This window comes from Lutra lutra, chromosome 15, assembly GCF_902655055.1.
Source record: "Lutra lutra chromosome 15, mLutLut1.2, whole genome shotgun sequence".
Taxonomy (NCBI): domain Eukaryota; kingdom Metazoa; phylum Chordata; class Mammalia; order Carnivora; family Mustelidae; genus Lutra; species Lutra lutra.
The window spans coordinates 67,763,859-67,821,955 of record NC_062292.1 but is presented as its reverse complement, the minus strand read 5'-3'; the positions used below and the strand labels follow the sequence as shown (position 1 = coordinate 67,821,955).

Below are 58,097 nucleotides of genomic sequence, written 5' to 3'. Positions count from 1 at the left end.
ACCATTCTCCCAGCACAGCTGTGCCAGCGTCTGGAGCCCTGTGTGTACAGCCCCACTCCCACGTCCCTGTGGCAGAGGACCCAGGTGCTATTGGAAAGGATCTGAGCTGCCGGGGCCCCACCTCCAAGTCTGGGACAGTGGAGACGGGTGCTCAAGGGGCCGGAAGGACAGGCTCTCCCAGTGGCCCCTGAGGCTGGGGATATAGTGAGGAAGGCCCTGAAGGCAGGAAGGCTACGACCTTGAGGGGGGTTCTCATGGTCACGATCAACCCTAGACACAACCCTACAGCTGTGTGACCCTGGACAGTCGCTTCGCCTCTGGGTCTCTCTCCTTGTCCAGAAGATTCTATGGCTCCCTGAGACCTTCTCCTTTTGTTACTGGGGCAGGAGGTTCTGCTTGAAATCTGACTTTAATGCTTCCTGCTTCTGACGATCCTGATGGTGTCAGACAGTCCCTGAAGGTCCCTGTTTGAGACCTTGGTGAGGCCTTGGTTCTCACCTCTTCTTAGGAAGGGATAGAAATGGGTGGTGGTGGCTGTCGCAGGGCCAGGGGCCAGGTTTGAGGAAAGACAGGGAAGACAGTCCCTGACCAGCAGGTGCCCATTAGAGTGCACTGCAAACGTGCAAGAGTCTGGGGGACTTGCCTCCCCTGGGAAGCCCTCAGGGAAAGACTCCTGTCTCGGATAATGAGCCCTCCGTCTCATCCTGGGGGGAGTGGCCCACCGACCTCCTGGCCAGGACATCTGTGCGGATTGGGGCCATGTGTGTGCACACACGCGTGTGCACGCATGCATACGTGTGTGTGACTGGCAAAGGGAAAGAACGAGATTTTGCTGAGCTTGCCTGCTGGCCCGGTACAGTAGACATTACCCGGAGCCACAGATTCCCTGCAGCTCGCTGCTCAGAAGAGGAAACGATTTCGAGAAAGGAAGCCCTTCGCAAGGTTTGGCCCCTGCAGCTGGCAAGCCGGGGGTTTGACCTCAGGGCCCGCGCCTCCGGAGTCCAGGCTCTCAGCAGTCTTCAAGCAGCCGCTCCCTGTTCCCACAGGGCATCCGGGTTCCCACCAGGGGGCTGCCTCTTGGAACAGACTGTCTGGTACCAGCCCTGGTCCAGCCCCAGCTGCTGCTGCTGGCCTCGGTCAAGGTCGGACTCCCCCAGGGCACTAAAACGTGTGCCTCAGGCCTTCTAGTCCTGAGGGGAGGTGGCAAAGAAGGTCACTTTCTCCGTCTTTCCCCGTCACAGCCAGGTTTCCCCGCTAGGGTTGAATTTCAGCCACTTGGTGGCCTGTGTGGGCTCAGGCCCCAGGTGGAACTGATCTTAGCCCCAGCTGGGGGGAGGCTGGAGGCAGGCACCCATGCTGAGACCGTCCTGGGGGAGGCGGGCTCTCTTTCAGCCGGGGTTATGAGGTCTGAGGGGAGCAAAGGGAGGTCCTGGGACTATCAGGTGCTGCTCAGATCTGCCCCAAGGCTGGGTGCCCCCCCTTCACTGGAGGACTTGGTCCTAAAATAGTGCCTGGTCCATAGTGGACGTTCAGTTAATATTTATGTAATGAAAGGAATAAATGGTGGATGGAGGTCCCTCCTTCTCCAGACCCTGCCAGGCCCCTTGTTCTGTCCTTTCAGGCTTCATCTCTGCCGCGGTCATTTCATTTACTAAAGGACCTACCACCCACCACGCCGGGTCCCCCTCTCCTGCCTGTCCAGTAGACGGCTGTCCAGGGAGGGGCCAGAGTTCTCCCTTCAGATCCTCAAAGGTTTGAGGAGGAGCTTATCGTGAGCTTCTGCGAAGCCCTCCGGAAGCCAGTCCACAGCTCTGGGAGCAGAAGACTGGGGCGGCTGGGGCATCTAGAGAAGGCAGTGCGGAGTCCTATGCAGGCGGGAGGGACTGGGATGCAGCCTAAATGGAAGGACAGGGATCTGTCCTGACGATGATTTGCCCTGCAGGCACCCCGCTTTACTCGGGATATTTTGGGGGTGGTGCTGGAGATATGGGGATCAAATCCCCCAACAAGCTATCCTCGGTGTCACCACCGGTATCCAGGGGAGACATTCCAGGCATCTGGCTGTCATGCCCACAGTCCATGCCAGAGGCTTTGCTTCAAGTCCCAGGAGGGAGGGGGAAGACAGAAGGGGGAGGGGCAGAGAGAGCCTGGGAAAGCAGAGGGAAGGGGAGTCGCTGGGGCCTCGTTGGTATTCTGAGGACTCCCCCACCGCCGGGCGGCACTCAAGGCCCACCCCCTGGCACCAGGCTGCACATTCATCAGCACCAGCCCTGGCCAGCGGGCCCTCGGGGCTCCCAGCAACGCCTGTGTTTCGCACTTTGGTTCGCATGACGGGTGTGCCCATTCCCAGTGCAGCCCCTCCCCCACCCCAGGTCCAGCGAGTCCCTGACTTGCTTTGCTTAAGCCGAGAATCTGCTGTCTAACCTCCATCGGTCCAGCTGCAAAGTCAGCTCCTCCTCTGTGCAGGGAGTGGGAGCCCCACCAGAGACAAAACCCAATCAGAGCTGCCCACCGGGAGATGGCTAAGGTCCTCTGCACTCCATCCTGCCTCCAAAAAACAGCTTCCCTCCCCCATTTTTATGCTCCCGTCATCCTCTCCCTTACTGCCCAAGTCTGAGGCCCTCCTCCTCTCCCCTTGCCCCTCGGGAAGTCCCTCCAGCTGTCTAACTTCCATCCCTCCTGCTGCAGCCTCCTCTCCAGCTCCTCGAGCGCTCCCTCCCCGCCCCTTCTGCCCGCCCTCCCTCCCTGCTCCCCGCGCCCGGCTTCTCCTCCCCAGAACGATGTCCTACTTCGCACGTCCTTGCTCTCGCGGCCGCCGCCGGGAACGGACGCAGAGGAGGCAGCGGGTCGCGTGACCTTCCCGAGCCCCCCGCGTCCCCGGCCAGGGGGCGGGGGCGGCCCCGGGGAGGGGCGGGGCGGGGGCGGGGGGAAGAAAGGGGGTTTTGTGCGGCGCCCGGCGGCCCGGCGCCCTCTTCCGAACGTTCTGCGGGCCCGGCCTCTCCCTGCGCCCGCGCAGTTCCCGCCGCAGTCGCCTGCAGCCGCAGGACCGAGCGTGGACCCGAAGGAGAGCCCGGAGGAGAGCCCGGAGGAGAGCCCGGAGGAGGCGGCAAACCCGGCGGTGCCGCCCCCTCGCCCCGGGCCCCCGCAGCCTGTAGGTAGGTGAGCGAGAGAGCAGCCGGGCCGCCCGAGAGCGGGGGGCACCCGCCGGCCGCCCGCGGTCCGCGACCCCGCGCAGCCCTGGCCTCCCGCGGCGGACCCAGCCCCTGACCCTGCCAGCCCCCCGAGCGCTCGCCGCCGCCTCCGGCCCTGCGGTCCGCACCCCTCCGCCGTGTGCGGCCCGACCTGCGTGCCCGAGTCCGCGGGCTGATGGGAACGCCCCCCCACCCCTGTCCCCGCCGCCTCCCTGCTGTGCGCTCCGGTGCCAGCCCCCCGCCCCGACTTCCGACCTTGTGCGGGGTGGGCGGCGGGAGGAGCGGGAAGCAGCCCTTCTTCTGGGGGCCCCTCCCCGGGGCCCGCGGGACAGCCTCGGCCGGTGGGACGGGCTCCCACTGGCGCCGGGAGTCCCAACTCTGTCACTTACTTGCTCTGTGACCTTGGGCAAATTAGTTGACCTCTCTGAACCTCGGGTTCCGCATCGGTGTAACCTATAGATAGTGTTTTTCTCAAAGTTAAGGTTGTCCATGGGAAGCGTTTTTAAGTGGCCTGGCTCGGGAAGAGGGTCGGTAACCATGAGCCTGAATTCTGGTTACCACTGCGGCTCTCCTTCCTAGCGGGCGGGTGGGCGGGGACACCCCCTGCCCCAGGTCCTTTCATGTCCCCTGCTCTCCTGCTTCCAACCAGATCAAGAGATTTTGCCCTCAGTTTTGTTAGCACCGTTAATACCTGCACAACTTCTATTCCAGAAAAAAGCATAAGATCAAGGGACGCTGTTACCCACAGCCCACCCACCCCAACCCTCGCCCACCCACAGCATCACGAGCACCTGATGCTAACTTGGCGGCATCTGCCCACAGGTTCCAGCCGAGGAGCCGCAGTCGTTGGCTTGTGATGTTGCCAATTGTATTACTAGTCGTGCTTCTGATCACTAGGACTGTTTGTGCAACTTCTATAGCCGGTCCTGCAGGCCCTGCTGAGGGCTGGTGGCTGTGGTCAGTGTCGCACGGCTCACGTTGCTGCTCACACTCAGGCGACCGTGAGAACTTCCCTCCTGCTGCCCTTGCTGCGTTCGGGAGCCTGGTTCCTGTAGGGCAGACCTCAGATGGCCAGCCTGGGGTTGGGGAGGGCAGTCAGCGCAGAGATGGGGGTGTTGGACACACACACACACATACACACAGACACACACACAGACACACACACAGAGACATACACACACACAGACATATACACACAGACACACACACACACATACACACAGACACACACACAGACACACACATACAGACACACACAGACACATACACACACACAGACACACACACACACAGAGACACGGCCTACTCTTCATCTTAATCCTCTGTGGATTGGGTCTTCAAGCCTAGGAGGGAGCTGGACTCAGCAGTCAGGCAGGCACGACAACGTAGCGCGAGGGAAGTTTCCTGAACAGCCTGCAAAACGCAAGGCAAGGGCAGAAATCTCGGAGCTGCAGCAGGACAGAATGAGCCGGACAGAGGGACGGTGTGGCATCAGGGTAAGGGACAGGAAGCCCCCCACAATGCGGAGCTCTCCAGGTTAGAGATGGAGAGGGCGTGAGCTCTGGACGACAGCAGAGGGGCCGGAGAAGGCCCGGGCCCGCTCCCCGCCTCAAGCCCAGGTCTGAGGCTGGTGCCCGCTGAGGGGAGCCATAATTTTCCCAGGACACCTCGCCGTACCAGGAGGGAGCTGAGACCCAAGCTGGGCGGGGTTGGCAGTGGGGTGGGGGGCAGCGCAGATGCCTCTGATCATGAGAACCAGACAATCCAGGCCCCCTCTTGGCCCCTCTGGTCAGTGACTCCCACTGGGTGGGATGACCCCCTTATCCCTGTGTCACTAGGCCTTCACCAGCCTCAGACCCTCTCCCTTCACTCCCTCACCTTCAAAACAGAGGTGAAAGGGGGGGTCCAGGCTGTGGGCCCCAGAGTGGCTCCAAATATATGGGTTTCTGGGCCACCTGTCGGAGAGCTGGGACCCAGGTCTGTGAGCTGCTCCAGCTCCAGCCCAAAGAGAGGGGAGGGAAGGCGCCAGAAAGGGGCCCGGCCAGTACCTCACCAGGCTCACAGGCAAGATGACCAGTCTGCCCAGCACCCAGCAGGGACTGGCCACCCACGCCGAATGGTCCCTCACCTACCCCAGAAAGCGGTCCTCCCAGTTGCCCCCATGTGCAGAGCTGGTCTCAGCAGCCTCTGGTCTGGCCCCCTAGAGAAAGACTCTAGACATTTAGCTTCTGTCACTCCTTCCCCAAGTGTGACCCTGAGGAGATGAAGCCCAGCCGTAGTGGGGGAAAGGGAGGTGTTGTCGGTGGGGAGGCTTTCGGAGGAGGATCTGAGATCCCTGGGAGAACTGGGGAGAAGAGAGGAATGTCCCAGCCGCTCAGGCTCAGGAAGGCGGAGATGTGCAGGAAGGCAGAGCCTGAGAGGGCAAAGAAGACGGAGGTCGAGCAGTGGGCCTGGAGTGGGAATGAACCTGAGCACTAGGACATCTTGCCTGTAGTCCTGTGGGGTCACTGGCCTCTTCCAGGGCAGACCCGGGTCTGCACGCATTTCGACTAGCCCGACCCGTACGGATGTTGGACACTAGTTCCCCAGCCTTCCCTCCTGCGGACACACTGGCCCGGTACCTGACTTGACTTTGCTGGGGACCAGGGTCAGCCCTAGCACCCTCTGGGTCCCCTTTCTCAATGTCACCCCCGCATCCCTCCATTATGAGAGTGTAAGTGCCTTGAGATCTTCAGAAGTCTTGTGTGGATTCTCAGAGTGTCAGATAGCCAAGGGCAGGAGGGACATGGCCCCTCCCATTTAGTCTCACCCTCCTTTAGCACCCCCCCCCCAAGCCTAGGGCTGGGGTGGGGGAAGGGAGAGGCTGGATGGAGGCCAGACTGGCAGAGACAGGGGCTTTGTCCCAGCCGGTTTCTGAGCCAGGAGATCCGGTGGGAAAGCCCGTGCCAGGCAGAAAGGAAGGCTGGGAAGAAGGGGAGAAGGCAGCCAAGGAGGGGGCGGAGGATGCTACGAGTAAAGAGAAGAGTTTTCTTATAAGTAACTGTGGGGTAGGGGGAGGTCAAGGAGGGGTAGGGCTAGAGAGAAGTTGCACATTGCCCAGGTTCAGTCTAGGAGGCCTTCCTGGAGGAGGCTAGGTGGGTACAGTACTCAGGGAGGGACAGGAAGGGAATCCTGGAGGGATACTGGGGGAGGAGGAGGTTCTGGGTTCAAGGAGGGAGTCTGGCATGGGAGGAGCACAGGGGGTTGGTTTTGTTTTTGTTTTTAAGATTTTATTTATTTATTTTGCAGAGACTGAGAGAGCACAGGCAGGGGCAGCAGCAGGCAGAGGGAGAAGCAGGCTCCCCGCTGAGCAGGGAGCCCAACACAGGGCTCGATCCTAGGACCCTGGGATCATGACCCGAGCCAAAGGCAGACTCTTCACCATCTGAGCCCCGCAGGCGCCCTGAGCACAGGGGTTGTTAAGTACAATAGCACCCACCACGCATACTACCAGCATTTATTGAGCTCCTACAGTGTACCGGAGTTGTGCGTCTGTATAGGGTTTTTAGGATAGACAGGGTTCTAAAGCCCATAGCCTCATCACGACCCGGGAGGTGGTGGTCATGGTGCTCCTGTACAAGTTGGCAAACCAAGGCCCAGAGAGGTTAAGGACCCGGGCTTAAGTCATGCAGCAAGTTGACTAGAACCCAGTCTGGTTCCCAGGAAGAACTTCCTGGTGGGGAGATAGGATCAGAAACAAGGGAGTTAACAGTGAGGTGGGAACAGCGGGCTTCCGGGGCCATGATGTGTGTGAGTCCAAATGGGTGTGGCTGGGAGCCAGGGGAAGTCCGTCTTGAGGTCTAACCTCGTCTTTCCTCCTCAAGTCCCTCCACCAGCCTGAGCATGGCCCCACGGTTCCTGCCCCTGCTGGCAGCTCTGGCCCTGGCCCAGGGCCCTGTGGCCTTAGCTGATGCCCTGGAGGGGGACAGCTCAGGTAAGCAACAGCACTCAGGGTCACTGTCTCTGTCTCCCACATTGCCCCTGTGGAAGGGGGTGGGCTTGGAGGACCCAGGGAGAGAGGATTGGGGCACTGAGGGGAAAGGTCTGGTCTGGGACACTTGGAAACAAGGGCTCTGGGTGAGGCAGGGAAAACTGGGGGGAAGGTGGGAGGGGCAGCAGGTGCAAGGCTGCCGGTCTCTAGAGTCTGGGACCTGTAGATGGGCTGGGGAGGCAGAAGTGGGTAGAGCGGGGAGAAATCCTGAAGGTGAGTCTGAGGGAAACAGGGGAAACTGAGGCCAGGGCTGGAGGACCTGGGGAGCAGATTAGACCTGGGCTGGGCACCCGGGGATTCTGGGGTGGTACTGGGCCACTCTCTGGGAGAACTGATTGGGAGACCTGGGGACAGCTCTGGAGAGTGTCCAGGGTGGTCCTGGGGTCCTAGAGGCCAGCATGCGCGGCCCTTCTGGTGGGTGGGAGGGATCCCAGGGCAGGCTGGGAAATCGGGTGGGACGGTGTGGACCCTCGCGCCCGCCCCCCACGCCGAGTTCCAGCTGGCCCCGCCCACTCACCCACCTACAGAGGACCGGGCCTTCCGCGTGCGCATCGCTGGCGATGCGCCACTGCAGGGCGTGCTGGGCGGTGCCCTCACCATCCCGTGCCACGTCCACTACCTGCGGCCGCCGCTGGGCCGCCGGGCCGTGCTGGGCTCCCCGAGGGTCAAGTGGACCTTCCTGTCCGGGGGCCGCGAGGCCGAGGTGCTGGTGGCACGGGGGCTGCGTGTCAAGGTGAGCGAGGCCTACCGGTTCCGCGTGGCGCTGCCGGCCTACCCGGCGTCGCTCACCGACGTGTCCCTGGTGCTGAGCGAGCTGCGGCCCAACGACTCGGGCATCTACCGCTGCGAAGTCCAGCACGGCATAGACGACAGCAGCGACGCAGTGGAGGTCAAGGTCAAAGGTGAGGGCAGGACGAGGGAGGTTCCGGCAGGGAGGGAGCCCACAGTCTGAGGGGGAAGCACACCCAGGTGGATGGCACCCACAGAGCTGGAAAAGGAGTGAGTAGATACCGGCCTTGGTCACATCGTTTCTCTCTGCTGCTCCCTGCGGGGTGGAGGGAATCCTGCTCACAGTCTAACGTAACCCCCTCTTGCTGTCGAGTGAGCACCGTTTGGACTTGACTCCTTGTGTACAGGGGAGTGACAAGGAGGGCGAGGGGAGGCTGATATGGGGGTGATCCTGCCTCAGGGCTCCTCTCTGCCCCCCCAGGGGTCGTCTTTCTCTACCGGGAAGGCTCTGCCCGCTATGCTTTCTCCTTTACGGGGGCCCAGGAGGCCTGTGCCCGCATCGGAGCCCGCATCGCCACCCCGGAGCAGCTCTATGCCGCCTACCTCGGAGGCTATGAGCAGTGTGACGCTGGCTGGCTGTCCGACCAGACCGTGAGGTGGGTGGGCGGCTGGGGACCAGGAGCTTCTACTTGTAGCTGAGGTATCGGTGGGCCCTGGTTCAGCAGGGACTGCCTGATGTCTCAGGCTAGCCATCCGGCTCCCACTGCCTCCAGGCAATGAGGTTGGCCTGCCCTGGGGTAGGGGGTGTCCCTGCAGAACCGGGTAGACAGATGGCTGCCTTAAAAGGCAGTGTGGTTCAGGAGGGGCATCCCTGGAGGGCTCCCTGATGAAGGCATCTTTACTCGCTCTCAGGTATCCCATCCAGACCCCACGAGAAGCCTGTTATGGAGACATGGATGGCTTCCCCGGGGTCCGGAACTATGGAGTGGTGGACCCGGACGACCTCTATGATGTCTACTGCTATGCCGAAGACCTAAATGGTGATTGGGGGTGAGGGGTTCTCGGGTTAGAGCCCCTTCTCCGGGGCTGGCTGGAGCTCCTCCTGGGGCCTCTGCTGGACCTGTCATCCCTCGTGTGTTCAAGCGGGCATCCGGAGGGGCTTCCAAGGAAACAAGCTGGTCCCGCCCTCCAAACTGTCATGGAAGCAAGTTCGTGGCCAACGCCTCAGACAGGTGGTCGGAGACTGAGTCTGACACCTGCTGTGCCTCTCTCTACCTCTCAGCCTCCCCAGGCCTCACTTTCCTTCTTCGCAGAGTGAGGAAGTGGAGCCAGCCCCTCTGAGTAATTTCATCCCAAGGTTGCACTCAAGCTTTGACCCTGAAAGAAGGGAGTTGACTCCTTGTCCCCGATGTGGAGACGGAGGCCTGGAGAAGCCAGCCAGGGTGGACGGGGCTGCCAGCTTCCGGGTGACACAGCCTCCTCTTCCCTCCCAGGAGAGCTGTTCCTGGGTGCCCCTCCAGACAAGCTGACGCTGGAGGAGGCACGGGCGTACTGCCGGGAGCGGGGTGCGGAGATCGCCACCACCGGCCAGCTATACGCCGCCTGGGATGGCGGCCTGGACCGCTGCAGCCCGGGCTGGCTGGCCGATGGCAGTGTCCGCTACCCCATCGTCACGCCCAGCCAGCGCTGCGGGGGTGGCCTGCCTGGTGTCAAGACGCTCTTCCTCTTCCCCAACCAGACCGGCTTTCCCGACAAGCACAGCCGCTTCAGCGTCTACTGCTTCCGAGGTGAGCGGCCTCCCTGCGGGGGCTGAGACCGGCCTATCTCTGTCAGGGACCCAGAGCTGAGCCTGGGCGTCCCACCGCTGCTCGGACTAGTATCTCTCGGGTCTTTGCCGTTTGCCTGAAGGAGTCCTGGGTGACGCCCAGCTTGGCACCTAGGGCTCTTGTTCCGCTGATGCCCTCTGGCTTGGGCTGTGTGGCCTCAGGGAGGACTTGCCTCCTTGTGCCCCTCACCTACCTTCCCTTCAGCCATCCATGGCTTGCCTCCCCAGTGCCAAAGCTGCCTCTTCCGTATTGGGAGGTTGGGAGGGTCCATTTCTGGGTATCTCATTAGTAGAGCAGAGATTTTTTTTTTAAGATTTTATTTATTTATTTGACAGACAGAGATCATAAGTAGGCAGAGAAGCAGGTAGAGAGAGAGAGGAGGAGCCACGCTCCCCGCTGAGCAGAGAGCCCGATGTGGGGCTCCATCCCAGGACCCTGGGAACATGATCCAAGCTGAAGGCAGAGGCTTTAACCCACTGAGCCACCCAGGCGCCCCTAGAGCAGAGATTAGGGACATTCTCTGAACCCAGTGAATGGTCTAATCCAGTTACCATCATGCTCTCCAGAGCTCTCATGACGTTGGGGGAGGTGGGCAGGGTCAGAAACTTCAGTTGATGGTCTCAGATCTTTAGCCACCAAGGGTTGATGGACAGACGCAAGTCCTCCCCATAGGGGGCAGGTCCTCAAGGACCGCTGGGTGTAGAGATGGCTTTCTGACCACATCTTAACATTGGGAGCTGGCAGGAAGGCAGTGCCTGGGCTCCCCAGAGGCACAGGGCCCCGACCAAGGGTGGCTGACAGTCATGGGGCGTTCTCAGTCCTCGCCACACTCGTGAGCCTGCGGTACTGGTGGGGCTGGAGGCAGAAGTGAAAGGAGAATGCACAGCCCCTAGTCTGAAGGGGAAAGCCACTGCTTCTGCCTTGGGAGCTCCCAGTCCAAGGGGAGATGAGATGCCTTGCTCCCAGTATGAGGGGAGACTGAGAGAAAAGCATTACTTCTGCTGGGCTCAATCCAGAAACATCTTGAGCCCGGGGCAAGGGAGCGGTGGGGCAGTGAAATCCGTAGGAAGGCAGGTCTGTCTGGAAAGGCCAACTGGAAGAGGGTTGACCGTGATGATCGTAATTACAGTGAGCAGCTTGGAACAGGTGGAGGACAGAGGCGGGCAAGGGCACGGCTTCGTTTGCCTGGCAGGAGCCAGGCTCCCTGGAGCAGGCTGTGCAGTCACATCTGCTTAGCGCAGACAGCCCTCAGGGCTTTTCTTAACCCAGTTCCACCACCGCTTCATTGGTTTTCTGACCTTCGTTCTCTTCTCCAAAGACCAGGTTATCCTTTCCAAAGCCCCAGTGGTTTGAAGGCAGCAGTTCCAGGAAGGATGTGGCAGCCCCTCCCTTTCCCCTCCTGCCCCAGTGCTGAGACCCTCAGGTGGTGACTGTTGGATGTCCTTCCTGGACTCCACCCTTCAGCTCTCCTGCGTGAAGGCCCTCTCTCCCCTTCCATTTAAAAAACCCCGGGGTCCTTGTGCCTTGCTCCAAGAGCAGGGTCCCACAGTGCTGAGACCACCTGTCCATCCTTCTTCCTCCACCCCTTAATCAGGAAACTCTCTCCTGAGCCTTTCCTGACAGCTCTGTCTAAAGTAGTACTTCTCACCATTCTATCTCCTTACCCTGCCTAATTTTTTTTAATTTTATTTTTTTAAGATTTCATTTATTTATTTGACCGAGACACAGCAAGAGAAGGAACACAAGCAGGGGGAGTGGGAGATAGAGAAGCAGGCTTCCCACTGAGCAGGGAGCCCGATGATGCGGGGCCTGATCCCAGGACCCTGGGATCATGACCTGAACTGAAGGCAGATGGTTAACGACTGAGCCACCTGGGCGCCCCTAATTGTTCCTTGTATGATAACTTTATGATACATGCTTATTTGTTTATTATCTGTAGCTAGGCTGTAAACTCCCTTAGGGCAGGAGGTTTGCTGGCTTTTCTCCACTGTATCCTCAGTGCCCAGAAGAATGCTGGCCTGCCACATGGTGGGCCCTTGATTGATGCTTGAGGAATAGGTGGTGAACTCCCTCCCACAGTGCTCCCTGGGTCCTTTGGGTCCTCCACAAAAAGGCTGAGTGAGAATTGGGACTCTCATGGTTTTTGAGTCTAGCCCAGAGACGGTGGGTCTCTGCCATGCCCGTGGCTATAGGACCGAGCTGCCTGGTCAACTTCCCATTGGCACTTCCCTCCTGATAGACTCTGCCCGGCCGTCTGCCATGCCTGAGGCGTTGGACCCAGCGTCAGACCCAGTCTCTGATGGGCTGGAGGCCATTGTCACGGTGACAGAGACCCTGGAGGAACTCCAGCTGCCTCAGGAGGCTGTGGAGAGCGAGTCCCGGGGAGCCATCTACTCCATCCCCATCGTGGAGGATGGAGGGGGTGGAACCTCCACTCCAGAAGACCCTGCAGAGCCCCCGAGGACCCTCCTTGGTAACCGAATCCCCTAGTAAGAGAAGTCGGTGGTGCGGGTGCAAGCCCGGGGTGTTGCATGACTTGTCTGTCCTTTCTCAGCAGCTCTGATGCAGGGCGTGTCTCCAGTGCTCTCCCAACCCTTGCCTTTCCAGCACATTCCACTCCCAACTCTCTGGGTCTGGGAAGGAGGGTGCTCCTTCCTTTGCTCCCTCCTCCCCCCACCTACCCAAAATAAACTAGAGATTTCAAGGCTAGGAGAGAGAGATACAACAACCATGTTTTTTTCCTGGGCTGATGACAGCTCACAGAGCCTCCTCCAGGTAGTCTCAATATTGCTGCTCAGGTTGAAGGTCTTCTGGTGGGGGGGAATGGAGGTAGCCTTTCCCTGGGACAGGGACAGGCATTCCCCTGGTCGCCCCCCCCCCCCCCGCCCTCACCCTCCCCAGCCCCTGCTTCCTTCCCTTCCCCGTGGTCTTCGGTTTGGGCTGGTGCTGTCCCTGGTGCTGAACCACCTGTGCTTTGTCTAGAATTCGAAACGCCATCCATTGTCCCTCCCCTGGGGTCCTCCGAAGAGGAAGACAAGGCTTTGGAGGAAGAAGAGAAATACACAGATGAAGAGGAAGAAGACGAGGAAGAGGAGGAGGTGGAAGATGAGGCCCTGTGGGCCTGGCACAGTGAGATCAGCAGCCCAGACCCAGAGACTCTTCTCCCCACGGAGCCAGCCCTAGAGGAATCGCTCTCCCGTGCCTCCCCCCCACCAGCGAGTGCAGTCCTACAGCCTGCTGCATCACCACACCCCGACGGAGAGCCAGAGGCTCCCAGGCCTCCGAGGGTCCTTGGACCACCCACTGAGACTCTACCCACTCCCAGGAATGGGAAACTGACAGCCCTGCCACCTTCCACTCCAGCCGGGGAGAGAGAGGTGGGGGAGGAGGCTGGTGGTCCTGAGCTGTCTGGGGTCCCTCGAGGAGAGAGTGAGGAGGCAGGGAGCTCTGAGGATACCCCTGCCCTGCTTCCAGCCACACGGGCCCCTGAGGGTGCCAGGGAACTGGAGGCCCCCTCTGAAGAGAATTCTGGAAGAACTGTCCCAGCAGGGACCTCAGTGCGGGTGCAGCCAGTGCTGCCCACTGACAGCGCCAGCCGAGGTGGAGTGGCCGTGGCCCCCTCATCAGGTAACTTTGCCCAAGGCTCGAACTCCCTCTTTCTCCTTCTTCCCTTTCTCCCCTTGAAGCTCTGGGTCACATGACCTATGGTCCTCTGACCCCCATTACCCCAGCGTCTCCTGTCCTTTGCCTTCTTCTACTACCTGTGGGTGTCCAGTCTTGGGTGCCACATCTGTGACTTCCAACCCTGCTCTCTGATTTCTCACCTCATGACCCCCAACCCCACCGTCCCACCCCTGTGACTCCAGCCTCCCAACTGACCACTTGCGACCCTTTCTTGCCCTTGTCTCTCCACCTGTGACTCACCAGCCCCACAGACCACCCACCACCCTCAAGCACCGTAGATGCCCTGGGGGCCTATTGTATTCTTGGGGCCCAGGCCCCTCTCCTGCTGCCTCTCCCCCTCCTGTGTGCCACCCCCTTTAGCCACCCCACTGATATCAGGGAAGCCTGGGATTCCATCCCTGCCCTCAGCCTCTGGGGTCTAGGAGAGCCCGTATCCCCACAGAGCCTTAAGCGTCTACTTCTGTGAAGTATTTTTTTGACTGTTTCATGGAAAACAAGCCTTGGAAATAAATCTCTATTAAACCACTTTATAACCAAAACTCTGGCACCCTCTGTGTCCACCCCCAGCTGTCTGCCCTTTTCATTCCTCGCATTTGTGTCGCAAGTCCGGGCAGCTCTCCGATGCTCCCCCTCGTGCCCTGTCTCTCCCCCCCTCTCTCCCTCGCTCTCTGCTCCTCTCTTCCTTTCTTCATCCTCAGCCAGTGCCCCTTCCCGCCCTCCCCTTCTAACATGCCACTGGTCCTCCATCCTGCCCTCTCAGGCTCCTCCTCTGCCTTCCTTCCTGACCACCAAGAGCCCAACTCTGATGGTGCAGAGGAGTCACTGTCCATCAGTTGGCAGGGCTGCTGGGAGTTGTAGTCCCTCACTCCTGATGGGGTGAAACTTCCGCCAGCCTGAGAGGGAGGGAGAGAGAGAGAGAGAGTGTGTGTGTGGGCGCACACATGTGTACTCATTTCTGAGCCATCTTGAAGGCTTCTGTCTAGAGCCAGACATACAGACTAGTGATGGAGAAAGTCCGTCTTGGCGTAGAAGCTCATCCCTGGCCCCAGCCTCCCCCACCACAACTCAGAAGGGGGACGGGATCTAACTTCCATCCCACTGCCCACTGCCGCCCCTCCCCCACTGACCCTGCCCTAATGAGCACCTCGCCACCCCTTGGAAGACTCTCACTCTCCCTGAACCCAAAAGATCTCAAAGTCCCTGATGCTGGAGAAGACACAATGCAGGACGCGAGGACAGAGAGGAAATGCAGAGGGGAAGGAGTGGGAGTCAGATTCTGGGGTCTGAGAGAAGCCCCACTGGCTCAGGGAAGGTTGAGCTTCCCAGTGGAGACCCCTGGAGAAGGCTGGGTTCTTCCCAGTTCCTGTGTTGCCCTCCCGAGATGGTCCAGGATCGGATAGGGCCCCTGCATCACACCCGGCTGGCCCATCGGGCTCGCCCATTTCAACCATTGGCTCCCTGCCCAGCTGGCCTCGGAGCTGTGTGGGTTGGGAGGCGGTTTGGTGGGAAGAGAAGCAGCAGTGGGAGTCTCTACAGTGTCTTAGTTACCCCACCTGGAGGCCCAGGGATGTTCTCTGGCCTACTATTGCAGCAGGAGGGAAGAACTTTCTGGCTGTGTATGGCAGTTGGCCCCAACACGGGAAGGAAGGAGAGTGGAACGTCTCAAGAGGGGTTCCTTCACTTCCGCTCTGTCTGTCCTGGTTCAGGTTCTACCTCCCTCAGCCAGGGGAAGGACCTCATGGCCTGGGTGGGGAACCAGGTTTGGAATCTCCGTCCCCCAGGAAAGTGTGAGGGATGGAGCGGGCTTCAGGACACCTACCCTCTGTGGGTCCTGGTGCTTAGTGGGTTAAGTAAAACACCTCTCCTCCCCCTTTGCCCCGGGAGCTAGTGCTGGCAGCTTGGAGGTGAGGCGGGAGGGGAGGTGACAGAGTGGGGGTGCCCGAACAGCAGATTCATTTCACCCCAAACAGCTTGGTCATCCCAGCAACATTCTTGGACTCAGCTCCAGCTTCCCCTCCCCCTACCCAGCAAAGGGAAGCACAGTGGACCTTGCCCTTGGATGCTAGGCATAAGGCACAGTCTGAAGAGTCCCGCTCAGAGCTGATTTCCCCTCCCGAGCTGTGAGCCCAGCCCTGCACTGTCAGTCTGTGGGGCCGTCTTCCCCTTCCTGGACCAGAAGGAGGGAAATCGGCCCACCCAGCACCCAGGCCTGGTGTAAAGGCCGCCACCTTCTGTCCCCGGATCCAGAGGGAGAGAGCCCAGAGGGGAAGGCAGGTGACCCAGCCAGACCGCAGATGGCAGGCCTTCAGGGTTCTGTGTCAGTCTAAGAAGACTGCCTGGGCGAAGGAGTGCCAGAAGAAGGGAGAGAGGGGGGACTGGAGGGCTTTCTGGGCTGGGGAACTTGCAGAAAGCCCAAGGTGGAAGGGAGTTTGGGGAGATAAGAAGGGGGGACAAGAGACTGCACAGTGTTGAGAGAGTGTGAGGAGCCGGCTGTAGGACAGCGGGAGCCCTGCAGCTTCAGGCTGGGGGGTGGGTAGGGGGAGAGGACGATTAGGGCATAGACCCAGGGGAAATACGTTGGTTCTTCACTATGATAGTGCTTGGTGCTTCTGGGGCTGACTCCATGTGCCCCACCCCAACTGCAGAAGGAATAGCTAGCCCTCCCCCACCCCAGTATCAGGTCCCAGAAGCAGTAAAGTACAGACCACAGCTTTCTGTTGCTGCGGTGACAGTCCTCTCCTCTGGTTTCACCCAGCCCACCTAAACTGTACAGAACTGTGCAGGTACCCGGCCCCAAGACAAGAGACTGGGGTACTAGCCTCCAGGCCCAGAGAGGTCAAGTGACCTGCGCAATGTCACTCAGCAGAGCCAGGAGCCACAGGAGAGTCCAGATCTCATGGTCCCCAGCCCAGTGTCTTTCCCTTTCGTGGGATTGGGTCCTGAGGGCCGTCCTGACCACCTTCCCCCAGCCTGTTACACTGGGCCCACACTGGTGGCCACGAAAATGGCCAGCACAGGGCTGAGTCGATGCTGGGAAGGGGGATGGTCAGTGTGAGAGAGAAACCCAGAACTTAGGCCCGGGCTGACTTTTAAGGTTCTGTGATAGCTCCCAAGACAAGGAGGCTGGGGCCGTGAACTCTCTGAACCCTTCCCCCGGGGGTTCAGGCTGCAGAGTTGTGCTCCCCAGCTCCCCCCACCTCACTTCTCTCCCCCTTCAGGTGACTGTGTCCCCAGCCCCTGCCACAATGGTGGGACGTGCTTGGAGGAGGAGGAGGGGGTCCGCTGCCTGTGTTTGCCTGGCTATGGGGGGGACCTGTGTGATGTTGGTGAGTGTGTTGAAGGGCAGGGTGTGGGGGGATTGGGGGTAGATCTGAAGCCTGGACCCGGGACAGTGAGCTAGCTCTGCACCCAGGAGGGAGGGCACTGGTTTGGGCCTTGTCATTAATGAATCTCCATTTTAAGCAAATCACATAACCTCTCTGAGCCCTAGCCTCGATTTCCTCATCTGTTAAGTGGAACCACACATGCCTTTCTCAAGTGGTCCAGGAATGAGGAGTGCATAGCCTACCCGTACGCCTGGCAGCAGGCGGTCCCTACTTGTCACTTCTCTCCTGGGAAGATGGGATGTCGCAGCCCCCTAGGATGGAGGGTTGCGGAGACCCAGACCGGGACACCAGCCCTCACACTCCTTGGTCCCTGGCGCTCAGAGGACGAAGCCATCAAGGCCCCCTGCACCGGGGTCCCTCAGGACTCCTCCTTGCCCCCTTTCGGGGCTGGCCCTTGGGCGGGGACCGCCGGCCCCTTAGCCCCGCCCCCTGCGGCCGCGGCGGGGGAGGCCCGGTCCCTTACAGAGGACGTGCCCCCGCGCCGGCCTCAGCGAGCCGCCCCTCTGTGCCCCAGGCCTCCGCTTCTGCAGCCCTGGCTGGGACGCCTTCCAGGGGGCCTGCTACAAGCACTTCTCCACGCGGAGGAGCTGGGAGGAGGCGGAGACCCAGTGCCGGCTGCTCGGCGCGCACCTGGCCAGCATCAGCACGCCCGAGGAGCAGGACTTCATCAACAGTGGGCTGGGGGCGGGGCTGGAGGGGCCCGTCGCCCGCCCTTCCTCACCCACTCATTAACCCACCACTAACCGTCAGTGAGTGCGGGAATCCATTAACTCCCTCATTAACCCGGTGCCCGCGCCCTGGTTTACTTCGCTCATTCATTCCCGTCCCGTGGTCCCTGCCCGGCCCGACGCCCCCCGCGGCCGCGCCCCCTCCCCGCCTCTGCCCCCTCCGCCTGCCCCCCCGACCCGTTCTGGCCCCGCCGATGTTTTCTTCTCCGCACCCCTGCCGCCCGCCCGGGCCCTGCCCTCTGTCCGCGCGCGGGCAGAGGCTGGACGGGCCGATGGGAACGCGGGGAAGCCCCCGCTGGGTCTGGCGGGAACGACGCCCCCCGCCACCCCGGGGCCGCCGGGAGCGGGGAGCGGCGCCACCTGCTGGCAGCGGGGCTCACTGCACACCTGCGCCGGCCCGCGCTTCCTCCCCAGGTCGATACCGCGAGTACCAGTGGATCGGGCTCAACGACCGGACCATCGAAGGCGATTTCCTGTGGTCAGATGGCGTCCCCCTGGTGAGAGGCTCCGGCTGTTCCTCAGCGGCCTGGGTCGCTTCTTCCAAGCCCTACTGACCTCCACCCCCAGTGACCTCATCCCTCGCCCTCCTCTGCGGGCCCCTTCTCTGTCCCTCTTCCCCCTGGGGCGGCCTCCCTTCTTTGCGTTCCTTTCTTCCCATTATTCCCCCCACCAAGGCCCGCGAGCTGTTCCTTCACCTCCTGGGCCCCCACTCCCCATCCCCCACCCCCCTGCCTCTTAGTGCTTCTCCCACCCTCCTCAGGCCCTCTAGGTCCATCCCTCCCCCTCACCACCGCCCGCCATGCCTTCCCCCCAGCTCTACGAGAACTGGAACCCCGGGCAGCCTGACAGCTACTTCCTGTCTGGAGAGAACTGCGTGGTCATGGTGTGGCATGATCAGGGACAATGGAGTGATGTACCCTGCAATTACCACCTGTCCTACACCTGCAAGATGGGGCTGGGTGAGGCCGGGCAGGGGGGAGGAGGAAGCGCCAGGGGCACGAGGCCGATGTGTGTGTAGAAGGAGGGGGCAGAGCTACGGAAGCATCAGAAATGTGTCCCAGGCCATGCGCAAGGGGGAGATAACAAATGAGGTGGGTCCACTAGGAACCTCTGCTCTTTTTTGCATCATATTATGGCCCGCCCCCCCATCCTGATTCTGGGAACTGTCACCCACAGAGCCAGGCTCCCAGTTCTTGATTGTGTCCCCCCTGCCCCTGCAGTGTCCTGTGGGCCTCCACCAGAGCTGCCCCTGGCCCAAGTGTTTGGCCGCCCACGGCTGCGCTATGAAGTAGACACGGTGCTTCGTTACCGGTGCCGGGAGGGGCTGACTCAGCGCAACCTGCCACTGATCCGCTGCCAGGAGAATGGCCGTTGGGAGCCTCCCCAGATCTCCTGTGTGCCCAGGAGGCCTGTGAGTGCCGGGAGGACGCAGGTGGGGAGTAGCCAACAGTAGCCCTGGCCTCTAGTCCCAGCTCTGCCAGCCGCTGGCTGTGTGACCTCGCAGCCATTGTGGCTGCCTTTGGAGGCAGCGGGAGAGGTGGGTGCTCTGGGGTCCCTTTCAGTGCTGAGGTCTGAGAGCACTGGCCACACTCTGGGCTCTTACGGGCTGAGCCAGGGAAAGGGTTTCAAAGAGATCATAACCCCAGAGGGCAGGCTCTCAGAAGAGACCTGGGGAGGAGCCCCGCATAGACAGTGAGTGTGGGTGTCTTTCCCAGGCTCGAGCTCTGCACTCACTGAAGGCTCCAGAAGGACATCAAGGAGGGCTCCTGGGACGCTGGAAGGCACTGCTGACCCCTCCTTCCAGTCCTGCTCCGGGTTCCTAGAGAGGGAGGCCTTCAACACAGCTGCCCCCAGCACTGCCCCCCCCCCACCCTCTTCCCATCACAGGAAGTGACAACAGGAGAGGAGTGGGGTTGGAGTCCGGGTGATAGTGACTGAGGGGTTTGTGGGCAGTACCTGGGCAGCCCCCTCTCACCCCTACCATGGGCATCAGGTCACCCCTCCTCCGAGGGCCTCAAGGAAGTCCCTAAGTGCCTCAACTGCCCTCTCCTTGCCAGCCATCCTGTCCCGTCCGTTCCCCTGGGTGGCACCTGGTCCGCTCACTCTCATGTTTCCCAGGGAATGGGTTTGCAGGATGGATTACTGTGTAACCAGCAGGAAATAAAGCCACTTTGGAGCACAGGCAAGTTTGATGCTTCTCTGTGAGAGGGAAGGAGATGAGAGAGGGGTTGGGCTGGGCCTCCTGGGATATTGATCAGCTTCTGAAGGTCAGAGAGGTTCCCAAGAGGTCAGTGGAGAGAACAGTGCTGGCACGGAATAGTGGCCCGGTATGGGTTTACAGAACGAAGGAGCTCGCAGGGGCTGACCGACAGGATTAGCGTGTTTGGAGGGAGCTGGAGTGCCAGAGTGCCCAGTCAAGCGGACCTGCACAGCCTGGGGAGGGAGAGGGATGGAGAGCCCACAGAGGAAGGCGGGGAGACCGGTGCCTTGATGGCCCGGTTCTGAGATTCCCAAAAGGGGCGGTTTCTCTCAAGGGTGAAGGTGAGAGTGAAGGGAATGCAGGTCCGGGGGCCAGACTGCAGCACGGCTCACTTCCAGCAAAGGAAACAGGGCTTGGGGCAGCAAGACGAGGGCCAGGGAGACGCCCCCAGCCCTGCGGTGCGCTCGGCTCCGAGAAAGACCTGGTAGGGCTCCCGGCTGTGACCGGCAGAGGGCGCTGCGGACGCAGGCACCGCGGGCTGAGAGCGCCGCGTGCGCCTGCGTGAGTGCGGCCGGCGGGAGGAGCCGCAGGAGTCCCAGGAGGCCGCCAGGGGGCGCCGCGACCCCTCGTTGCGAGCCGCGCGGACGGGGAAGCGGGGAGCGGGCGGCGGGGCGGAGGGTGACTTCCGGCCAGGGTGCGCCGACGGCACGGGCTGTGAGTCAGCGCGGCTGGGGTGGTGAGGTCACCGTCGGAAGTGGGGAGAGGAGGGCGGGTGTGAGCGCGTGTGTACCTCCGCGCGGGGCACGGCCTTGGGCCCCGCCGCGCTTTGGCGGGGGCGGACCCCTGCGGCGGCGGGCGCTCCCCGCACGCGGTCACACACGCGGTCACACGCGCGCGCACTTGCACACGCGTGCACACGCAGTCACACGCGCGCGCGCACACGCGTTGGGGCTGCCCTCCGTCGTGCCCCACTGGGCAATTCTGATTTCTTCTCCTGCAAGTCGGGAAAACCTGGTGAGACTCAGGAGCCGACGGCTGAGAGCCATCGCGAAAGACCAGAGTCAGCGAGGCACCCGGACAGGTGCCACCTGCTCCTGGCCCTCTCCACCCTTTACCGAGACTCCATACCAGCTGGGGCTGGGTGCCAGCATGACTTCCGGGGCCCACCTACCCCGGCCTACCTACCCTGGCCTTCCTCTCCCCACCAGGGCTCACCTGCTCACTAGCCATGGGATGGGCCTGTTTCTGCAGGAGCCACAGGGAGGAAGATGATCCTGGGGCCAGAGTAGACCCCCACTTTATTCTGTACTACCCTGGGATTGCCTCCTTAGGGCCTTGTTAGGGATGTCAGGCATTTAGCTGGACTGGTGAGTGGGTCAACACCAAGGTGGGCCTTGGAAGCCTGGGCCTGAAGAGGAGAAGGCAGAGGTGGGGGCAGTGTCCGTCCCTGGGCTCTGTGCAAAGCAGATCCCACAGGACTTGAGACAGCAGGGTGGACCCCCCAGAGGGCTTCTTGGCGGAGCCGGAGGGGGCTTCGGTTTCCCGGCTGGCCGCCAACACTTCCTCCCTGAATGTCCCCCACGGCTGAAGCAGGGGTCCACCATGTGCTGTGTACGTGAGGAGATCTGCAGGGGTTCAGACAGGGCTGCCACTGTCCTCCCCCCCCCCCCCCCCCCCCCCCCGCCCCACCCGGCCCAGCACCTGCCGCCACTGGAGCAAGTCCGCCGGAAACGGAAACCTAAGCCTTCTCCTGGCTTTGTTGGGCTTCCTGGAGGAGGGGGGAGCTGGTCCAGGGATGACTCAGCACTGTGAACTGAGTCCAGCCCTGACCTGCGCATATGTGCTTGCGTGAGCCCGGGGGTGTGTGTGCACGTGCACGCTTGTGTGTGCGTGCGCCCAGGGGTGTGTATGTGCACACATGCGCTCGCGTGTGTGCGTGTGCGCACATGTGTGCGAGACAGCGGGGCAGGGGGATCAGCACCTCATGCTCATGCGGCGCCCCACCCTGCCTCTCCCGGAAGAGCCTGGAGCAGGAGCACACCTGGGTCTGACCAGGTCACCCCTGCCGAGCCCCCCCACCGGGCAGGCTTACATTCTAGGCCTCTTTCCCCGTCTAACATGGGGACCCCTCAGGACTGCCTGTTCTCTTGGGATGAGGTCAGAGTGAATGGATATAAGGAGAGAAGGGGGGCCTGGCCTTAGGGGCTGGGCAGAGGAGCCCTCCAGATGCCCTCCCAACTACCATGGTCCCCAGCATTCCCCCAGACAGCTCTAACCACCACCCCACCTCCCATCCCTCCCCCGCGGCCCCCCCCACCCCGCCCCTAACTCCCACACACTGCCCTGACCTCACTGGGGCCTTTGTCCCGGCCTCAGCCCTGTCTGTGGGACGGTCTCCTGTGCTGGGAGAGAAAGGGCTCCATTGTCCAGGCTGCCCAAAGACTTCCAAAAATGCTCAGCCTGTCAGCCCCCAGGGGTGGGCAGGCTCACCCTGGGGGCTGCAGTCAGATCCCCTGCCAAAGTGAGGACCCAGGTCTCTTCGCTCCCTTCTGCCTCCCCCAGACGGCTCAGGCCTTCCTGAGATGTCCTGTCCGCTCCGTCCGCTCTGCTGGCTGCAAAGCAGAGGCTTCTTCCCGGGAAGGATGAACTGAGGGTCTCAGGGGCAGAGCCCGAAGAAGCGGGGGAAGGGGGAGAGATGAGAAAAGAGGAAGAAGGAGGAAGCACGTGAGGACACCACGGAAGGCCTTTGACGTCTAATTAATCGTCCGAGTGGGGGCCTGCGGCCTCCCTGCTGTTTTCCCTCAGTCCTCGGGCACTTGTTAGCCAGGCAGGGCTGCTGACCTCTGGGGACGGGGGCATTAAGGGGAGCCGCCCACAGCCCCCTAACCTGTGTTCTGGGGACCCCAAGAGGTGTCTAGGGGCTCTTAGGAGCATTGGCAGGGGATGTCTCTCTGTGCCTCAGTTTCCCCATCAAGGTGAGCTGAAGTTCTGTGTGACACGTGAGCGGACTAGAAAAGGAAGGAGCCCAGGAGAGGCCAACAGATTTGGGAGCCCGCAAGGAACCAGGAACCGGGGACAGGGAGAAAAGCAGACAGCAGAGCACAAGAGGCAAAACCGGGAAGATGGGGAGGGGGAGGGGGCCCGTGAGTGGTGAGCGAGGCTGACCAAGGGCCTGCGAGGGGCAGAGCTGGTGAGGTGTCTCCCCAGCCCTGAAGCCTGCAGCCGCCCTTCCCCGGGACCCTGGGGCCCTGGCTCTCCAGCCGCTGAGCCCACAGCTGCCAGGAGCTGGTTCCTCCACGGTGGCCCCCTGGCAGCCGCCGGGTTTATTTCTGGAGCTGCAGCTGAGTCTCGGGGGAGGGCAGGGTGAACGGGGCTGGTGGCTGCCTTCTCTGCGGTCTGGGTCCTCTCCTGTTGTCAGGTTACAGGTGAGCCGTCCACCCTGGGGACCCTGGAATAAAGGGGCCAGAGCCAAGCGCTCCTGAATTTGGAGAAGAGACAAGTGTGATCCGGGTGTGGGGTGCTAGGTTGGAACAGGGAAGGGAAAGGGGCCCCCAGCCGGGACAGAGGCAGAGAAGTGGATGTGAGAGAGGAAACAGCTCCTTGTCTTCCCGCTGCAGACTGCGGGGGGGGGGGGGGGGGCCCTCACCTGAGGCTCTTCTGTCCCCCCCCACCTCATTCAGTCCCTTCCCCGCTCAGCCCCTGGGACTCTTCTGTCTAGGCTGTGCCTGCAGACTCGGAAATAAGCACCTGGTCCTTTCTTTACCCAAGAAGCCTCCTTTTCCCCAGCTCCCCGGGAAGCCCATCCCTCTGTGGCACCCGTCCTGGAGCAGGGTCTCTGCTGCAGGGTGGGGGCAGTGCTCAGGGGACCCGGAGGCCTGTCCCCAAGCCCAGAGTCCAGTTGAGTTTCCTGGGCTCAGGCAGGCTTGGTCTCCATCCCGTCCCCTCCCCTCGTGGTGGGCAGCCCAGAGGGCGCATTCCAGCTGAAATTAAACCACATTCCTCCTTCCTTGCGAGGATGGCATTACAGACACGGCAGCTGGGACACCACAGGGTCAAGTGGCAGCAGCTGGTCCCCCAGGAGGGGCTAGGGGAGGGCTGTGGGGAGCTGAGGGGCCACTCTGATCGGAAGAGGCCAGGAGAGGGGCAGCCTGCAGTGGGAGGTGTAAGGTTAGACCACAGGGAGCCACAGCCATGTGGAGCCTCCAGCCAAGGGGCTCTGAGGGGAACAGCGGGGCCCCAGCCCCATCTTCCCAGAGGACCCTGGACGGACACCCTCCCCAGTGTGCACTGGGCACGCACAGCAGGCAGGAAGGCGGACGGCCCCTTTAAGAGGCCCCACTGGGAGCTCCCTTGGCCTGAGCTCAAAGCCCAGGCCTTTGATTCCCTCGGAGACCGGAGACCGGCGGGTGGCACTGTGGTGGCCCTTAGTGGCAGCAACAAGGACAGCATCAGGCTGGCTGAGTGGAGAGCTCAGCCCCTGACCTCACCCTCTGGGGCCTCAGGCTGGACGGCCTTATAAGGAAGTGCCCCAAACAAACGGAGGCAGCCACCTCCGGCCCCCCACCCCGCCCCCGCCCCTCCGAGGCTATATTTGCGGCAGAGGCCCCAGAATAACCTCCTGCTTGTCCTCCCGGTGGGGGGTGGTGCTGGAGGGATGGGTGCTGCCTGCTCTCTCCCTTCTCTGGGGACTCCACCCTCCCAAATGCTTCCTGTTGTCTGACCTCATCAGGGTTCTTTCCTTCCTTCCTTCATTCCTCCCTTTGTTCATTCTGTACCTGTTTGCTGAGCACCCCGGGGCCCCACAGAGACCCTGGGCTGGACAAAGTCCGCACTCTCCTGGAACTTTCCAAGAGGACAGGGTCCGCTGAGATGCGAGGCCCCCCGGGTCCTCCCATTCCCTGGCCTCTCTGCGGGTAGGTACCTGGGGCTCTCTCCTGGGCTCTCTGGTTGACCCCAAGCCACCCACCCTCCTGCTCTTGTCCCCACCCTGGCCCTCTCTTCCGAACCCCAAGGCAGCCCCTCCAGATTCTCCAGCTCAGAAGACGGGAACCCCTTCCTGCTGCCCCAGTGAAAACCTGGGATCCTCTGCTACCACACACTCCTCCATCCCCCATGGCAGGCCACCAAGAGCTGAGATCCTGCTTCTCTTACTTCTGTCCTCTTCATGCCCCTAGCCACCAGCACCCCTGCCCAGACCATTGCAGTAGCCACCCTGAAGCCTATCCTGGCCCAGCCAACAGAGGTCATATTGAAAACACAAACCTGGTCATGCCACCATCCTTCAAGCCCAGCATTGGCTCCTCATTCCCCCAAGAAGACGTGCATACTTCCTGGCTGCCGGACAAGGCCTCAGCCCAGAGACTCAGACTCCCCTTAGTCTCCCTGTGAACCTTCTCCCCCGTCATCCTCCATCTCTGGTCACACATGCCTTCCTTCTGCTCCACAACCCCCCAGGCTCTCTGGTCTTGCCCTAGGATTTTGCTATTCCCTCTGACTGGGATCCTTTCCATTCCCCCTCCCCACCAGCCCAGATCAGGCAAGGTCCCCCGTTTTATGCTCCCATAACCTCCTCCTCGGCTCTGTCTTCGAATGTGACTTCCACTCAGGAGCCCTTGTTCAGGGGTGCCTGGGTGGCTCGGTGGGTTAAAGCCTCTGCCTTCGGCTCAGGTCATGATCTCAGGGTCCTGGGATCGAGCCCCGCATCGGGCTCTCTGCTCAGCGGGGAGCCTGCTTCCTCCTCTCTCTCTGCCTGCCTCTCTGCCTCCTTGTGATCTCTGTCTGTCAAATAAATAAATAAATAAAGTCTCTTTAAAAAAAAAGAAGGGAGCGAGGAACCTCGGATTCCGGAGTCTGCACAGTGACAGCACGTAGCAGGTGCTCAGCAGAGTCTCCTGAAAAGCGACACTCACTCTTATCACCTCCCGGAATGACCCGGCTACTGTCCAACCTTCATTTCTCTTATTGCAACGATAGATGGCCGTTTCCAAAGAGAACGCGCCTCCCGCTACACACCCCCTTTCCGGAAGCCCTGACTTCTCACTCGCATCCTTCCCCTGTTCAGGTTGTGGGGGTGGCCCTGTAGGGGATCAGGGATCCCAGTGTCGGGGGCAGGAGGGACACCCGGGGACAGGGAAGGACGGCTTGGCATGGCCTCTTGTCCTTGGCCCCTGGCCCAGGCGGCAGTGCCCGAGGGCCTGGGGAGATCAAGCACAGGGCTCCTCTGTCCCATAGAGGGGCAGCGGGTGGGCCCTACTTGCCCAGATGCTGAGTGCTGGCCCCCGGGCCCCGCGGGCTGGAGGGATCAGACCGGCCTTGTCAGCACTGGGTACAGGAAGGAGCTCAGGACCTTGGGCTGCCAGAAGGGTGGGGATGGACTGACTCCTGCATCCAAGGGCAGGGGTGTGTGTGACATGAGGGCCAAGACAGAGACTCCCGAGTAGAGAGGGGGACAGCAGGAGTCTACCAGGGCGCCTCCTGTCCATCCTCCCACCCCTCTTTGGCCAGAGGACCTGAGTGGGAGCCAGCGGGGCTGGGACTCCATCCTCTCATTGTCCCCCTGCCCTCAGTCTTGCTCCTGGGGAGAGGAAGAGCTCCCAGACGTGGGCCAGCCTCCAAGTGTGGAAAGTTTCTTTCTCGGGGCCCCTAACCCCGCCCCCAGCCAGACACTTAGAGGGGCCGTGAGCCAGAGCCCCAGCGGTTTCTCTCTGGGTATCCTGACTTCAAGGCCTAGGGCCCCATCTAACCCGGGAACCCTTGGCCTCTCCCTGCCCTCATGCACCCAGAGCCCTCCTGGGAAGAGAGGACGGGGTGGGGATGAGCAGTGGCAGGGAAAGGGGGTACCCCAGGCCGAACCTCGCCTCCTCTGGTTCTTCCTGCCCCCGAGGCACTCCCCACACCCCTTCCCTGTCACCCAGCCCAGCGCCCCTCACTGCGGCTGAGTCTGAGGTCCAGAGAGGTCAAACACGGAGCAGGGGCCACACAGCCTCCTTCCCCCTGCTCTGACCCGGCCCTGTGGCGCCGACATCGCAGGCCGGACGACTGTTGGGTTTGGAGGCAAGGGGTTCATTATCCTGGCGGCACTGAGGGCCGGGGGGTGGGGGGAGGAAGCAGATGGTGGGGTGGCCCCCAGCCTAATCCCTGTCATCAGTGCTGTGGGCAGAGATGATGATGGCCCTGCCTTCTGCCAGCACAAGGGTCACCTGGACTGCCACCCACCCCACACCCCGGGCCCTGGGAGGCCTTCCCATTCCTTCTCTCCGCAGAGGCAGCCCCTCCCCAGCACTAGCTTCGTCCCCAGTCACCCCATCTCCTCTACTCCACCGGGCCCCGAGGACCCCCCCAATCCCGGGAAAGGAAGAGTCCAGATGTCAGAGACCAAAGATTGCTTTATTCAGGCAGGGATGAGCCAGACACAACACGGCAGGAACATGGGGTGGGGGGGTCAGGGCCTGGGAGCACCCCCTCCCGCAGTGGCCAGACCCCCTGCAAGGGTGCAGCAAGGAGGGACAGGGCAGGAGAGCCCTGTGTTAAGGACCACCACAGCCCCCTCCCCTGGGGGGAGCCCTTCCCAGAGGACAGGAGGGGAGAAGGGGTGTGGGAGGAAAGGGGCCTAGTCCTACGGTGGTTCAGCCGGCTGGAGCCTCCTGGATTGGCAGGGTCTGCGGGCTGGGGTGCATTCCGGAGCCTCTGTCCTCGGGACTCACCCCTGCTTCACCCTGGCCGGCCAGGCCTCTGGGACAGAGGCCACGGGTCGAGGGATCATAACTTAAGGAGTGCTGCCTCTGAGCAGGGAGGGGACTTAGGGACCACCCCCCAACACGCACACACCCCCCGAATCCTCAGCGAGCGACGAGCTCTCTCTAGTCCTCCCCTGAGGACCAGGAGTCGACATCATCCCTCGGTGTGAACTTCAGGAACTGGCCCATGCCCAGGTGAAGAGGAGGTCCTGCCCAAGGGGACTTCAGCGCACCCCCCTCATTGTCCTCCTCCTCCAAGGGGCTGCCTGGGTCCCCCTCGGGGCCCCCCAGTTTCCCCTGCCCTCCTCCCTCAGACTGCTTCAGCCCGTTTACCACCCCCCCACTCACACGCTCTAACTCCTCCTTCAGGCTGGGGCCCTGGCCATGGACACCCAGGCTGTTCCCCACCCCACCGAGTGTTCCCAGAGGGTCGGGGACCTGGTCCTCCCTCTCCAGGGAAACAGGGCCAGATTCCCCGTCCGAGCCCGAGGCCTCCGAGCTGTCCTGGGACTCAGTGTCCAGGGCGGTTCTCCGGACATCAGCTGCCGAGTCCCTCATGCCATCATCCCAGGGGACGGTGGCATCTGTGGTCTCAAACCCCGGGAAGCTCCCTCTCTGAGGGCCACTCAGGGCCGGGAGGGGGCCGACAGAGGACCCTGGGCCCCACCGGCCAGCCCCTGGCTCCCCCCCATCCTCTTCCTCTTTGTCTTCCTCTCCCTCCTCCCCACTCTCTTCCTCATCCGCAAACCCATCAGACTCGCCCTCCCCGGCCCAGGCTGCAGGCTCAGGAGCTCGGCCCAGAGGTTCCACAGCCTCTCTGGGGACCCCGGGAAGGCAAGAAGCCTCGGTCTCCAAGTCCTCAAACTCCTCCGACAAGTCAGAGTCCTGACCGCATTCCTCCTCCTCCTCCTCCTTGTTCTCGTCCTCATCCTCCTCCTCCTCGCCCCCTCGCTGGGCCCCACAGCCCTCAGAGGCCAGGACAGAAGGACCCCAGCCTTCCTTTCTGGCCTCCCCTTGAGGGGAGGGCCTCGGCTCTCCAACCGGATCCCCCCTGGGGGAGGCCTGGGACTGGAGATAGAGGCCCAGGGGAGTGGAGTCTGGAAGAGTTTCCCCAAGTTCGTCAGCCTCGCTGTCTTCTCTGTTCTCCTCCCCCTCCTGGAGATCCTCAGCGCTGCCCTCAGAACCCAAGCCCTCCTGCTCCCCCTCCACCCTTTCCAGAGCCTCCGCTCTGCCCTCCAGCCCCGAGTCAGCCTCCCGGCTCCCCTCAGCCAGGAGCTGGAGCCCAGGGGCATCTCCAGGGATCGGGGTGGGCGCCCGGGGCTCAGGGGGCCCCAGCACTAGCTCTGCCTCTCCTGCTTCCTCCAACGCCAGGGGCCCGGGCTGAGGGGCACCCCTACTGCTTCCCATGTGAGAAGGCCCCTCGGTCTCGGTGGGGAACCCGGACTCTGCTCCCCAGGGGGCCTCCAGCTCTGCCTCTTTCCAGCCCCTGGAAGGTTCCAGGGGGTCCATGCTCCTCCTGGACAGGGTGGAAAGCTCTGGGTCCAGAGCAGCTGCCTCCTCTGGGTCCTCTCTGGACCGTTCCGAGCCCTGCCTCCTCTCTCCCTCCAAACCTTCCTTGCCCATGGGTGGTGTCGTCCCCTCCTCTCTGGCCGGGCAGCCTGGGTCCTCCAGCCCCCCCACCTCCCGCTCTGGTCCCTGCCAGCTTCCCGAGGCAGACTCGCCCACAGCTGTCCCTAACCCCAAAGTGACCTCTGGGGAAGCCTGGTCCCCCCCGGGGGACTCATGTCCACCTTCCAACACCAGCTCTCTCGCCTCAGACACTCCCTGGGCAGGTTGGATGCCTGGTGCCCGGACTTGCTCTGGTGGCCCTTCGGGGTCCCGGAAGCCCTCAGTGCCTCCCTCCCCACTGGCTCCCTCAACTGGCGCTCTCTGCTCTTGGGGCTCCGGGCTCCCCGGATGCCCCTCGCCAGCACTCCAGGCCTCCCCTGCAGCCGCCAGCCACAGCTGTCCACACCCCTCAGGCTCCTCCTTCCCCACGAAGCCACCCGACTCCCTCGACTCCCTCACGACAGGCTTTGCCTCAGCTTCCTGGCCCGCTGCTGCCCTGCCAGGGGGCGAATCCTGATCCCGTTCTCCACCCCCCAGCGTGTCGTCCCACCACTGCTGGTGGGCACTCCGTGGCGACTGCTGTCCTGCCTCTTTCAGAGACCTCAGAGGATCTGGGTCCCCTGTCTGTGCGGGGGTCTCTTCCTCAGTCGGGGACCTTTGACTTTCCTGACCCAGCTCTTCTGAAGGCCCCCGATTCTCTATGTTCCACTCGCCCACACGGCCCAGTGATTCCCGAGCCTCCTTTTCTAGAGGCCTCTGTGTCTCCCGGCCGTCTTCCACAGACTCCAGTGGTTCTTGAATTTCCTTGTCTAGAGGTTTCGTTGTCTCCTGATTCATTTCTTCTGGAGACCACAGTGGCTCTTGAGTTTCTAGAGATTTCAATATTCCCAAATCGTCTCCTGCAGACTTTGGTGGTTCTAGATTCTCTGACTCTGAAGATCTCATTGCCTTGCTGCTCTCTTCTTTTAGGAACCATAATAACTGTTGATTCTCATTTTCAAGAGATCTAAATATCTCCTGGTCTTTTCCGAGAGACATTTGTGGCTCTGGTTTCACCTTTTCTAGAGGTCTTAATGTTGCCTGGTCTTCTACTAGACACCCCACTGGATCCGGGTTCTCTTTTTCTAGAGGTCTCAATGTCTCCTGGCCTTCTTCTAGGCACTCCACTGGCTCCTGGTTTTCTTTTTCTAGAGGGCTCACTGTCTCCTGGTCATCTTCTTCTAGAGACCCCAATGACCTCTGATTCTCTTTTTCCAGGGATCCCAATGTCTCCTGGTTGTCATCTTCTAGAGACTTCACTGGCTCGTGGTTCTCTTTTTCTAAAAGTCTCAGTGTTGCCTGGTCTTCTTCTACTAGAGACACCACTGGCTCCTGGTGTTCGTTTTCTAGAGGTCTCACCGTCTCTCGGTCCTCTTCTAGAGACCTCAAGGACCTCTGGGTCTCTTTTTCTAGAGATCCCAATGTCTCTTGGTTCTCATCTTCTAGAGACTTCACTGGCTCCTGGTTTTCTTTTTCTAGGGGATTCAGTGTCTCCTGGTCGTCTTCTAGAGACCTCACTGGCTCCTGGTTCTCTTCTACAGGTATCACTATCTTCTGGTCCTCTTCTTCTAGAGACCCCAAGGACCTCTGGTTCTCTTTTTCTAGAGATCCCAATGTCTCCTGGTTCTCATCTCCTGCAGACCTCACTGGCTCCTGGTATTCTTCTTCTAGAGGTCTCACTGATTCCTGGTCCTCTTCTTCTAGAGATCTCACTGATTCCTGGTCCTCTTCTTCTAGAGACCTCAAGGACTCCTGGTTCTCTTTTTCTAGAGGCCTCAATGTCCCTTGGTTGTCTTTTTCTAGACACCTCACTGGTTCCTGGTTCTCTTTTTCTGGAGGTCTCAAGGTCTTATGCTTCTCACCTTCTGGAGAGTTGAGAGACTCTTGGTTTTCTTTTTCTAGTAGTCTCAAGTTCTCTAGATTCTCATCTTCTAGAGATCTCAATGGCTCTTGATTCTCCTTTTCTGAATCTCTCATCGACTCAAAGTTCTCTTCTAGAGACCTTACTAACACGTGATTTTCCTTTTCTGGATATAAAAATGTCTCTACATTACCTTCAAGAGACCCCATTAGTTCTCGATTCTCCTTTTCTAGAGATTGCAATGTCTGTGGGTCCTCTTTTCCTACAGGCTTAAGTAGCCCTTGAGTCTCTTTTTCTAGAGGTCTCACTACTTCTGCATCCTTCTCTTCTAAAGACGTCAATAGCTCTTGATTCTCCTTTTCTAGACCCTTTGATGTGTCTAACCTCTCTTCTTCTAAAGACCTCAGAGATTCTGGATTCTCCTCTAGAGATCTCAGTGTCTCATGGCTCTGTTTTTCCAGAGACATCAGCGGCTCTCGAATTTCCTCTTCCACAGACTTCAGAGTTTCTTCTTCCAAAGGACCCTGGGAGTCCTGGATCTCCTTCATGTTCAGACCCCCATCTTCTTGCCGTGTTTCCTGCTGCAAACTGTTCACCATTTTGACCTCTGTGGCGGTTTCTTTCTCTGCCAGCCCCCAGATTTGCCCTTCACCTTCGTCCTGGAATCTGCTAGCCATTCTAGACTCACTGGGTTCTCTCCCTTTGGCCTCTAAACTACAGGGGTCTGGGCTGAGGGGTGGGGCCAAGGAGGTGTGATCCTCAGAAGACTGGCTAGTACCGACCTCTTGTTGCTTGCCCCCAGGCTCCTCTGGTCCTGGCAGAATGCTGGAAGGGATGGCCAGGGCCCGCATAGCTTCTGGGGCCTGCTCCCTCCCAATCTGTGGCTGGAGCAGGGAGAGGGGGGCAACCTGGGTTCTGATCTCTGCATCTGTAGCAGCGCAGGGAGCCGGAAGTGTGGGGGGGATGGGGGTGCTGGCCAGGGTTGGGGTACGGGCCTGGAGGAATTCTCGGCTCTTCAGAAAGCCTGGCACAGGTGTCTCAAGGGTATCAGGCAAGGGCAAGGAGAGGGAAGTAGGGCTCAGGGCAGAGAGCAAAGGTCCCAGATGCCGGCCCTCTGGGGTCCCAGGGAAATGCAGCTCCAGCTTAGGGTCTGGAAAGGCAGAGGGGAAGAGACAGTGTCAGTAGGGACTGGTGGGGAGTTTCGAAGCAGCTACCACTTCTGGCAAGAGTGCCCGTGAGCCCTGCCCCACCTTCCACTGGCTGGGCTAGGAGTCCACTCACTGGTACCGGAGGCCAAGGACTCAAGACCTAGACTGGGTCTCCCAGGATAGGAATTACTCTGGGGCTTAAAGAGCAAAGAAGGAGAGAATGGGAGGCAGGGGGGGGGGGGTCCTGACCCCTCCTCTTACCCTGGAAGCAGAGAGAAGCCTTGGAAACACCACCAGCGGTCTGCAGTCTGGAATTCTCAGCCTCTAGGAGGGTCCTGGGGATGAGGGAGGAGATGCCGGGTCAGCCGTCTGTCCGCAGGCCTCTGGCAAGCTGGCCTGGGAGGACTTGCTGAGCCTGTGTCCCTGGCCCTGCCAGCTTCCTCTTCATTCCCACTGCCGCAAAAGCCATGCGTGGGGTCACACTTGGCTGAGCCCGGGGAGTCCCATGGACACAAACCACAGCATCGCACACATGCTTGGGATACATGGCCAGACTCACACACAGCGGATTCCCACACAGTCCACACAGTGTGCACACACCCACACAGCCCCCCCACCCCCAACCCCAGGCCAGTGATCTCATCCTCCCTGTGGGGCCGATTCTCATGCTAATCACCGCCTTTGTCCACAGTGCAGTCTGGAGGGTCTGAGTGGGGGGCTTCCCAGGGGAAGTGGGAATTCTCACGCTGTTCCCATGGGATAGGCTCCCTCCTTCTCCCCCAGGGCCCCCAAAGCTGGTCACAGACAAAAGCAAATGAATTCCGCTCTCTCTCTCCAAATCCTTTTCATGCCTCAAAAACCAGTGGTTAAGCCGGCCCTGACTCTTTCCCTGGGTGGTTTGACTGGGGGTCGAAGCCCTCATCCTGGGATCTCTAAGTACTCTGGATCCCAAGCCTTTGAGGGCAGTGGCAGTTTTGTGTCCATGACCCTGCCTCCGTGCCCCACGGGGAATGAGGAGGGTCCAGGGACGGGGGGATGGGGCGGGGAGGGATGCTGAGCATCCACTCCCTGCTCCTCTCAAGGACTCTGAGTCTGCTTAGTGTCTGCCGTGATCTCACCTCTGTCCTTCCCCACGGGGCTCCGACTCTCTGAGCTCGGTGTCCTCTTCTTCATCCCAGGACCCTCACTGACCTTCCCTCTTGGGGCCCTGCCTTCCCTCCTGATCCTGTCCCGGGGTCCCTGTCTTGGTCGGCCCGTGAATTCTCGGGGTACTGTCCTTGCATGTCTAGCTCTGGCCCCGCCCAAAAGCAAAGCCCCATCCTCAAGCTCCATCCCGGGGTCCCCCCCAACCCCCAGGCCAATTTCCCAGAAGAGACTGTGGCTTTGAGAGAGGCGGCACTTCCTCGGTCTCAGCCTTTCTGGAGCCAACAGGAAATGTGATCAGCGGTAGGGCTGGGCAGGGCCAGGGGGCTGGGGCTCAACGGGAGTCAGGCCTGTGACATTCAGGATGGAAGGGGCCTTGGATGTCACCCAGCCCCTCTCCCACCTCCAGACAAGGAGACCTAGGCCCAGGTCGGGTACCCCCGGCCCCAACCTGCAGTTCATCCTTTGTGGGGCTGCTTGGGACTTCATCCCCTTGGCGTGAGCACACACACACACACACACACACACACAGACTGGGCTTTTCAGTCTCAAAGCGGGGTCTGGATGGAGAGCCCCCCACCAACGCCTGTGTGTCCAGCGGTCTCTCCTGAAGCCGTCCCACTCAGCAGCATCACCCGCCCTTGGGGGATCTCCTAGGCCCAGGAGACTTTTTCGTTCCTCCGCACACACCGGAGCAGGTGGGCTCCGGTGGGACACGCCCTAGTGGGGTAGGACTCGGCCCGGAGTCACAGCACCTAGCGGTAGCCCAGTTCCCACCACCCATGGCTCTGGGCCCCTCTGGTGGTGACCTGGCCTCGGAAGGGGTGTGTGCATCCGTGTGCCTGGCCGGGCCCGGAAACCCGTACCTGTAGGTAGCCACCTCCAGGCTGAGGGACATCTGGAGCTCTGCCAGCTGCCGCCGACCTGCCAGCACCTGGGCGGTCTGGCCCTGCAGGCCGAGCTTCTCCTGCTCCAGAGCCTCCACAGTGGACTGCAGAACAAGGGGGGACAGCCCGTGAAGGGGCAGGCTTCCCCCGCTAACTAACCCGCGGGCCCCCTGGGCCGCAGCTCCCCCTGATCCCTGGTGGATCCCCCCTCTACTCCCCTATGTCCTGTCAAGGGCACCCCCTCTGGGGTTTCCGAGGTCTGCGACCCCTCCCGGCCCTCTCCCAGGGGAGTGAATGGGACTGCAGCTCCCACAGGAAGGGGGAGGTGAGGGAGGAGAGGAGATGGGTTCCAGGGAGGAGAGGGGAACAAAAGTGGACGCAGAAGGAAAAACGATTCATCAAGAGGCCTGGAGCCCGCAGTCCCGGTTCCAATCACTGTCTCCCGTCCTCACAAGAGGCCTCCACCCCCTCCACTTCCCACATGTTCTGGAATCTTTCTCCTCTGAGAGGAGGGGTGGGAGGTGGCGGCGGCCTGACCTCTGTGTGGCCCAGGCGGGAGGCCATTTTCTCAGCTGCTGCTCCCATCCACGCTGTGTCATGGGGAGCAGCTGTCCCGGGCTCTGGAATGTGCTGGGGGGGAGCTGAGCAGACGTTACAGAGGAGTGGGACTGGGACTGCACATGGGGCCCTACTGACCCCCTCTTGTCAGGGGGAGGGGGCAGTTAGGAACTGGGCAGACTCAGCGCTGGGGGGTGATGGGGGCTGGGAGTGGTCATGAGTTGGTTGCTCTTGTGAGCAACACCAGAGCCGGGGAGAAGCGAGGGGGGCGTGGGGGGGCGGGGGGTGGTCATGGCCAGACAGTGAGGAGGCCGCTGCCACAGTCCGTCCTATGCCTGTCCCTCCCCTGTCCCTCCTGGCAGGCCAGGAGTGTGCTCTTTGATGCGGCTCTGAACCCCCCACCCTACTCTAGACAAAGTGGGGGAAGTCAGGGGCTTCTGGCACCAGAATGGGCTTTCTAAGAAGTGGCTCCTGACTGGGCAGCCACCGCCACTCCCGCTCCCCGCTGCCTTCCCCAGGTCCCTGAGCCCCACGGGGACCGCACGGCTCCCCGCCCCGCCCCTGTCACCTGGAACTTCTCGGTGGCACGCAGCCGCTCCTGCCAGCAGCCCTCCAGCCTCTGCTCCAGCGCGGCCCTGCGCTCCCGGAGGCTGTCACGTTCCGCCTGCAGCTGCTGCAGCTCCAGGCGACCCTCGCGGGCGCCCTGCACCGCGCGGCCCAAGCGCTCGCGGGCCTGGCCCAGCGACGTCTCCATGCGCGCCACGCGCTCCTGGTAGCCGCGCACCGCCCCGCGCCACGCGTCGCCCAGCTGCCGCGCCAGCTCCTCCAGCTCCGGGGCGGGCGCGGGGGGCCCGCGGGGCGCGGCGGGAAGGCTGGGGGCGCGGGGCCGGGCGCTCAGGACCGCGCGCTCCTCCTCGTGCGCCGCGCACACCACCTCCAGCTCGCGCTCCAGCTCCGCCGCCCGGGCGCTCAGCCGGGTCTGGGCGCACTTCTCGGCCTCGGCCGCACGCCGGATGCGGGCCGCCTCGGCCGCCGCCCGCTCCCGCGCCAGCCTCTGCTGCTGGCACTGGCCTGCCACGCCCGCCACCTCTTCCGCCAGGTTGTCGCGCGCCACCTCGGCCGCGTGCTTCTCCCGCCAGCGCTGGTCGACGAGGGCCCGCAGGGCCGCCAGCTCGTCGTCGGCACGGGCACGCCAGGAGGCGTCCCCGGTCTGTGCCCGGAGGCCTCCGAGCTCCGCGCCGAGCAGCTCATTCTGCTCCTCTAGGGCCTTCACCCGCGCCAGGTAGGCCTCCAGGCGCCGGTTGAGCTCCCACATCTGAAAAGATTCCTCCCCCAGGCAGCCCTCCATCTTGCTCGCGAGCCTGACCCACCGAAGGCGGAGAGACGCCGGGCAGCGGGAGAAGCCAGCAACTCTCACAGCTCTTAGGATGCACGGGGAGGGGAAAGGAGACCTCCGGGGACAATGACGGGGCGGGGCGAGGAGCAGCCGAGCGACTGAGCGTCGGGAGTGGGAACGAGGCTATTCATACTCCCGCCAGCCTGGCGGGAAAAGGGGCGGGACCCGGGCCTTAACCCCTGGAGTTCGGGAAGCGGGTCCGGCCAGCGTCCGTGCGCCGCGCTGTGCGGGAGCTGGAGCGAGCGCGACGCCTGCCTGGGGAACCCGATCCCACGAGAGGCTGCCTGCGGGGGAGGCCGTGCCCAGAGCTGGGCCTGTGGAGGGGACCGGGGACCGACGCCTAGGGGGGCGGGCGGGCATGGCGGGGGGTGGGGGTCGGCAGTGGGGCGGGTCCCTGTTCCTCAGCACCCGCAGCAGAGGTACCCCTTACGAAGTCCTCGGACTCAGTTTCTTCATCCACAAAATGGGAGCGGTGATGGGCCTCTCACAGGACGTCGGTTTGTCTCGCCCTGGAGAAGGCGGCATCGCAGAGAGGACGGGGGTGGGGGGGACCCCGCGCGGAGAGCGAGTGCAAGGACGTTCTGTCCGGAGGCGCGGCATGTGCACAGACGCCAGGACGCGGGGAGATGCGGGGGGCGGTGCCCGCCCACCGCTCGGCTCGGTGCTTCCCGCCGCTCTTCCCTGGGCCTGAGGCTCACAAACCCACTGATCGGGGAGGGCAAGGCCCCCCCCAGTTCCCAGGAAAGGGGGGGCCCCTCCCGCCCTCGGTGTCACGAGGCGTGTAGTGGGCAGAGAGTGCCCCCCGGTGGTGAGTGGCGGGGCCTCGAGGAGGAAGGGAGCCGAAAGAAGGGGCCCTCCTGGTCACGGCCAGTCCCTTTCTTAGTCGTTGTAAGGGGCGGGATCGTGTTCCCACGTCTTACTGGCGCTCTGGGACCCAATCCGCAAAACCTTTGAGGATTCTGCATTCTGGAAGCCGAGAAATCACTGGGGTGGGAGCCATGCGGCGGGCCTTCTGGAGGAGGGCATCCTCCAGCCCAGTTGTCAGGGGTGGAGCTGCAGAAATGCTCAGCCGACTGCCAACAGGTAAGTGATACTTGAAGCGATGACATGTTCAGGGGAAGAAGGCCCTCCGTGGGGGCCAGCGGGCACTCAGAGGGTGCCTGGAGAGCCAAATGGCCTCCTCTCCCCTGCCCTGGGGTTGTACTGGATTCCTGGGGCTTTTGTGAGGCTTTCGGCTGCACTTTTGTCCCCGGGGCCCAGGCCACATGGGCCACATGACACTCCAGAGGGCAGATAGAGTTCAGTGGCCATCCCCAGAGATTGACAGCCACGGACGTTTGCTGAAGAGCAGAAGGAAAGCGTAGACCTTATTTGTCTGATCTAAGTCTCATGCAGGAGCCGAGAGTTAGAATTTGACCAAATAGGAAAAAATGGACCCAATGACGTTTAATGAGGATAAATGTAGAAATCTGCTTTTGGTTTCAAAGTCAGCAGGAGTAAGAAGGGACCAGTGAAGAGGAGAGCATCTCCGCTGAAGACAGTCCGAGGGTCTTAGCGGACCACAGCTTGTCGTGAACCAGTGCTGGGAAATGGCTGCCCAACCCAGTGAGTGGTTAATGGACTCGGGGTGTCCAGACCAGAGGTGAGAGCCCCGTTGCCCTCAGTACGTGGAGAATAGTTCTGGACACTGTGTTTTCAGAGGGACTTTGAGGGGTTGGAATTGATCCCAGAGGAAGAAGTCCGGGCAGCAAGAGAACCTAGAGTAATGTTCGATGGAGGCTTTCTCAGTCTGCTCCTGTCCCAGCGAAGCTCCAGAGCTAGAAGAGGGAGCCTCTGAGCCCCACACCCCCCAGAGGAGCATCCCAGAGCCGCTAGAAAGGTCTCTGTGCCCCATCCACATGTGCTGGGGTGCCGCTCCGGAAGGCAGGCTGTAGCTTCTCCCTCCTCGGCTCAGAGGAGAAGTGGCATGCCTCCCCAAGGTGAGAGGGTGCGGGCTCCCGAGGTGACCAGTCTTCGGGGGGGGTGTGCTGCCTGAAGGGCACGCTGGGCCAGGAGTGTGCTCATCTCCCTCTGGGCCTGGCTGAGTTAGGGAAACAGACTCTGGATGGGGATGGCGGGGACAGAGGGCGCCCCAGGGAGGGACAGGTGAGGTGTGGGTGTGCCAAGCAGATGCCATGAAAGGAGCCGCCATGGGGCCATAAGCCCTCCCGGGGTGGGGGGTGTCCACGCCTGAAGGGGGCTGACTACAACACTGTCTAAGCAGCACTCAGCCCCGTTTCCCCCTCCCACAAAGAAGCTCGGAGGGCGTCTGCCAGAGGTCCTGAAGGGATTGCAGAGGGAGATACCGGCCCCTCCCTTTGCCTCCCTGTCCCCCTCCTTCCAGCCAGCCGGCTGGGCCTGACATGGGGGTCTCTCCTCCGCAGCAGGGCAGGGGGCCTTCCCAGCCTCCATCCTGGCCAGGCGGCTGACGCACAGACAGCAGGTAGGGTGGAAAGAGCACTGCACAAAGAGCCCTATCCCTCTAGGCCACTTGGAGGCGTCAGTGTACCGCTCTGGGTCTTGGTTTTCTCATGAATGTACTGGAACAGCACTCCCGAGCCCCCCTCACGAATGCTGGGGGCACCGCGTGCTCTGAATATTGTGAGGGAATCACGGAGGACCCCTGTGGGCACCCGTCCCGGAGCTTCTGGCCATATTGGACAAAGGGGGCCAAACCGTGGGACCCATAGACAGGCGGGCAGAGCAGGGTGCTGTGGGGTTAAAGTGGGGCCTCTGCCCTCAAGGCAGCGAGGAGCCATGGAAGGGTTTTAACCTCAGTCCCGGGGTAACCTGTTCAGACTTGTGTCTTAGGAAGGTCACTGGAGAGGACTAAGGTGGGGTGGACGGGGGGACAGGTGGGGGGACCATGAGCATGGACGGGCCGCTCCCGGAGAGAAGGTACAGAGACGAGACGTGCTGTCCCCTTCCGTCTGTGGGCACTCCGGGCCAGGGGTTCGGTGAGCACCCCACAGAGAGGCAGCCTTCCGGCTCCTGGCTCCCGGCTCCCCACCGGCCGGTCCGCCGCCTGTAGTGGGGTGTGGCACCAGGGGCCGCTGTTGCCTCAAGAAGCCTCCATCCTCCCGCCAGAACTGAATGTCTGAAAACTAAGATTTAGGGAGTGAGGCAGGTAATAGTGTTGTGATGGTGCCTGGTTTCCACTGGAGGAGATGGCTCCGAGAGGGTGAGTGACCCGTCCAAGACCACGCGGTCAGAATCTGGACTGTCAGACTCTGGGCATGAAGCCGTTGGGGTCACAGCACGAGTCAGAGAGAGGGACGCACAGAGAAGTCTAGTCTCTGCCGTCCCTCATGCTTCTCCTGTCAACTGACTTGGGGCCACCATAGGCCACATGGAGCCACCGTAGGCCACATGGAGCCAGGAGGTGACCGACTTGGGACACAAGTCCCTGTGGCCTGGTTAGAGTTGAGTCTCCCTCCCCTCCACCACCGGCTCGCCTAGCTTTGGGAGAAGTGGACAGAGAAGGACAGGGGAGCTGCTGGAGGGCGCTGGAGCTGGGATCGGCGATGCGGGCTGGGCCACCAGGGCCTCCCCACGCAGAGCCCCTGATGGGCGTTTGCTGCCTCACAGACCACAGCCGGGGCTGAGTGTGGGCTGGGCACCCCCCTGATGGAGGGCACAGACACCCCCTTCACCGCATGCCTGGAGCAGTGGGGCAAGGCTGCAGGGGAGGCTGTGCAGACCACCGGCTCTCGAGGCACACCCGAGTGGGAGTCCTCCAGAGACCCTAAACTCTCCGAGTCTCAGCTTCTCGTCTGAGGTGCGACGGTGATACCTCTGGGCCTGAACCCAGATGGTTTGTTTCGGCCCGCCCTGGGCAAGTGCCCTGCGCGTGGTCCTTCCCAGGAGCTCATGGATGAGAGTGCCGTGAGTGAGGGGGTGGGGATGTGGGTCCTGGTACCCAGCGCCACCGGAGCACCCGTGCCCAGGCCTCCTGGCCTGCGAGGCCGTCTGGGAAGGGATCGCACGCCCTCACGGAACCAAACACGGCTCTCAGGAGTGGGCGTGCGCATCCTGTCCCCAGCAGTGGGGCTAGAGCAGGTCCCGCGGCTCCGCACCCTCCAGGCGCTGGTGTTTGCCTTTCCCGGGCTGTGCTCACCGGACCCCACCGTGGGGGCACCGCCGTACCGCTGAAGCCCAGGAGCCTGTCGTGGAGCAGGAAGAGCCGGGGCAGAACCCTCACGGTCGCATCCCGGCAGAACAGCGCGTCCCACCGACACGGGCGCACACGCAGCATCTCCGGAAAGCAAACAGACGCTGGAAAGGACAGTGGGCCCCTCTGGGAAGAAGGACAGAGATGCAGGGCGTGGAGGGGTAGGCCCTGTGTGTAACAGAATTCTTTTTTTTTCTTTAAGATTTTATTAATTTATTTGACAGAGAGAGATCACGAGTAGTCAGAGACAGGCTGGGGGGGGGCAGGGTCCCCGCTGAGCAGAGAGCCCGATGTGGGGCTCCATCCCAAGACCCTGAGATCATGACCTGAGCCGAAGGCAGAGGCTTAACCCACTGAGCCCCCAGGCGCCCCTGTAACAGAATTCTTGATGAACAGAGTGCATGGAGCATTTGAAAGTAAATACAGAGGACGGGGTCATCCTGGGCATCTGGGAGCTCTTGGGTAAAAGGGCCCAGACTTTTCTTCTGTGGGTCCAGGAAAGGCCTGCGAGGCAGAAGCTGTGGGGCCAGAGGTCAGCCCGGACGGGGTGCTTCGGGACTGCAGCGGCTGTCACCAAGGGAGAGAGTGCCCTCTTGCTGGTGTCTGACCCGCCACCTGCCACCTGCTGGCTCATTTGCTGGGGGTCTGTCCTAAGGACCCTGGGGGCTTCCTCAGGCTGGGTACTCCAGCAGTCTAGGAATGAGCAGCCACTGTCCTGATTCCAGGCTCCCTCTTCTGCCATCCCTGGAGAGGTTGTGCTTCCTGCCCAGAATGTTCTATGGACCAAAGCAAGAGCCTAGAAGTTAGTTGCAGGCAGAACTTGCTTGCGCTGTGGGACCAGACAGGAGCGGAGTGGGGTGAGAGAGGGGCAGCGGGGGTGGGGGGCCTCCACCAGCCCCCATCCCACCCCCTGCCCCTGGCCAAGTAGGAGAGGGGCCCCGAGGCCCAACCTGCTGGAGCAGCTCCTGTCCAGCAACCCCTCCCTGGGGCTCTGGGAAGCCTGCCCCAGCCCAAACCCCATAGATGAGCGGGGAGGTGTCCTGACTCCTCCTAAGGCCATTTTGAGCCAGTCTCAAAATGGCCTTAGGAGGAGTCAGGACACCTCCCCGCTCATCTATGGGGTTTGGGGCTTTGCTGTCTCCCTGCTGGGAGTCCGGGGCCAGGGGGACCTACCAGGAGGGCATGTGAGGGGAAGACCTTAGAGGAGAGCCTGGTCTGAGGAACCTGGGTGAGTGGCAGAGAAGGAGGGACTCATCGTCGGGGCAGCTGGGGGGGAGGGGGAGGTATATTTATCTTGTGAGCTGCTGGCATTAAAAATAACCAGGGGGCCCAAGTAACCCAAGCTTCCCGGCCCGCTCCGTCCGCAGAGGCAGCGTGAGGAGGAAGCAGAGCCTGGGACCTGCCTTCCTGCTCCCACGCAGCCCCCAGCCCGGCCCGCAGTGGGGCAGGCAGGGGGTGCCCAGGAGTGGCCACCACCAGAGGGCAGGGAGGGAAGGAGGAGAGGAGGAGGGGAGCAGGGAACCGGGCAGAACAATGCTGGCTCCCAGCCAGGAGCTCCAGTGGGGGGCTGAGGCGAGGGGAGGGCCGGGAGAGAGGGGTGGAGAACAAGGGAAGAAAGGTGAGGGAAGTGGCGGCAGCGTCCCCACCCGGGTGTGCCCACACACTTGCCTGCCTGGTCCCTGAAGCCACCTGTGACCGGAGCGTGTCCTCTGGGTCCTTCCATGAGGAACTGACTCGGCAGCACCGCAGCACGAGGCACTTAAGTCAGCCCTGAGGAAGGACTTCCCTGTGGAGAGGGGCAAAGGGCAGGTGGGAGCCAGAGAGGGCTGGGGAGGGTGACTCTCTCCTTCTGGGCATCCTCCGGGGAGTCCCCCGGCTCAGCTGGGCTGTGGCCCACGCTCTAGTCCTGAGGCAGGTGGCTGAAGGGATGACCTCACCTTTCTGCCTGTGCATTTCCACAGTCCCCGGCTGGTTCTGCGTCAGGAGCTGTGATGACAGAAGAGACAATCCCAGGAAAGCTTATGTGAAAAGTTGAGCCTCTGCAGGGCGGGGAAGAGGCCGCAGGGGCAGGGGAGGGCCGTCCTCCTCGGTACCCTGTCCTGCACAGTGAGCTCCGAGGCCCCCCCTGGCTCTGGAGTCGAGGGGTCCTGTGGAAGGACGGGGTGGGCACCTAGCGGGGGTCAGAGACTACTTCCTTAGTGGCTGGGGGTTTATCCCCACCGCAGGGTCTGCACAGAGCTGAGCTCTGAAAATGTTTGCCAGGGGGATAAACGCTGCCCGTCCGCAAAGGGCCTGGCCTGGCCCCTGGGAACCGTGATACCACCTTCCCTGTGTGTCACCCAGGTAGGGGGAGGCCCCCCAGGCTTCCTGGTGCTCAGACACATCCCTGGGAGGGCCGACATGGTTGGGGGCTAGGTGTCCGGCTCCGTGCTATGCCAGCCAGGGGACGATGGCTCTCTCTCCCCAGGCTGCTCTAGGCTGAGCCCGGGATACCCTTGCCTTTAGGCTCCTGCTGAAACCTTAGCTTATAATCCTCCACCTGAGACTGAAGGGCCCTGGCACCTGTCGGGCCCTCATAATCTGGGGCCCAGAAAGAGAGAAGAGGGGCCCAGTGAGGGGCACCTGCTTGCCCCAATGCAGGGGGAAAGACGGAAAACAGACTGCGGAGACTGTAGCGTCCTCTTAACCCTGAAGAACCCACTCCCCTCACTGGAGAGCAGAAGGGTGTGGAGGGGCCCAGCTCATGCGTCCGTCCGGGGACCCAGCTCGTTGGTACTGGACTCAAGCGGCCCCTTTTGTGGGACCAGGGATTTCCCTGCTGCCTGAGCAACGCCCGCCCCCAGCAGGCCACACCCCTTTCTGGTCCTCAGTTTCCTCTGACAAAGGAGAGGCAGGATCCCTGAGGGCGCTTCCTTCTGGGACTCTGCGCTCAGCTTCTAGAATTCCCAGCTTCTAAGATTGCACCTCACCTCGGGCTGCGGAAGGGAGGGCTGGTTGCTGAGTTCAGAGCAGCTGTCTGCTGGGCCTGAGTCACCGGCTTGAGTCCCAGCCTGGCTCCGCACACCTGTTCCGCTCCAGGGGTGGGGGTGAGGGCTCAGGCCGGAGTCCCATCTCCTCTGGAGGCCCCCAGGTCTCCGAATGGCCTTCCTCCCTGCCTCCTGATCTCCCACGCCCCCTGCAAGCCCCGCCAGCTCCCTGGGGGCAGCGGGGAGAGGCTGGCCAAGCCCCTGGAGGGTGAGGTGGAGGCAGAGGTGCTGGGAGTGGTCTGAGGTTTCTGGGGTGCTGGGCAGGGGCAGAGAAAAGGCAGACATTTGGGGATGTGGCAGGAGAATGGAGGAGATGGCCTTTGAAAGTCCCTTCCAGTTGGCCCAGTTGGGGGGTGGTGAGAAGGGGACCGGAATGTCTTGGGACTTGAGTGATGGTTCAGGAGGAGACCATGGCCTGGGGTTAAGTGGGGTCAAGCCTGTCTCACCCTACCCCCTTACATGCCTACGAGCTGACCCTGCTGTGGGGAGCGATTGTCAGGGCCCTGCGGGGGGCCGGAGGAAAAGGGGGCGGCGGGGAGGGGGCAGGAGGACAAGGACCCAGCCTCTGGGACACCTGAGGGAGAAGGCAAGCCAGGCCCCCTTCCCCGCCCAAGGCTGCTGGGAGGGGAAGGAGGCTGGGAAGGGCAAGGTGACAGAGATGGTGAGGAGGGGCGAGTTGGGCAGCCGCCAAGAGCGGGGAGACCCTGGGGGGAGGGTGCTGTCGGCCTGCCAGGTTCCCGCTGCAGCCTGGGAAGCACCCAGCCCAGAGATCCTTATCCAGACTAGGCACAGAACTGGTTTCTCGACTGGCAGCGCCAAGGGGGACAGGGACAGGAAGAATCCAAGAGGTCAGGAGGGCAGCAGGCCTGCAGGAGCAGGGAGGGCCCCCGGGGGGACCCTTGGGACCCGCTCGTACCACAGTGTCAGCCAGCTCTGGGGGGGCCTCGCCAGCGTGGGCGCAGACCCTACATGTTACACCAATCCACTTCCGTACACACCGGAGGGCCCCCCAGGGCCCCACTCTCCCGCCTGCCCCCCATCTTTCTCAGGTGCGGCTGGCCCAGCCAGGGGAAATGCCTGGTTGGACCTGCTCTTCCCTGCCTCTCCTACCCCCCCAACACTCCAAGGCTCCTGAGGTCACGGGGGGAGGGGCAGGGGAGCCAAACAGGAGTGGTGGGGGGGACCGGAGGGGCCTTCCTCAGAGCCCGCTCCCTTTCATCCCCCACCACAAAGGGCCTGGCCTCCCCAGTCCCATCCATCTTGTGCCTGTGGCGGCCCTTTGTCGGGACCTCAGGTCAGAGGGCCTGACCAGCACGACCCCCTCCTCTGACTCCCACCCCTGGGGCCCTCAGTTCCCTCCCCTGCTGAATTCCCCCTCCTCCCTGACCCCTGCGTCCCCTCGGCCAGGCTCCTCCCCGCCTCTCCCTTTCTCAGCATCCTGGGGGGTCCAGAGGCTTGGCTCTTCTTGCTGCACACGGGCGGGGGGCCGCTTGGGATCTGGGGGCCCAGGGCCCCGGCTCCCACAGGCTTTGTCCTCTTCTGTCTGGCTGGGCCCCGAATCTCCTGGTTTGGAGTCACTAGGTCCGTGTCAGCCCTACGCTCCTGCCCCTTGCAGAGTGTCTGTGTGGACCTCAGTTTCCCTACGACATCAGATGTCGAGGCAGGCGGTGCAGGGTGGGTCAGGCCCCTGCTGTGCATGGCAGTCACCCTACCCCAGGGGAGCTTCCCACGGACTCCCTCCCTTGCCCCTGCCCTCCTACCTTCTCTGGCTCTCACTCTCCTGCCCTCCCTGCCCTCGGTGGTGCCCAGACAGAGGAGGCTCGAGGCTTGGCAGCCGGGCCCTCTGCTGCCCCCTCCATGGTAGAAATCTGAGAAGCCTGTGGAGAGAAGGCTCTACCCACAGAATCTGGGGGACGCAAGCAGGGAACGGGGGCACCTGTGCCTTTTCTCCTAAAAGCCCGGCTGAGTAATGAAGACCCAGGTAACGGATGAGGAGGAAGAGGGCCTTGGGACGGGAGGGGAAAAGCTGGAGGGACTTTCTCATGGGTTGGGCCTGGCTGGGCCAGATGGGTGAGGCGGCCCCTCCCCGATCCCATCTCCCAGGCCCAGGACGGTAACTTCCCTGTCATCTCAGGCTGGAGGGCGGGGAAGTACAGGAGAAGCCAAGCCAGGGAAGGGCCTGGCCCTCAGGGAGCCCCAGTCTCAGGGCAGACACGCAGCCGTGGCCTTTAGGGAGCCCCCGTCTGATGGGGATACCCAGCCCCCACCCTCCGGGAGCCCCCAGTCTGATGGGGGACACCCTGTCCCCCGCTCCGGGACTTCTTGGGAAACAGACACATTGGTCTCCTCTCTCCTCAGCAACTTGACTCTAGAGACAAACTGGTCAGAAAAACAAGAGTCACAGAGGCCGAGAAGGGTCCTGGAGAGCTTGCGTGAAGTTCCTCCAGGGAGGGCGCGGGAGTCAAGCTAAGGTGGGAAGGCGAGCTGAGGAGTCCGCAGCCTGGAGGGCTGTCGGGGTGCAGAGGTCAGGAACCGGTGGGAGGGGAGGAGGCGAGGCAGAGGAGACGAGCTGGGCCTCCGGCTGAGGATTCCGGAGTCAAACAAAACCGGCCTCCTGGGTGGCTCAGTGGGTTAAAGCCTCTGCCTTCGGCTCAGGTCATGATCTCAGGGTCCTGGGATCGAGCCCCACATCGAGCCCCACATCGAGCCCCACATCGAGCCCCACATCGAGCCCCACATCGAGCCCCACATCAGGCTCTCTGCTCAGCAGGGAGCCTGCTTCCCCCCGCCCCCGCTTTCTCTCTGCCTGCCTCTCTGCCTGCTTGTGATCTCTCTGTCAAATAAATAAATAAAATATTTAAAAAAAAAAAACAAAACCAGGCCTCCAGAAAGCCCAGATTTACTTCTCTGTTTCTGAAAACAGCCCCCCCAGAACCGGAAGCAGAGACCAACCCAAGACACCCCCCATTGCTGCCTCATGAGTCTCCAGGTCTGCATTCTTCACCCTCCGCCCCAGCCCCTCCCCGGCCACCTACTTGCTCTCCCTCCCCTCCCCTCCCCCTGATTTTCTCCATGTCTTCACCTGGCAGCCAGAGGGGACTCCCCATGAACGGGTGAGATGTTGTCCCCTTCAAATCCTTCCATGGCTTGTCACTGCTCTTGGAAGCCAATAAGCAAATAGGGACTGTGGCCCTCAGGCCCTTTACGTTCGTTAGGCAAACCCCAGCCCCTGAGGGCCCCACTGTCTTAGCACCTTCCCCAGACCCCGGGCAGCCCCAAACTCTCCTTGGGGCCTTCACCTAGAGCACCTTCCCCTCTGCTTCACCCCACTATCAGGCCCCCCTGAGTTCTTTGTTCTCTAAAACACCTGCTCTCCCCACATGGCTGCCCGCCCCCAGTCTGCCTCCGCGGTGCTTTCTCCCTCCCTCTGCCCCCTTCCCCTCAAGCCACTGCACAGGGGCACCCTCAGGAATCGATGGGAGCATTGATGGTGTCTCCATCTCTTCCCATGAACAAGCTGTGGCCTCCCGCAGGCCTCAGGAGGGCAGGGATCTTGTCCCTGGGATGCATTTCTGCCTCCCCGCATCCAGCACGGAGCCAGCTCCCAGGAGACTGTCAGGAGGCCCGAGGCGGCCACACACAGGAAACGGCCCACCATCTCCCCCGCCCCACACTCAGAGAAGGGACCGGCTCGCCCTGGGCTCTGAACAGCGTCCCCCCACTCCTTGGCCCTGACCTCCGCCCCCAGCAGCAGCACATGGCCTCTCCTGGGCCTCTCCTGGGGCAAGAGCCGGTCGCCCTGGCCCCCGGGCACCCCGCTCTCGCAGGGAGGGGAGGCTCACTGCCGCACGCAGGCTGTGAAGCACGACGCGGGCATCAGCACTGCTGGCGGGAGAGGCCGCTTCCGGCTAGGCGAGAAGCACTGGGCACCTCTGGGCGAGGGGGGCACGTGCAGGGGAGCGGCCCACGCAGGGAGGGCGAGGGGCCGTGTCTGGAACATCTGCTGACACCGGTCTGCACTGTCATCTGCACAGAGGGGCCACCGCTAAGGTGAGCTTGTTCTGTTCTTTTTTTCTTATAATTTTCTTTTTTTTTTTCTTTTTAAGATTTTGTTTATTTGACAGAGAAATCACAAGTTGGCGGAGAGGCAGGCAGAGACGGGGTGGGGGGCGGGAAGCAGACTCCCCACTGAGCAGGGAGCCCGATGCGGGGCTCGATCCGAGGACCCTGAGATCATGACCCGAGCGGAAGGCAGAGGCTTCACCCACGGAGCCCCGCAGGCGCCCCTGCTCTATTGTTTTTGAATAGGCTCTGACGTAATACAGTTTCTGGTCTGAGGACCCCTTCCTGCCCCTCTCAGCATTTTGGAAATTAGGCTCACAGAGGAAGGACCTTCCTATTGCTAAGTGCTGTGGACCTCATGAGCCTGATTTCGCTGCTTCGATGCCTTGGCTAAGGGGAGCGCTCTGTGTGTTGCTGGGGGATACGTGGGCTCGGAGCACTGAAGTCACTGATGGGCCAAAGGTGGCCAAAGGTGGCCAGCGCACAAGGGAAGTGGACATGAGCGGGACAGCGGGCGGGGGAAGCCACCGTCCACCCTGGCTGGGTCCTGCCAGCCCGAACTGACACTCCCCAGCACACAAGCCATTAGACTACAGAACGGAGGCTTGGGCCTCAGTAGCTTGTCCGGCATCACAGAGTGAGCCAGTGACAGAACCAGGACAGGACCTCTCCTGACGCTTGTACTCACTTGGCCCCACGAAGCCGTGAAGACGGGGAGTGGGCCAGGCAGGCCCATTAGAAGGCCCTGCGGTAGGAGACCAGGGCGGCCGGGAGAAGTCCCGGTTGGGGGCCTCGGCTTACGGAAGGGGGGCAGGCACTAGGGAGATGGCCATGGAGCTTGGGAAGACGCATAGAGCCTTGACCTGAGCATGGAGGCGTGGGGTGGCGGAGAGCTGGCACAGGGGCGTGTAGGTCTCAAGGCCGAGAGAGTCGCCTTGCAGAACCAGAGTCTCATCAGGAGACCCGGTCCGTGGGTGTCGGTGAGCTCATCTGGAACCGTGTGGGAGGCCAAGGCCAGGCCCGGGGTAGCCCACGGACTGGAGTTGGAGGAGAGAAGGAACAATTGGAGGAAAAGTGTGGGAGAAGGTGGGAGTCGGCTCCTCAGGGCCCGGCGCGCCCGCTCAGAGGTCCAGGACCAGCCTTGGAAGCCAGCGTCACCATGCAGGAGGCTGTAGGGGGTGGGGGGGGGAGTGGGGTGAGGGAAGGCCCCTCCCTCCCTGGAGCCCAGTGCCCCCTGCTGCGGACACCCTGGCCTCCCACACAGCACTTCAGAGGCAAAGTGGAACTCCTCTTCCCAAGGAGCCAGAGACGACCTGTATTTTTTAAAATATTTTAATAAAATTAACCAATAAATATCCTACACTGTGTAGGCTACAGGGACAAAGAGCGGAAGCCAGAGGGTCATCTTTCCCACTGGGGCCCTCAGGTCCCCTCACAGAAACAGAGGCTGTGCTCTGGGCTTGTTCGGGGCTGTTGGCTGGGGAGGGGAGTGATTCTGGAAGTGGGGGTTGCTATCCACCCCTCTTTGTTGGGGGAGGGGAGATGGGGGGTCCCCCCAAGGCAGAGCCTGGCTGGAGGCATTGCAGCGTCCCCAGAAGTGAGGGGGAGCGAGGGGGTGAGGGGGAGTGAGGGGGTGAGGGGGAGTGAGGGCGTGAGGGGAGAGCTAGCCTAGAAGGAAGGGGAGGGGCAGGGAGCCTGGGAGAGCGGGCGCATGGGCAGGGGCGCTGCAGCAGCTAGCTCTTGGACCCACCGCCGCTGCTCACTCTCGGACGTATACCCTGGTGCACACGACATCATCCGCCGTCATGGTCTAGAAGGACACAAGTCACAAGTCATTGTTAACTCATAGGTCTCAAGGCCTGCGGTCCTGTGGCTTCGGAGACCAAACCTCCTTCTAGATTCAGGACCAACAGGCAGGAGCTGGCCCCACATGCCCGGGTGTCACAGGAGGGAGGATGGCAATGGAGCCTCAGGGGTCTGTCCTCCACCCTCCTCCCCAGGCCAGGAGGGTCGTCGACCAGAGGACTGCTGGACCTCGCAGTGCGTGTCCTTTGCTCCACACGGAAGACCGTGTCCTGGCCACAGAGCGACACTGTGTGGGACGGGGATGGCTTCGTCCGGCCCAGCAGCTCCCTGGGGAGACCAGTGCAGTTGGTCTTGAACCCCCTGTGCCCTGGACTGTTCCAGAAAACCCCCGAACGTGGTTCTGGGCCGGCAGGGGACAGGCCTCACCAGGACCAGCTCCCCGTCATTGGTCAGCTCCCTGGTCCAGGAGGTCTTGGGGCCCTCTCCCTTCAGAAGCCTCTGCTCGCAGACCATTTTGTTCTCGCTCTCCCACTTCACCAGGCTCTGCAAGAGAGAGGCCACATGAGCGGGGCCCACGGCAGCGCAGGAGAAGGGCCTTCACCACGGGGAGCGGAGCCGAGAATCCAGGACAAGACTGGAAAACGGCCACGGACGCCGTGAGCCCCAGGGACCCACCTTACAGGGCCTCCCGTCCACAGTCTGCTCCTCAAACTCTTCTCCGATCGTGAAGTTGATCTCCGTGGTGCGCACCGTGGTGGAGGTTTTGATGTAGAAAGTATCTCCCTCCTGTTTGATCTCCACAGCTGGCTTGGACGCCGCAGCCACGGCGATCTTCCTCAGCATCACATTCACCCCTGCAGGGAATGGGGGAGGCTGGCCTTCAGGGGCGCTCCAGGCCCCCGCTTGCCCCTCCCCACACGAGGCTCTGCAGAGCGGCTGCACCTCACGGAGCGGCAGGCCCGGACTCCGCGCTCTCCCAGTCGCCCGCATCCGGCAGGCCTCCTCGCCGTGGCCCGATTCACTTCAGTTGGGGCTCTGCGTCCACCCTGCTTGGGACCCTCTGCGGGCGTGGACCCATCAGAGTCACTGTGTCTTCACCCAGGGCCAAGTACAGGCCAGACCCGCCCTGGCCGGGCCTCACCACTCTCGTCCTGGAAGTAGGGCCCGCTTTCCTTCCTGCCGCACTTCCCCCCCCAACCCCAGCTGGGGCTAGCTGGGCCTTCCTTTGCCCCATCCCTGTCCCCCTCGGCAGTGACCAGCTGGGGCGGCTATTCCCCTCTACAGAGTGGCCCCAGCCCAGGGAAGCCAGAGGCTCCACTGGACCCTGATGTCCCCTGGGCTCAGCCTCCCCTGCTGGCCAGGTGACCCTGGGCAAACGGGTGGCACGCGTGGGACCCAGAAACACAGCTCTGGGCACAACTCTTCTGAATCCAGCTATTATTTTCACTGGAAAAGGAAACCAAAGAAAAAGCCAGATCTGAGGCTCAGACAAAGTTCCCTGTATCAGACCCTTCCTTGCCAGACCTCCTGGGGGGCTCCCGTGCCCTTCTCCCCGCGAGGGACAGACAGGGACCCTGCTCCCCCCGCCCAACATGTTCCCTACTCTAGGATCACCTTGACCTCGGGTGGTTGGGTCTTCTTGTTCAGCCTCTGTGGATCTGGAGCCCCTGGGGCTGTCCCCCATATTCTTCCCCAAACTGGGCCTCTCCTCTTTGGTCCCCAGTCATGAGGAAGGGTGGGGAAGCCAGGAGAGCAGAAAGACAGGCTCCCAGGCAGGTCTTTCTGGCCGGGGCCAGGCCTAAGCACCATCACCCCACTGCACCTGCCCAGGGACCTCCGTCCCCCCTGAACTGGAGCAGAGACCTTCAGGGAAGCCATGGGTGGGATGAAGGGGCAAGCGGGACTCCCTGGCCCTCCTCCAGACCTGAGCTCCTAGACAAACAAAACCTCTTTTCCCTTGGCATCGAAGCAGACCCACTCTGTTCCAGAACGAAGGAAGTGGGAGAGCAGGAGAACGCCCCCAAGAGCCCCCTTCTGCGCTGTTGATCTCTTGGGTTCAGGGAGAGGTTTTCAGACCCAGGGGCCTTGGCAGAGGAGACACCCCTACCCCACCTCCCCTGCAGTCCACCTGCCACTGTCTAACTCCTGTCTCTCCTGCTACAAGAGCAGCACGAGCACACGCACCCTGCCTGCTGCAGTGGGCACAAGGGCTATTTCCCGAAGACCCGAGCATTCCTCCCGGGGGCAGGGATGCTCCACGAGGGCAGAAGAGGCAAGGAAGGGCCGAGGTCCCTGCAGGCACTGGGCTGGGCTCTGAGGAGATGCCATTCCAGCCAGGGCTGTTTGTCTAGTGGGTCTGTTTTCAATCTGCCCCCAGCAGGGCCCGAGGAAGGCACGTGGCTCTGAGAGACCCCGCAGGGAGGACAAACAGGCAAAAGACAGACAGACGACGGGGTTGGGCTTTGGCTCTTCCTCTCCAGCTGGGCCTGTGGGTGTGCCTGGCCACCTCCTGCTTCATCCCCTGGGGAGAGGGGCCAGAATCCAGAGGAGGGGAGGGAATGGTATCTAGGCTTTCTGAAGGGAAAATGTTTTGGCATTTAGCTGCAAAGGCGGAGTGGAAAGACAGGGCTCGAAGAAGTCTTGTGGTTTATGCGCAAGAACTAATGGCAAGGGATGATGGAAACATGGCATCCTAGGCCCTTCCAGGGTCCAGACTCACCCGCACACCCAGCTCTGCACAAGGTGTACCTTACTACTTTGTTCAGTCCCTACCCTGTTCAGTCCAGAGATCGAGGCCATGCTTACCCTCAGGCTGCAGGCTCCTGCGGTGGCGGTGGGGGCTTCCCAATTGCTGAGGCCCTTAACTCACTTTCCTCCCTTCCCAGAGCCCCTCCTCGAAGTCCCGCTCTCTGCCCCTCCCCCACACACACCAGAGGGCACCCAGAGTTGGGAAAGGCAGTTAGAGTGGGTTTAAGGTTCCCCCACCTTTAACCAACACACCCATAGGGGCTGCAGCAGGTCTCTGGGGAGGGAGGGAGAGGAGAACTGGGATTTTTGGAAATGGGAGGTTGGGGTTTCACACGAAGCCATTTGTTGAAATCTCAGAAAGTGATAATTATCCAGAGTGCCTGAGGATTCTGGAGCTGCCCCCTGAAAGGAAATATTTGTGTCACAGATGGAGAGTGGGGGCACAGCGGGAAAAGTGCCAAAGGGGGAGGGAAGGGGCAACCGTGGGAGCCAGGGTGGCAGAGCACCTGGTGGGTGGAGCTGGGCCGAGGGATAAGGAACCTGCCCCAGGGCCTGGGCTACTGGGTGGGTGGGGGCGCAGAGGCTAGGACGCCTCTGAGGGGCTCCACCGAGTAAGGACCCAGGCCCCCAGCCCGGCGGCAGGTTTGCAGCTTCTGAACTGCCCAGAGCTCCCCAGCCCCATCCCCAGGGATACCGACCTCGTGCTTCTGGTTTCTACTTAATTCACAGGCGGGCCACTGCAGGAGCTGGCATGGGGGTGCGGTGGGGGTCCCCCGCCGGAGAAAGGACCTAAAGGTCCCGGCCCTGAGCCGCCCCCCGCCCCCCCCCCCCACCCAGGGAGCGTTCGCCCCTCTTCGGCCCCTTTTCTTGGGGATGCAGACACCCAGCCTCCTGCGCCTCGATTCCCGCCCTCCTTTCTTCCTCGCGCCCACCTCCGAGGACTCCCGCGCCGCCCTCCGCTCCCCGGGAGCTCCAAGACCTCCTTACCCAGCACTTTGAGCAAATCCTCGAAGTTTTCGGATCGGATGATCTTCCAGTTGCCGGAGAAGTCGGGCATGATGGAGGCGCGGGTGGCGGGTCCTCTTAGACGCTTTGGTTGGAGCACTGCACGCTGAGTCTTTTCGGCAGAAGAGATGTCGCGGTGGCCTCCGCCTGGTCGTGAGACTCAGGACAGGAACGTCGCAGGACAACCCCAGAGCTGGCTCGGGCTCCTGCGCGGGCAGCCTTTATACCCGGAGCGGGCCCGCCCCTGCCGAGAGAGACCCGGAGAGAGAGGGAGAGCTGCCCCGCCTCCCGCCCCGCCCCCACCCCACCTGGGGGGCCCTGAGCCCCGGCTCCCCCGCCTCAGGAACTGGTCCCCCGTGGGCGGGTCCGGCGCGCGCGGGGGGCCGAGGCGGCGGGCTCCCGCGCGAGGGGTGGCTGGGGAGGCGACGCCAGGGCCGGGGCGCAGACGCTCAGGTCTCACGTCCCCAGGGTCGCGGCCGGCGTGCTCCCCGCCCCTCCCCAACCTCACTCCCTCCGCTCGACTCCTTGGCGCCGGACACCCGCCGGACACCCGGCGACACCAGCCGCGGGCGAGCCCTGCTCGGAGCGGGCGCTGGGGACGAGGCTGGCGGCGGGGCTCGGCTCCACCGCGGCCCGAACTGGGCGCAGCGTGCGCGCCCCGAGTCTGGGACCGCCCGGGGAGGCCAGGGGCACCCAAGTGGGGCAACGGCGCCCCCTGCTGGAGCGGCTCGGGGGGGGGTGGGAGGGAGCGGACCCCCTGCCCGCGCCGGCCTCCCGGGGGTTCAGGGCTGCGGCTGCGGGGGGCTCAGGAAGCGGGCGCCGGGAGTCTTCTTCCTCTTAATGGGTCGGGCGGGCATCCAAGGGTTAAGCAGGAGCCCCGGGCGCGAGGCCGGGGAGGGCAGAGGTCACAGCCAATCACTTGACACGAGCTCTTTATTAAGGCGCTTTCTCGGTCGCGCGGCTCCCCGAACCCCCGGGGGATCGCAGCAGGCGGCGGGGAGGGGGGCGGGGACGCGAGGCGCGGAGCCCGGCGCGCCGCGCTGCCGCCCGTGTCGGAGGGGGACCGGGTGCCCCGGGAAGGGGTGGAGCGGGGTCTCAGGTGTCACCACCCCGCGCCGTCCGACGGCGGAAGGAGCGCCCGCCCTCCGCTGGCGGCTTCCAAGCGCGAGATCCAAGGAGGGGGCAGGGCCCAGCTCCCCGCCGAGACCCCTTTGCGGAGGGCTGGGGGCCTGAAGCAGATGGAGGTCAAGCGGGGAGCCCCGGAGACGGGCCGGGAGATGCCAGGCTGCAAACCGCAGAGCGGCGGAGGCGGACCGGGCGGGCGGGCGCTCAGGGAATGTTGCGGCCCAGGTGCCCTCGGCGACGGCCTGCACGTGGCCCCGCGGCCCGCACCCCCCCCCCCCCCCCGCCACTGTCCCGGGGCCGCGCTCCCAGCTCCCTGCGAGGCGGGGAGGAAAAACCCCACATCTGATCCCGGAGCTGGCCCCTCCCTGCCAGCGTGGCCGTGGGTGGAGCAGAGGACAGGCTCACTGAGCTCCTGAACCCGTTTTCGTTAGGGCCGCGCAACCGTCTGGAGGGCTGGGGGCCTTGGCTAGGGAGGGGTCGGAGGAATAGAGCCAAACGGTGGGGGGGTGGTGGCTGGTGGCTTCACCAAAGGCTGGAGAGGGCTGGAGCCCCCGGGCTGTGAAGCGGGCAATCTCGGAGTAACCAGTAACGCCTATGTCCGGGAAACGGTAGAGCAGCTGGGCTGTGCCTGCGCGGGCGGGACAGAGCGGCTGTGAAACAGCGACTGGATGGGCCCCGCGCAGAGAGCCCATCAGCTCTCAGGCTTCCAGAAGGGAGCTGGGTGCTTCAGCTGCTTTAGGGTTCAGGGTTTGTGCGGGAGGGCTCATCTGGGGTTGGGGATGGCCCGGGCTTCTGGAAGTAGGAGGGCAGCAGGTCGGAGCTCTTCGAGGACAGACAGACAAAAGCGGAGGTGGTGGAGGGAAGGGGGTGGTCCTTGGGGGGTGCTTAGGGCCTGTGTTCCTCCCCCACAGGCTGGTTCTCACTGCTGTAGGTAAACGGAGGGGATTAGGTTCTGACAGTGGAATCAGGCTCCCAGCCAAGGGATGAGGAGAGGCTTGGGGGAGGGAACAAGGCGGCTACTCCCGCACCCCCTTCCGCCTTCCCTGCCTGCCTTTCCACCCAGGTCAGTCTGCCCACCTCCTCTTCACATCAGCTTCTTGAGTCCCCAGCCCAGAGGGTCCAGTCCCCTGCTCAGCGGCGACCTTTCCTCCTGCAAGAGAGAAGGGCCAGCGCAGGCCCTGTCCCCCCACAAGCCTGGTGACTCAGGATGTTAAAGCCTCACCCAAAGGACGGTCATCAGGAGGCCAGACCTACAGGAGCAGACGGGGGAAGGGGGGGCTGCGGGGGGTGTGGTCTGGCTGAGAATCCTGAGGAGGCTGGAAGAGGGGCTCCCTGGGGTGGGGGCAGGGAGGCCTGGGCCCACTCCCCTCTCTTCACTTCCTCACTCCCCCCACTGGCCTGGCGGCCAGAAGTTCCAAAGAGACAGAAGTAAGACAAAGGGAAGTGGGGCTGGGAAGGGGAATTTTTTCCAGATGTGAGTGTTTGTGGTTTGGCAGCTCTGGGCCTGAGCTCCAGACCCTGCACCCCAACCCTATCAGAGGGAGGTGGGTAGAGGGTCTGGGGCAGAGTGCTGGGAAGCAGGTCTCAGCTTCCAGAAGCCCTGGTTGCCCACTGGAGCCTGGGGGCAGGCAAGCGGAGGGGGCTTAGGGAAGATGCAGGGAAGGGGATGGGGGGGGACACTGTGGGTGGGACAAGAGGATTGGGGGATGGGAAAGGGGGCTAACAGTGGAGGATGGGGGAGCCTAGGGGCAGGGAGCAGGCGTGGAGCCAGGCGACAAGGAGGGCTTAGCCCCTGTCAGTCACTCAGTCGCAAACAACTGGTTTCAATTTCCCCACCAGGATCAATGAGAAGGAATTTCCTAGTGTCGCTGGCCTTTTCATTAGGACCAAACCTGATGCAGGTCAGCCCCAGGCAAGCCATTCTCCCTTTCTAGGAACCTCGGTCATACCCCTGTCGGGGGCTGCCCCAGGGATTTGGCGACTGGGGAAGGGTGCAGAGTTGGTGAGAGAAGCTGGGGGAGCAGAGGCAGAGCGGGGTGGAGTGGGGAGGAAACAGGCCTGAGAGCTAGGCAAGGAACCTTCTGGGGCTTTGTTCCCATGGCAGTGAGGCTGGGAGGAAAGTGGCTGGCTTTGCAGCAGAAGGAATGGAGGGGGGCACACTTCTGGCTGGGTGGAGGGGTGTGAGCATGAGTGTGCACGAGTGTGTGCATGCCAGAGGGTTGCCCACCTCCCCCTCCGCCACTGCCCTGAGGATGGGGCAGGAGGGGACCACCTGCCCAGCTGGGGAATGGAGAAAGTGGGAGAGTCGTGAACCCCTCCCTCCTCTCCCCCAGCGGGGCCAAGGAGATTCCATGGCCAAGTTCAGCACTGGAGAAGAGCCTCGCCCCAGCAGTGTTACCGCATCTGCTGTTGGCCGGGAGACGGTCAGAAATTGAACCCAGGTGAGGCAGGACATGGGTCTCTCCACTCAGCAGAGGGACAGCAGACTGGGCAGAAGTTCTGCAGGGCCAGGGAGCCATGGGAGGGGGGCGCTGTTCAGCAAGAGTAGAGTAAGAGCTAGGAGTGGCTGGGGCAGGACAGTGGTGACCCCTGGTCCCCAAGCCGGCAGGATTTCCCGCCGCACAGTGTGAACTCAAGCAGTCTGCCTCATGGTCTGGTCTGACCCTCAGTACAGAGGGGAATGTTCCATTCTTGTCTGTGTGCCTGGGCTCGGGGACCCAGCCCTTTTCTCCCCACGTCAGATTGCTGTTACAGCAGGGAATGAGGGCTCTCTGCCCGCTGGGAGACGGAGTCTGAGACCTGGAAAGCCAGCAGAGGGCCCCCCCCTCGGCCCCAACCCCAAGCCAGGGAAGGTGTGGGCTGAGAATCCTGAGTGACCCAACGGGGCAGCTGGACTGGGAAGGAAGGGACGGCAGGGACCTCCAGCGCCAGCCCCAGGCCATGGTGAAGGAGGCAGGTGTGGCCAGGCAGGGTCAGAGGCTCCGGTGGGAGGAGGGCTGTGGGCTCTGGGAGAAATCACCGCGCAGGCCAGGGGCCGGGCAGCACCCAGGCAGCCAGGCGGCTCCTCTGTTGTTTTTGGCTCTGCTACCTGGTTCCCAGCTGCCAACGCTCTCCTCAGGGCTGGGCCGGGCAGGCAGGAGGGAGGAGGTGTGGACGCACGGGCTGAGGACGTGTCCAGACCGAGTCTTGTCCCCTGCGAGAGGCCCCCAGCTCTGCTGGCCTCTTCCGGGGGCCGCGCAGAGCACAGAAGGCCCCTGCCCTTGCTCTTCAACCCCGGGTGTGTGCTTCTTTGTCCCCTGCCTGTGTTCCAGAGCCCCGACTGGTGCTTCCTGCTGGCCTGGCAGAGAGCCACGCCTCTCCCCACTCACACCGCTGCCCCGTTTTCCCAGCTCGCCATGGAGACAGGCACCGATGTCCAGCAAGCCCGACTCTGCGGTCCTGCTTTTTAGAGAACCTCCAAGGTGGAGAGGGGGAGCCAGTGTGGCCGGCACTGCTGACAGCAACCGCCAGCATCTACTCTGATCCTGGCCAGAGGTGGCCCCCATTTCCCCTCCTGAGGGACTGCCTCCCCCGCCCCCACCCTCCCCCAGACGGCATTGCTGGATGGAGAAGTCAGGCAGCACCATGACCCGGTTAAACTCCTCTTGGCTTTTATGAGCCAGCGACTAGGGCCAGACCCCTCTGTCACTCCTACCCTCTGCCCAGCCCTGGTCCCTTAACCCCTGGCAGCCCAGGGCAGGAAAGGGATGGCTGGAACCGTGACAAGTTTGGCAGGCTGAACCCCTGGGTTTGCAGGGTACCTGGGGACAGTGGCCAGCCCTGGAAAAGAAGGACAGCCTGCAACCTAGCCCAAGACCTGTTCTGGGGATCCCAAGCCATCTCCCAGATGCCTCCTCTCCCACTCTTTGATGATGGGAAACTGAAGAAGAGCCGGGGGTCCAGGAAGCCCTCTCCCCATTGAGATG

The 58,097-nt window shown here is 62.4% G+C and overlaps 3 protein-coding genes across 7 annotated transcripts; 1 reads left to right on the top strand and 2 right to left on the bottom strand.

The window, feature by feature from the left end:
• Positions 1-2,797: 2,797 nt before the first annotated feature.
• Positions 2,798-19,766, top strand: BCAN (brevican). Of its 3 annotated transcripts, none has more exons than XM_047704017.1 (14): positions 2,798-3,155; positions 7,055-7,164; positions 7,749-8,123; positions 8,432-8,606; positions 8,863-8,990; positions 9,444-9,737; positions 12,016-12,249; positions 12,759-13,403; positions 16,679-16,786; positions 17,361-17,519; positions 17,989-18,071; positions 18,389-18,533; positions 18,795-18,985; positions 19,290-19,766. In XM_047704017.1, the coding sequence occupies exons 2-14, from the start codon at positions 7,074-7,076 to the stop codon at positions 19,395-19,397; spliced, it is 2,736 nt and encodes a 911-aa protein (XP_047559973.1). In that variant the 5' UTR covers positions 2,798-3,155; positions 7,055-7,073; the 3' UTR covers positions 19,398-19,766. The 3 variants fall into 3 exon arrangements, with proteins under 3 accessions (XP_047559973.1, XP_047559974.1, XP_047559975.1); XM_047704018.1 differs by lacking the exon at positions 2,798-3,155 and adding an exon at positions 4,791-4,810; XM_047704019.1 differs by lacking the exon at positions 2,798-3,155 and adding an exon at positions 6,307-6,325.
• A 7,378-nt stretch (positions 19,767-27,144) lies between these two features.
• On the bottom strand, positions 27,145-36,808 carry NES (nestin). 3 transcript variants are annotated; one of them, XM_047705329.1, is made up of 5 exons: positions 35,323-36,808; positions 34,176-34,300; positions 32,428-32,501; positions 30,883-32,168; positions 27,145-30,849 (listed from the first exon to the last, which is right to left on the bottom strand). In XM_047705329.1, the coding sequence occupies exons 1-5, from the start codon at positions 36,100-36,102 to the stop codon at positions 27,634-27,636; spliced, it is 5,481 nt and encodes a 1,826-aa protein (XP_047561285.1). In that variant the 5' UTR covers positions 36,103-36,808; the 3' UTR covers positions 27,145-27,633. The 3 variants fall into 3 exon arrangements, with proteins under 3 accessions (XP_047561285.1, XP_047561284.1, XP_047561283.1); XM_047705328.1 differs by having other exon boundaries at positions 27,145-30,865; positions 30,899-32,168; XM_047705327.1 differs by having other exon boundaries at positions 27,145-32,168.
• An 11,959-nt stretch (positions 36,809-48,767) lies between these two features.
• On the bottom strand, positions 48,768-53,202 carry CRABP2 (cellular retinoic acid binding protein 2). Its single transcript, XM_047704432.1, has 4 exons — positions 52,990-53,202; positions 49,930-50,108; positions 49,681-49,797; positions 48,768-49,258 (listed from the first exon to the last, which is right to left on the bottom strand). The coding sequence occupies exons 1-4, from the start codon at positions 53,057-53,059 to the stop codon at positions 49,208-49,210; spliced, it is 417 nt and encodes a 138-aa protein (XP_047560388.1). The 5' UTR covers positions 53,060-53,202; the 3' UTR covers positions 48,768-49,207.
• Between the last annotated feature and the right edge of the window lie 4,895 nt (positions 53,203-58,097).

Bases quoted from the DNA above. Each gene is read 5' to 3' on its own strand.
- BCAN (XM_047704017.1), top strand. From the start codon at position 7,074: ATGGCCCCACGGTTCCTGCCCCTGCTGGCAGCTCTGGCCCTGGCCCAG. The intron at 9,738-12,015 runs GTGAGCGGCCTC...CCCTCCTGATAG, and splicing joins CAGCGTCTACTGCTTCCGAG to ACTCTGCCCGGCCGTCTGCC. The intron at 18,986-19,289 runs GTGAGTGCCGGG...TGTCTTTCCCAG, and splicing joins CCTGTGTGCCCAGGAGGCCT to GCTCGAGCTCTGCACTCACT.
- NES (XM_047705327.1), bottom strand. From the start codon at position 36,102: ATGGAGGGCTGCCTGGGGGAGGAATCTTTTCAGATGTGGGAGCTCAAC. The intron at 34,301-35,322 runs GTGACAGGGGCG...CTTGTTCTGCAG, and splicing joins GTGCCACCGAGAAGTTCCAG to TCCACTGTGGAGGCTCTGGA. The intron at 32,502-34,175 runs GTACGGGTTTCC...CCTCATCCCCAG, and splicing joins CTGGAGGTGGCTACCTACAG to GACCCTCCTAGAGGCTGAGA.
- CRABP2 (XM_047704432.1), bottom strand. From the start codon at position 53,059: ATGCCCGACTTCTCCGGCAACTGGAAGATCATCCGATCCGAAAACTTC. The intron at 49,798-49,929 runs GTGGGTCCCTGG...TCTCTCTTGCAG, and splicing joins TGGACGGGAGGCCCTGTAAG to AGCCTGGTGAAGTGGGAGAG. The intron at 49,259-49,680 runs GTGAGGCCTGTC...GTGTCCTTCTAG, and splicing joins ATGACGGGGAGCTGGTCCTG to ACCATGACGGCGGATGATGT.